Source organism: Athene cunicularia (assembly GCF_003259725.1).
Source record: "Athene cunicularia isolate RWA chromosome 8 unlocalized genomic scaffold, athCun1 chr8_part1, whole genome shotgun sequence".
Classification (NCBI taxonomy): Eukaryota; Metazoa; Chordata; class Aves; order Strigiformes; family Strigidae; genus Athene; species Athene cunicularia.
In genome coordinates, this window is record NW_020799109.1 from 17196684 (window position 1) to 17250061 (window position 53378).

Sequence of the window (53378 nt, forward strand, 5' to 3'; positions counted from 1 at the left end):
CCCCAATCCCTTTCTTTTATTTCTTATTTTTACTAGAGATAAGAGCTGCTTTAAGATGGCCACCTGCCTTTAGTCACATGGTTGATTCATCACCACCCCCCTAAAGCTAAACCACATGATTTTCTTAACGAAAATGAGACAAGAAGTGACAAGGCTTGTATCTTTTAGTTGCTTCAGCATAACATTCATGCCCTGAGTCCAGTTCCTTTGTTCACTAGACATTCTTTGAATGGACACAATTGCATATCAAGGCCATGCAGTGCCAAATATTTATAAAGATAATAATAGCTGCTCTCATTCCATTTATAAATAGTACTGAGAAGACTCAAAAACAAGTGCTAAGAGTCTTGTTATTATTCATTTTTGAAAACCAAAATGATGTTTGAAGGAAGAGACTCAAGTCTTATACTTTAACATTAAACATTTTCCAAGTGTCCCAACTTTCATAAAATACTTTTATAAAATATTTAAGTTGTAAATGGAATATTTGGGAGTCTTAAAATGACAATTATTTAGGAATCTATCCCTCATGACAATCAATAAAGCAGCTATCATATTGCTGCTGTAGTTCTTTCCTGCAGAGAAGCACGACGCGTATGTGGAGAGAAACTCAAGACTATAGTTAGCTAACTCAGCCCACATACAAGATGTTCCTGTGCATTTTTAATAAAAATCACTTTAGTATTTTTAAACAGCAAACTGTATTTTGTATACACATATAAACTACTGAACATAAATTTAAGATGTTACACCTTGGTTTAGAGATCTCAAAAAGCATAAGCTTATTTCATTTGGCAGGCACCCATTGCCCAGGCAGCCATGGTATCCCCCCCTCATCCCACCCACACTGCCTTGTCAGGTCATGTTGCAACAGAGGAACTAGTACGAATTATGCAACTCTGCTTACTCTTGAGGTACATAACCTGTGCTGATATAATGCAGCTGGGTATAACTATAAATGTATCTGTCAATTCTCAAAAAGAATATGTATAAATTCATCTACCCCCATGAACGTAAGTGTATTTATACATACGAAACAAATGGTACTTGGAGATTGTGTTTATGTTCCAGAACAAAGGCATGAATTCCCAAAATCTATTTCAACATAATGTAGAGGTCCTTGTTTTAATGTAATTTCCAGAAACCTTGCTTTTGAAATTGACATTCAAAGCACAAAAATGTCAACCATAACTAAATTTGCAACACCAGACAAAGTTAAGGTGTCTTTACGTTGCTGTAGAAGACTTGCCAGTGGGTACCATCATTTTGCAGTAGACTTTTTCAATGTAACTCCTGATTTTTAATCTTAGCACAGCACCTCTGATTTTTTTCTTTTTAAAATAATGGCTTGACAGTGATGTAATTTTACACCTACTGTACAAAAGATTTTCCTTATTTAATAGTAGGGTATAAATTCTGGAAGAAGACAAAGATCTTATTATTATGGAAGAATAGTAAAATAAGACTTACAGTACCATTATTTTTGAAATTAGACATTGTACCTTAGTCAAAATATCCAAATATAGACCATGCTCTGGTCCGTAGTATGTCACTGATGATAAATGGTCCTCAAGTTCTATTTAAAGAGTCCAAGAGGACACAATTAATATTTTTATTTCTCTCAGGAAAAAAGAAGCCCCCACAATAGATAAAAGTTTTGAAGCTCTACTAATAGTGGGAGGAGACTACCAGAAAAGAGTAAAACAAAAAAATGAAAATTGAGTTACTATAGTTGATGTGTTATCCACAGGCTTCCTTCCTCACTAAAACTGGTAAGGGTTCACTCTAGTCACAGAAAGGAGGAATGACCAGTGGGAGTATTCAACTACAGAGTGAGCAACATCTTTTCTCTGGAGATGTCCAATACTATGTGAAACATAACCCCATCTCCAGTTTGACACTATGATATAGAGTGCTTTCATATGTCTTTGTACATCTTCCATATAACTTTGGGGAGATTGTCTTCTATTTAGATTTGGAGACAGAACTAATATACAACATTTTATTAATCCTCTCCCACACATCTTTGCCCAGAAAGCTGTGTATACTTCTTTAGCCAATCACAATTATTTATCCAAGCTTATTAAGTGTTCCTGTACTTTACAACTGATATCCTTGTCCTCATACAGTATATCAAGGACATATGATAATGATAACGATCAATGTTATTTTAACACTGCACAAAGGTCAGAATGTCAAGGCCATTTCTTCATTAGAAAAGAGGACTATTGATTATTAACTAGAGACTGGCTAGAAACGAAGAAGTTAATAGGCAGATTACCTAACTACCAATTACCTGCAAAGACTTAGTCAGGTATTTGGGAAAAAAAATTAATTACATGTGGTAGAGGAAGTAGACTTGTTCATCATTCAGGACCATTATTTCAATTTGATGTATTACAGAAAAGGGAATTTTGGGCTATACTTGCACCAAATGGAAAGAAAGAGGTTACTTTTTAGTTTAGTAATGTCATGTCTATGCAGGCAGACTTTCCAACCATCACATGGAAAGTTCTGTAGTCTCTCAGAACTAGTCCAATGGACTGCAGCAAACAGAGCTAATATTCACTGTGCCTTGGAAGTCATTTTATGTGTTAACTAGTAACTGAATAGCATAAAATACTCTACTAGAAGAGTCTGGCATCTTCCAAGTATCTGAATGCTACTCTGGCACCTCTGAAACTCCAACCATTGGGTACACACCATATGTATTTACCTCACACCAGCTCCGCCCAGAGAATTTCCTTTGTGTTTCTATTATAAAAAGATCTAATTGCCTTCTACATATTCAGAAAAGGTAAGATTCACTGCTATCTGTTGGGATTTGATCTTTCAGCTGCAAAAATTCATACCTTTTCCTTTTTTTTTTTCCCCATTACATGCTTTTATTGAATTTTAGAAGAGTTAATTCTGATGCCCTGGCAGAAAAAAATAAAATAAGAGCTACAAGACACTTTGCAGCCAGACTGCTGCTTCAGGAGGTCATGTCACTAGATATGAAGTAATTTATGTAGGACTCTAACCAGCATTCTGAATTCCCTGATTTCTGTTACCCCAGAGAAAATGGATGCCAGCAATGAGTCATGTGTCTGAATGATGGCAGGAGACCTTTTTCTAACTTTGTTTGCTAAATTGTCAATTATCCTTGGAAAATGCTCCTGGTTTTGAATTTTATTCCACATCCTAAAACTACCACTGTAATCCCAATGCATACAGCTAACTATTTTTAACAAAGACGTACATTTTAAGACAGAATTTACATTATCAGAATCCTTTACTATACATATATGGTTTTCTGTCCATCAGGTAACAGAGCATCACAGTACTGATCATTCAGAGCAAAGGAGGACTGTGGTTTGCGTGTCACCCTAAAATACTTTTTCTAGCTTTACCACCACTATATGACTTGAAGGAAGAATTGATTAAGAAAAATCCTTTGGCCTATTTTTCATATCCAGCTTAAGAAAATAGGTAGAAGAATAATATTTTATTCCTTAGAAGTCTGCATCTCTTAGTGATGAGACCTCTGGAGGAGCATTTAAATATTTTCAGACTGCGAGGTAGACATCAGGTAAGAACAGGAAGTTCTTACTTCCTTATTCGCATCACACTTTGAGGGTAAAAGTGATTTAGATTCTTTAATCCATTCTCCAAGTGCCATTGGGGTTCTTAAAAATCACTGTTCTGTTGCAATACCTTCACAAAGGCTCCTGAATTTCTACTGGTAGCAAGACTGGAAACTGCTTAAACATGACCATGTGAAGCAGCTTGGTGATTGATCCACACCTAGACCTGACAGCCTTCAAAAATTAAGACACCTATCCATCACCTCAACAGAGTTCATCAGACAGCTGTCTGTTAGAGCACAGCCAACCCCACACAGAACACAGCAAGCTGAAGGTTCCATGTTGCTGCCACTCAGCCTAGTAGATCTAGCCAGTGCTGTAATACTCAGGACACACTGTCAATTCCCCTGCCTGATATGGAGCAATGACTGAACTTAGGTCTCCCTCCTCCCAGGCAATATAAGATCCTCAGAGGCAAGTCTTCCTCAGTATTGCCCATTGAGGTTGTTCTACTTCATCTAAACTGCTTAAACATCCTTTGGGACAAAGAAAGAGGGAGGATGTCTATAGGCTGGTGGCCAGAACAAGCCCTAAGAACCCAGTTATGCATTACTGCACACAAAGTCTTCCCTATATCATTCTGACCATGTCCACACAACAGGCATTTACTGGGGCCACAAGGCATATGTAATATGGGCAAAGTAATATGGGCAGCAGAAAAAAAACTATCTCCCCCTAGCAAACACTTGATGAAATCATGAATAGTGAGGCCAGATCTTTAGAAAATACATTTGGCATCATGAGGGAAACAGAAAGAGCAGCAACAACTGCAAGATGTACTCTGCATAAGAAGAGCAAGGCTATCAGCCTGGCCACCCCAACCAAAGGTAGTAGTACCCCAGAGATGCATTGAATCTTAAGGCAGGTGGAAAGTATAGGGAACACTTTCCTTTACAAGCCATAAAATTTAGAAGCAGGATTGAAACTTGGCTTGGAAACTTCCCGACTTAATCAGTCATAGATGAACTGCGGGAAGGGAAGGGAAGGGAAGGGAAGGGAAGGGAAGGTGTGCAGTAAACAGGGCAGCAACAATAATTTGTTCTTCATTTGCTACCTTCTCTTTCTATGGAAGCAGCTTAAAAAGAAGTGCAAAGGACCAAAGAATGCACTTCTGGGACTATGAGGTAGTTTTTTTAACCTACTGTTCACATAAACTAAGGCTGTGATTGCAAAAACTAAAAGATTCTTTTAAAGAATTGTGTGTTCTTTGTCCTGTGCCTAGTCAGCTCTTGTAGGAACGTAACTATTGCCCAGTAAGGGCAGTGAGCAAGTGTATTTTAACTAGTTTACTTAGAGGAGTCTCAGATTTATATGTTTGCTAACTTACAGAGTAATCTTTTGGGTTTTGAACCAGATCCTTGTTGTTTCTGATAACAAATGCCAGAAAGACTATAAACTTTTTATTTCCACTGGAATATGTTCAGCATTTGGGGAATGTTTCCATCTTTGGCAATATCTCAATGCTGTTATGACATTAGCCTCTATTATCATGGCTACTTTCCCTTGGTTCTTTCTAGCCTGCAGGGACAGGGGCCTGGAATTGGCAGTGTCTGACAGAACCTGTGCTATATTATAACATCACTGATTCCTTCTTTCCAGACTGTGATTCATTCACATTCATGCTCAGAAAGCCCTTTTGCCAAATCTTAGACAAAATGACCAAGGCAAGACTGAGGCATCCATACCTAGGATCTTTGGAGCATTCTTTTAAAAGAAAATTTAGTTCTAAACCTACTGAATTTAAATTCCACCATCCCAGAGTGAACCAAGTGGTCTGTGACAAGCAAATGTTTACTTGTCCATTGCTTTCCCTTTCCTTCTGCTCATTTGGATGCTACTATAACAGAAAGCAAGACATAGCGAAAGCAGAGCACTATTAGCAGAAGTTCCCACTCCCCTTTCTTATGGGAAAGGCATAAAATAAACATCTATTACTGATACTATCTGTATTTCTTTCTTTGGCCAGTAAAAATTTAAATGCAAATCCTGGCATCTCCCATGAATATCAGTAAGTCTAAACTGGGAGAATTGGTTAATGTAAGAGGGTTTTGGGTACTTATTAAAAACCCTAGGGCACTTACTGGATAGGCTCAGGCCAAGATATACAGTCGCAGGAGCTCTTCTGGCTTTGCTTTGATTAAGATAGTATCTAAGTAAATAAATATTCTCATCACCTTAGGGGATGAATAAGTGGTCTTATAGCCATAGTAAAGACTCAGGACTATGCACTGGCCAAACATCATATCTACAGATTTGGTGCCCCTTTCCAGGACAGCCTGATGGATTTCCTACAGCTTGAATGAAAATGTTGAGGAAGTATTTTATATTTCCTATAGTTTTTGAAATATAGTCATAAAAAACTTTGATCTTTAAATGAAAATGGATAGCATCCCAAACTCACTCAGGGACCACAAATACAGAATCTCAGGAGAATTTCTTCAGTGGATATATCCTTCCCAGGTCAAGGCTTCTGTTCTCTGATATGGTCAATTAATTCACTTATCTTAAATGCTGACTGGCATACAAGATACACTAGGCACACTAGACAGAAATAAATACATAAAATTTTAGCTCCCTTAATTTTACCAGACAGATTTAATAAATGCACATAACTAATGGGTATATAATGACTTCCCTAAACTCCTACTTGTAGATCATGCATTCTATTTCCCAGTACATCTTTTTCCCCATGAAAAATTAAATTGGAAAGTCAACAAGAAAGAAATCATATTGGGGACATTTTCAATCCATTCATTTACATTTTCACTCTGCAGAATGTGGATAGTGTATTTTTATGGCATGTTTGGTTGCTATTCAAAACATCTTTTTTTTTATTGAATAGCAAAATTATTAGATGAGTAGAATCCTGTATGCATAATAACAGCACAATTTAAAGCTGTCCCTAGGCTAATTTATGAAGCACTAAATCAATTGGAAAAGTTTTCCCTTTTTCTTAAAGAGGCACAAGGTTGCTTTTTCAGCTGGTTTTGTCTGTTTTCATGGTCTGCACATTGATCTTAGCGTGGTACAGTTAGCCAAAACATACGGGAAAAGAAATATCTGAGGGATGAAACTAATGATACATGCACTCTTTGTTGGTTTGTTTCACTTCCCCTTCTAAATGAATTCCCTGTTAACTAGAGCACAAGTCATTACTGAATAAGGTTCATAGGCACTGACCAATGTGTAAGAATAATTAACGCACAGGAGTTTTGCAAATAGATGTTTGTGACTGCACGAAGACAACGCTTGTAAGTCAACCCAGCAAAGTGGACTAATATGTACACCAGTCTCAGACAAGTAAGAAGCTCTTTGTGGGAAAGAGGTGGAAAAGACAGCAGAAATTTCAACTCTTTGGGGGCTATTCTGACAGTGTAGTTATCGACTGAGAAAGCAGGAGGACATTTACTGCTATTATTAAGTTGTTTTCACATTTGCTTTAAAAATGTAATCTGTTGCATTATTCTGTACTCTCATCCTGGGACTTTTAATTAGACACATTTTGGAAATTCAAAGTTTAAACCCATGCTTTTGTTAAATTGGTAAGCTACACCCTAAACTGGTAAAATGGACTTAATTTTATCCAGCAGAATTGCACTATGGATTCATAGTTAGTCTTTGATTTTATGGTCATGTTTAATGCCACTCCTTAGCTAAAGAAGACCTAAGGATTTGCATATATGCATTTTTGTCCTTCAGAAGGACAAATTATATTTCCTGTTCATGTAACTGGCATGAGTGCTGCATCCCCCTACATGACATAGTTAAAAGTGTATAATTAGCAAAACACAGTCCTTACTTGTCTGCCATCATCTGAGGCTGGAAGGGAGAATATTCTATTCTTGTATTAGTGTTGACAATAACCAGAATAGCTTGAACTTCCTCAGATATCCTGTCCCAAGGAGCCGCCTTTCTAATGCAGGATTTTTCACATCTGTTATCTATAGGGGAGAATGCAAAATGCCTCTCAAAAAATATCATTTGGACTTTTAACACACTTTGCAGCATTTTATGTCCATGAAACTGAGATAAACATACAATATTTCCATTTGGCATAGACAACATTACTCCACTATTATTTTTTATTTGAAAGAAAGCTGTATTTATTTTGTTGGCTAGCTCACCATGATACTCTCATCTCCTCTCCACATGATACTCTCCTCTTAACAGCTACGTCATATCTATACCAAAAGCTGTTGAACCAGCTGTTTAGTACTCACATAGAGCAATGTTTCAATTGCTCTGAAAAATCTCTTCCAAGATGTCTTGCCCTAAACTCTCTGTAATCAGAACAGCCATTGAAAGCTATGATATAAATGTGCTTAATAGTGCAATATGCACTCAAGTATCTCAGCAGAATGGATCTGTATGTGTACATTTGAGGTTTTTAAGGTACATGTTTAAACCCTCAGACAGCATACTTGGACTAAGTGAATAGTCAGGGTCATTGGAAGACTTCACTAAAAAGTTATGCCTGGTTTCATCACAGGAGAAGGCAAATAGGACAGACAGAACTTATCATAGGATTTAATGACTTTAGCATGCCATTCAAGTGACACTGAGGAGGCGTGACATCTATTCCACAGGCTGGAGTTGCAATGGGCAGTGAGAGAAATGTTACTTCAATTCAAAAGACATAGAGTTTACTTTAAAAGTGGAAAATAACCGGGCTCTGTGAAGGTAAGAGAGGACCGACATACATGCATTCTCATGCAAACTCAGGAGACTCACCAAAACACTCTTTGAGGACAAAAGCATTGCATCTGCCTCATGCTGGCCTCATTTGCATGACTGGAATTCACCCCAAATACACCACACAAAACACTGCAGAAACTCTGTGCCTGCAAGAGAAAAAATGGACTGTTGCTAATGTTTTATTAAAGTCTCGTAGTTCTGAACTAGTGTGGTGCCATTTTATGAGTGTTGGCAATATCCTGATGAATACCTGTGACAAGTGCCATTAACATAAAATACAAAGTGGAATTGGGCATGATGAGATATTTAAAATTTAGACATGCACTTACCACATTTAAAAATGTACTTCAGAGATATATTTTTAAACCATATATTTTTTAAAAGCAAGTCAATTCCATGCCTTATATTTTGAGTTTTAATTCCAATCAAGCTAATTTCTAGTCATCACAAACACATACCTGCCAGTAATGAAGGTTGTTTAATTAGGTCCAGATAAAATAGCTCCAATTCTGTTTCTGATCCACCTGTCAAAGCAAATCAGTCTTTTACATGACTTTAAAAAAAAACAAATTAGACTAGCTGATGATTTTTTGAATATTCAAGTAGACATACTGAAGATAAATCCAAACAGAACTTGTGACTGAACAAAAGCCTGGAATGTGACCCCAAAGATGAAGAGATCCTGTTCTGCCAGAAGCAGATTTCCAAGCTTGGTATTTGAGGATTATGAAGTCAAGGACAAGATGCTAAAAAGTGGCTACTGGAAAGGATAGCAGTGTCTTCCACAGCTTAGGGCAAGGTAACATTTCAATATTATGTAAAATTAAACACAAATAACAGTGTTAAAGGTCCTACTTAAAGCCCCAAAGCCAGGTGATTTTAGAACAGATGTGGCCAACTCATGCTGATATTGCTCTATGGAAAAAAATACTTTGCTGTTTGTGCTACTATTACAGAAACAAGTAGAAAATCTGGAAGGGCTGATAGGTTTGAATGCTAAAAAATACTTTCTTTTTCATTGGCTTCTAAGATGGACTAGTAGTCTGAACACATTTACTGGTAGGCAGATAGGGACATAAACTGACAATCACAAATGGCATTATTTGACATATGCAATGTTAATTAAAAAAACTCAGTACAGCTCTGAAAGATCACTAATAATTGCTTAATACCATAGGAGCTCAACCAACAACTTCCAAAAGTGTAGGATTAGGCACAAATGCTAGGCAGTAGACTAGAGAGAAAAAACTGATTAAAAAGCACCACTCAGACACACACTGTAATAATCTAGAACACAAAAAATGTAACTCAGATTTTAATATGGAGATTATCTACTGGGCTCTGGCAAGCAAATTAGTCCACATGTCCTTGCTGTTTCTGTACTTACTGTGTACTCAGATCTATTAAAGAAGAATGCACAAAAAAATATCAGGGTTTCATGTGGGGTTTTTTCTTGCTCGAGCCCACCATTTTTTCTGCTGGGATGATAATTCTCTCATTTTTTGATTCCCTATCAAAGTGGTTCTACTCATGTTAGTTATTAGAGTACTAACTTTTCTCCAGTCGTTTATACAGATTGTACTGGCAACTTTTGTGCCTTCTAGAAGATGAACTTGTTCATTTTGATTGATTTACAGTGCATGATGGCTTGCTCTTCTGACTGGCATTCTATGCACCATCTTCATTTTGTCTTTGTTTAGATTGGACTTTTTTATTTGGCTTTCCAAGCTCAGTGACAGTGGTGTGATTTTATCAGATGTCCACATTAACTTCTTACCTTATGCAGATAACTCCTGTAAAGCACAGTTATAGTAGCAGTGGGGCACAGTTGTTACAGCTGTACCAGATCCCATAATGTCTGAGGTATTTAATTCTTTTCTCTATGAATAAAATCCTGCCCCAGTAAAGTCAATCAGATTTCTTCCATTTCCCCCTATCACATTCATATGAGAGAAAGTTATGAGTATCAAAGTCTCAAAATCCATTCATGTTTCATTCATTAGAGTCTTTCCACTTCATTGTAAGGAAATCTGTCTTGTTAGATGACAAGGTCTGACGTGCATCTCACAACCGTATGTTGTGAAAATAGCAAGGCATGGACTTGCTATGCCTACATGTGGCAAACAGTTTCACCAGACCTACTTGAAATAAGGATATGATTTGTTTCCACCCCCAGATTATTTTGCTCAAGGTACAACAGGAATGAATTAAGATCATGAGTCAGAGAGTGAGACTTTTTTTTAATGTCATTAGGTGTCAGCCTGGGAGGACCTATGGACTGACTTGTTTGACAAATTAAGGAGCAGACTTTCCCAAGCTGTTCATACCCACTTGCTCCGCCTAGAGCACATGCTGTTCTTTCTAGTACTGGATGTCCACGATTATCTGTTATTTCTACAGTTCCAAAACCAGAGACTGATATGGCCCTATCTATATCTGTGAGAGGCAGGGGCAGCTTTAGGCCAGCTGGTTGTTGAAAAGGGTTGTTTTAATCTGGGCATTTGTACACAATTCACTCATGATATTGCATATACCTATATGCTGGATATTAATTAGCCACCAATTCCAAAAGTCTTCCAGATTCTTGTCTTTCATATATCATTGCCACCTTTACCATGCTTAAAATGGATTATATTCAGCTCTTCCATTTATGTACTTTTTTGCCTCTAGATCAGAAGTAGATAATAGTTATTTCAAATACAGATGCTGCATTGTTTCAGAATATACCATACTGCTGTTTGAGCCTGCAGAAACTCATGACAACTTTATGCAGCACAATTAATATTTAACAATGATTGGGACAAAATGCCTTGTCAGGTTCCTCCTTCTCAAGTGAGTACACACTGAAGTGAATAGAAGTTGTCCATTGTGAGCCTCCAGAAAGGAACATGGATGATTCCCTTGACCCCTGCTCTTTATATTCCACATATGGCAACATATGGCGAAACTGCTAAACACTACAAAATATATAAACCTGGAATTTTTCTTCCTTTTTGTTTGAAACAAATGAATCATCTGTATGACCATCACTGCTTCTTTGCAAGACCTGAAATCTGGGTTAGAGGTGTTAAGGATACTGGCAAAAGTCGGCCAGTGGTAGATTATTGATGCTCACACCTTGCCCCACAACAGGTGCACTCAAATATGAGCTGAATCACCTAGAAAGGTTCTGACCATAAGGAGCAATGAAGACCTCATGGGCTAGCACTAATACAACTGACATTTAAACTGTCTAAACTGGTAGATACAAGTAGCATGTTTGTTTATTTGAGCTCTATTTACTACAAAACCTTCTAGCCTTCCAAGAGTATTCAGGATTTTGCTAATCTCTCCTTTCTCCAAAATCAGCAAGCAGCTCATAGCAGAACCTGCTTCTGTGCAGGTCGCAGACAGTCTACAGTGAGCCTGCCTTCATTGGGTGTTTTGCATCATTTGTTGGTGTTAGGATGATATAGTTGCTTTCCCCAGGAGCACCAGGTTCTCCACCTCTTTGTGATGTTGTGTCCTCCAACTAATTTTTATTTAATCTCTCACCTAGTCTTAGTATGTTGTGCACAACAGTTCACCAATTATATACCCTCCAAAACAAAACTGACTCAGCTTGTCAGTGCATACCTGTATTGTAAAAGGGGAAAAAACCCCAGAACTGTCTTACATCACAATCCTACCTCTCCAGCATGCTCAAAATCATGCCCTTAAAACATGCTTTTAACAAGCCAGTAAGTATTGTACATTTTTCCCCAACTACTGAAAGCAGGGAGGTGAGGCACTTCTCTGTGTAAAATGGCACACACATTTTGTACATCTCATGTTCTAATGCTATTAGCTCAAAAGATTGAATTAAATAGAGAAAGGTTAATGAAAGGTTTCAGTCATGTTTGCAGTGACCATGATGAAGCAAAGGGGCAAGAGAAATGGCAGCTTTAACAATTAAACTCCCTCAACACATTCCTTTAACACTACTGCCATAACACACTGAAATGCCACAGTTAATCAGGTCACGCTTACTGCTAACACTCTACTAAGAAGTTGTTGTGACTCCCCTGTTGGGATGTTCTACAAGATGATCATGTTCTTCATTAACACTAAATAAAGGCAGTGTATTTTATATGCCACACAAATTAGTATCCTTAATTGTTTATAAATATAGGATCTATTTATATTTTTTTTAAATTCAAATATTTTAAAATAGCATTATAAATACATAAAATACAATCAAATTCCTATTCCCCTGTAAAACTCAGTTCTACTGTGGAATAGGAGGCTACAAGCAACTAGCAGCTGTGTTGTACCATACAGAAGTTTCCAATATGTGCTGGAAGTACTCCGCTTACCTCACTAAATGCCAAAAGCAAGTCTGGCACTACATCAGTCAGTCACATCTTCTTGCTTCAAGTATTTATTTCTCTGACTCTATTAAGTTGTAAGCAAACATCTGAGTAGTTGAACCTCCTGCGGGGTTTCATCACATTTTAGGATTGGCCCTTTCTGCATATCAATAAAAATAAATTGCAAAATATTTATAGTGCTAGCACATGTCAGAAGAATAAATTATCCTATAAACAGCCCACTTTTTGCTGTAGGATGCTCTGATGGCCTCAGTAAGGATAAAAGGAAACAAAGAAGTCCAGGCTTGCAGAGGGAGAAAGACAATATTGGCCAGCAATAACAGCATTAGCTCTGGATGTACAGGACCCTAGTTGGAGTCATGGTTTCCTCTGTGCCTTGGGCAAGGCAGTGAGATAATCTCTAAACAATAGGGTTAAGAGCATTTACAGCTACAACTTCAGGGTATTTCAGGGTTAAACAATTAAAAGTTTTGACACTTTTAGATATTTTAGTAACACAAACACTCCAAAGCAGAGAACTTCTTCAGGTTAAACTGAAGCTAGCAAAAAGACATGAAATAAAAAACATCTTCCATAATTTGATTCACCATCTTAACAATTTCTTTTAGCGATATAATTTTCATGTCATATCCATATTCTGAAAACTAAGATAAAAGCATGGTGTGTCAAGAATAAGAAAACGTGTTCCCATTAGCAGTACATGGGTAAGTCATGCTTTGGGTGGAGACCAGTAAACTACAGTAAGGCTCTGGTAGGTGCAAAGCTTAAGATGTTATTACTACCACCCATGTGAGGTTACTTCTTCACAGCAGAGATGTTGTGTAATGTGCTCCTGCATATAATGCAGGCCCACACTCCTTATAAGTCTAAAAATACTGCAGGGTATGGACTATGGCAGCTGGGAGGGCATATTTCCCAACACTGGAGCAGGGGCCTTCAAAAGACGGGCAGAGTGGGTATTATGGGAAATGTAATATCTTAAGCCAGTGCAACTTAAATCTACCCGAACACACCCTACATGAATAAAAATGGGAATAGGAAAAATGGAATAGGAGTAGGAATAATTCACATTGCCTACAGGAATAATGTCTGATTTTTTGCTAGTCTGTCCTTCAGACAGTGGGGTTTTTTTTTGGCTTTTACCATTTTACAGATATTAATTTGAGGAAATAGATTATAGAAAGGTTAATGAAAGGTTTTAGTCATAATTACAATGACCATGACCTAACAGAAGGCCAAAGAACCTTGCAATTAAAAAAGAATACCAAACTTTTATTTATCCATTGCCAGATCAAAAAAAAAATAAATGCCACCAGTGATTATACACCAGTTGATTACTAAAAAAGCTGTCATGTATCGCTTTGATGATGCAAGATGGTTATGGCAATGAGGTGCTACTAAAAATTCTTTGTAAGACTCAATTAAGTCATTTGTTTAATCTCATGGGGGTTTTCTCCCCCTATTCTTTTCCATTTTCTTTTACTTCTCTCCACTTTTTTTGTTTAGCTGTTTACTTTTTAACAGTTAGGAAGATATATTTTTTAAAGTACTTGAGGACTTCCACTATTTATTTAAGTTTTACTACATACTTTCTCTGATGTGGATGTCAAATACAATAACCACTTGAACAGTTCCAATACTATCTCTCTACAACCTTCAAAGTTCTTTGTGTTAGATACCGTGGTTCAAAATGCTGATCAGATACTGTGTGTAGACATGAAGCAGAAAATTCCCATTGAAATCTGTGACTTGCATCTTCCTTTACCATCCTATAACACAGAGCAGAATACTCCTCTTTGTTCAGAAAAAACATGCACCTATAAAATAATGTATGTAATGTCTGCTGAATATTCTCTACTATTCATGAAGTTAAAATTAACTTCTTGTTTTAATTGCTTATCAGTTCCACAAGCATAATTCCCATGATTTAACCTGCTTTCTCAGGGATCTGCTACCTTTCCATATAGAACTTCACATTTTTATGAATTTTTACTGTTTAAAATGTATATGTATGTAAATTATTATGCATCTGAGCCTTTCACATCAGACGTACAGTATAAATACTAAATCAATGTGGAAAACATCATGTCTGCTTTAACTTGACTTGATTATACCTAAATATAAAAAAATAAATTAGCATTTTACTCTATTTTTAGTTGTCTTCATTGTATTATACTGTATATTTGTTTAAAGTGTGGAGATTAACACCCCTCCCAACTATTTCCTTTAGTTTTATGCTAATAAAGTGAAACTTAAAACAGCTCAGGAGGGCCTAGGAAGAGAAAGTAAAATGTCTAATACAGATATTCTTCAACTGAAGGACAAATATGCTGGAAACCTTGGAATACTGAGTTTTATCCTTTCTGAGAACAGACCTACCTATTTCAGATGGTCAATTTAGCACAAGTTTTGCTAAAAAAGGCTGAGAGAGTATAAAGTTTTCTTTTAATTTAGATGATATTTTTACTCATGTTTTCCATAATTTATTATTGATTAATCTTAGATTTATTACCTATATTTTAGCTAACAATTTAGTATTCAAGAGGTTTTAAAAAATAAAGCAGCTACAAAATGCGGCAATTCAGCAATTGTGCCAAAGACCGTTTTTCTTGTCCATGGACGTGATTGACATATCAATGTGACTCAGGAAGAAAACATTATTAATATGAAGAAAAGTTATGACTTTTGAATGATGTCGGCTTGCCTTGTAAGTAATTCCCTGGGTTATATCTGCATTGCATATTCTGGTAAGTATACATAGTCAGATTCTCTTTACACATTTTAGCTTCTTTAATAATTTTGTTAAATGCAGAAGAGGGGAAAATAAAGACATATTATTAATAAACAAGCAATTAAACAGGTTAGGGCAACAATGCAATGCTGGTCATTCAGGAACCCTGTGCTAATTTTAATTAGCTGCTTTCCCTTGCTTTCAAATGTAATTAAAGCAGCTTAGTTGTGCTCAGTGATGCAAACCACCTTATTTAATCACTAACATTATTTCCCTGAACTATTAATGATTTTCAAAATGCTTGTTTATGCAGAATTAGAACAGTAATTATCTTACCAGTTAATTTTGTACCTTCACATTTCACACCTCGCTCAAACGTCATTCATTTACCACAGCCTTTCTGTCAAAACAAAGAAATGCTTGTTCTAAATGTGCTTCTGACTGCCAAATTGAAAGCCAAGTTTTGTTAACACTAATAAAGTAGCTCCCAAGTGAAACAGGTGTAGTAATTTAGACCCTTCCTGTCTCAAGCTTGCACGTACATGCTATGTCTTTTCTTTATTAGCTTTAAAATGAGAGCTTGGTGTGCAAAATAAGCTATTTAATTCAGACTTGTGGAGCAGAATATAATCTTTAATTTAAACTAGAGCCGTAAAAAAAGGCCTTTAATTTTAACTGGCATGTGCGTGTGAATTTGAATTAATAATCCAGAAAATTGAAACTGTTTTGCTGCTGTTGCTGGATAGTGACTGTTCTTCATATGCCCTTAGTTTCACTCACTCTATTTCTCTCTTCCAAGATTTATCTAGTTCTTATTTTATGGTGTTGCTATCTTACAGAAAGGGAATTCTTATAAAAAATAAATTCTCCATTGACTGAATTCTTACAAAAACATATTGTATTGAAAGAAATTCTTATGTCTGTATTAATTCATTTTACAGAAAGAATATAACTGCTGTATTCATTATATCTACTTAATCTAGAATTTAAACACACCATGAATTTACACTTCACAAGTAATCAGATTGTTTCTCCTGTTATTCCTTTTAGTGCAAGTTAACAACTAGTTGTGTACTTATAGTCACAAAATACAATAGCCTTACATTCTTTCTCCTGACTCTTGTAAGAAAGGGAAGTCTTCCCTATTATGAGGAAAATTAAGCAACTGCCCAATGCCATACAAAAGAAAATCTGTGGCAGAACTAGAAATAAAAAAAAAAAAAAAAAAAAAAAAAAACTGTTCTGGAACAGTCTCTGAGGTCTCCTACACTTACGCCAAGTTGTGCAGTAAGTGCTAGTGATGAGTGAATGTTGCTCCTTTTTCAGAAGACGGCTTGTGAGCTAGATGAGCAGCCTACGAGGAGTCATACTGACTCTTTCCTCCCCGGGGCCACACATCAGACAAATAAACATCTATCTATTTAATTCAAATAAATTCAACATTTCATCCACAAAATAAGAAGACAGCCTAAAAATCCCCCTGTACATCAGGCCTATCACTTATACACTGCATCTGTGGATAGCACCGATACACACACATTGGCAAAATCCCTTATGAAAAAAAGGGGACAAAAAAGACTGGATTTGATGTAATGCTTCTAGAATAGATATAATCTAACAATATTTTTTTCCAGGAAACGTAATTGCAAACAGAGTATTATACCTTAGCTTTTAAAGGCTCGTTAATGTGGTTAAATGTAAACATGAAAGCAGTGCCTTTGACCTCCACTGGACTACTTTAAAGCATAAAGTTAGCCATGTAAGCAGAGGGATGGCAACATGGACACCTAACAGTACAACAATAATTTTGCATGTGTTCATTAGAGGCAGAGAATTACTGCAGTCAAGATTTTAAATACCACATCACATTTTGCAAATATTCTTTCTAAATACATCATAAATCATACAGAAGAAAGCAGATCAATGTGCAAAAGAAACTGTTTTAGTTTAAAAGCCATATTTTGTCTAAAAGCTTTACATGCACTCTGACAAGTAGTTATATTTTAATAAATTTAAATGTATTAGATTTTTCCAAAGATTCTATAAATTTGAGACAGCTAAAATTATTTCAATATTTTCGGATTGACCAAGATCCATGGTCTCCTGGCAACTAGCAATCACATGGCTGTAGAGGTTTTGGCCTACTGTTACAATGCCGTTACATGTTTGGTTGATGATTTATTCAAACCCAGTTTCAAACCTGCTGTTAGCTCCCTCATTGCTTTAATGCAGCTAGTCTTCCATTCATAACTGTCAAGAACCAATTCAATGGGACTTGGGCTTATTAAGCACCCAAACTGTGTACTGAACATACTCAGTTTTGTGTCTAGGAATGTGAATAAACACTGTACTTTCCATCCGTTTAAATTGATCTCTGATGTTTTTAACATCATCCAATATTTTTGTCTTGTTATCAAGATACTCAACCATGAACTCCAAATAATGCATTGGGTACAGTGGTAGCAGGTGGCAGTAAGCCTGCCTGCCTTCTTTCTAACAGGGGCACAGACACAGGGAGAGGTTGGTGTAATACTCTGTTCTTGCAGTAAGTTACTGTATATACAGAGCATAAAGTTTATGATTTTACAGAAGAACAGGAAGGACAGGCTCATCTTCTGGATACAACATTGTGCTTGGAGAAACAGCAATGGACTTCTTTTCTTAAATAATGACTTAATGCTTTACTAGAAAAGAGAAAGATTGCTCTGGCAATTAATCACAGTGGATATTTACCCTACTGAGGACAATATATCAATTGTCTTGGTCAAACACACCAACCGTATAAATAATATAAAGAGAAAATGGGTTTTGAAAATAAAAGAATACTTTAAAAGTGCATTTATATTTTAATCTGTTAATTCAATAGTTTCAAAGAGGCATCTTTGAATCAGAGGCTTTAGTAGTTTCTTATGTTGAATAAAGTGGCAATATGATTTTTCTCCATTCTGCACACATAAAGAATATTCTAAATGTGTTGCCACAATTACACTGCAGCAGTGTGCATGCTATTTAATGTGAGCCTGGGAATAAACTGGTTCAAACCATTTGGTTTAAAACAATCATAAATAGCCATTTTAACATAATGATTCTGGTATAGTATGCTTTGCTTGAATTTCAAGGATTCTAGTGGGGAAAACATAACATTCTGAACACTAATTTAATTTAAACTAGGACTACTGTAAAATTCAGGTTCTGACCAAGTAGCAGTTAAATAAAGTTTGAGATTGCTTTTTTGGATTTTGTTTTTCTTTTGGCACAAAGAATTCAGTATTTCTCAGAAAGGAAATTATAAAAATATCTAAAGATGCCAGCAAGAATAATTGGAGGGTCAGGAGGTTTTTTCTTGAGTGTTTGCTGATGTTTTGCCCATCCCATCAAGAATTTAAACAGAGGAATAAAATGGCACTCTGTCTTCTGGACAGCTTGATGTTTGTCTTTGCTGTCAAGCAAAAAAGGATGCAATTCCATTCATACAGAGAAGATTAGAATAATGCAGAAAATATGATAAAACAGAACAATTCACAATGATAGCCATATCATATGGTAAGGGGTCTAGAGTCCTTTGGTACACAGAGACTAACACACAGGGCCCTAATGAATCAAGGTTGTTCATTAAGAACAAATGTACTTCCTTACCAGCTGTTTACATTTTCATGAAGAAGATTTTAAAACAAATAACTTCTTAAAATTATTCAAAATTATTTCAACATCGTTTAACTACACTACACTTTAAGCCTGATGCTGTAAATACAACAGGCCTCACTGTTTACATTCAGGAGTGCCTGCAACAGAACTACTCCGCATTATACTTGGGAGTCCTTGTGGGAAAATCCTACAGCAAGCACTGGGAGAGTCATGAGATAGAAGTATGAATGTATATGTAGGTTTTTCAAAAGGATAGTTGCCCTAGAAAATTAATCATCGTTCATTTTCTACAAGACTTTCAGTTCAAACTCATGGCTTCCTTTAGAATAAACACAGTGGACACAGTTCTTCAGGCTGTTACATTTGATTTGTAGCAATGTAATGCTAAATTTAACTAGCCCTGAACTGGGAAATATATATGGTGTTCAGGCTTTATCTTTAAATAAAGCTTACTGCTGTTCTAAGTTAATCAAAATCTTTTGCAAACTTGGAAAAGAGTACTTTCACCTCTAGATCTTTTTTCAGTGACCTATAGAAATATCTGTTCTTTGGGAAGGCAAGGCAGTGTGCAGCACTCCTATAGTCTCTTTCAGTGTATTACCCTGAATGCTGCTAATTTTTCAGATGCATGAAGCAATTCAGTATTGTCTTACTCTTCCTGAATATATACTGATTACCTTGGGATGACATCGGATGGAAATTTAGGGAAATTGCTTAGGTAAGCATTGAATAATGTCTGGGAGTTTGGATCCAACTTTTAATTCCTGAGTGTAACTTTCTCTGTACCAAACTGTCCTTAACATCTTACCTTACTCTATCAGATACTCATATTTGTCCATAAATGCCATGTACATCTGGCCCCAAATATAGGAATGCAATGAAATAAATGAAATTAAAAATCATGGGTAGTAGTAGTAGCAATTTATAAATAAAATTTATAAATAAAAATTATTTAACCATTTCTTATTCAGAGACTTAATCTGGGAGAAGTAATCAGCAGTTAAACTAATCAAAAAATGCTATCAGGGAAGGGAGGAAAAGAAGCTCAGTAGGTCAACCTGTGCAGCTTTGTACTTTGAAGCAGGGTCTATTATAAAGTTATGATTTGTAAATTTATGCATAACCTGTTTCTTAAAAATTATGACAATTATGTAGCCTCCTTAAATAGCTGCTCCTATCCCCCAATTAGCATTACTGTCTAACAGATTGTTTCTTTTATTATATTTAATACAAATCACTTTTGCTGCACACTAAAGAAGTATTTCTTGCCCTGCTCTTAGTGAATATAGTAAACAATTGTTCAACAACCTCTTCGTATTAATCATTTAGAGCTCACAGTATTCACCCCCCAGTCTTTTCTCGGCTAGGTAAATCCAGGAGTTTCTAGGGGTTTTTTTTGTTTGTTTGTTTTTTCATGTCTCTGATTAGCCCACATTTATCTTGACCAATAACCAGGCAGAGTATTGCATCTCAGGTCACACACTTCAAGGAGTAATTTTCTCCCTGATTTTAAATCTGAGGGTCGTGATCATACAACCTGGATTTACACTATGTTTTTCTTTTCCCCTGATACTTATAAAGATCTTTTGAATTCTAAAGGTAATCTCCAAGTGCTTGCAAACTCTTCCTGATTGGTGTCAGCCAAAAATTTTTTAATGGTATCTGCTGTTACATCATCAGAGAGTGGAACTGGATCCATGAGAGACCTTATGGAAGCCTGTTATGTACATCCCTGAGTTGCAAAACAAAGTATTACTATCTTTGAGCATTTTAAACATTTATGTAAATGTTGTACTTAGCTTCATCCTGTTCATAATTTCCTACATCACAATCTGTATTATTTAAGCATAAAAAGATGACATTTTAGAATATGTGGTTTTTTTCTATTTCAATCACAGAGCAGATTCAAGTTCTTCTGTGAACTGAGAAAAAGGAAATGAAAGGCAAGGCATACCTCATCTGCCTTAAAAACTGATGAAAAAAGATACAAATTAAGAGGAAAGTAAGAAGGTCATCAACAAGCAGAATCCCAGGAAATATAATGGATTAAGCCAACTTTAGTATAAAAACTCTCCATAAGAGTGATCATAAACATAAGCAGTTAATATTTCCCACAGAATTTTAAAAGGAAGAAGGAAACTAAACAAGCCAGGTAACATTCATTTTGCTTTCATGTATAATTTGAACTCTCAACACCCATATAAAATGTGTGCTTACTGGAGAAAAACATATACATTAGTTCTTCCCTTACTCTTCCATACTTGAAAGATTAACATAACTAGTATGAATAAGGTTTTCCTTGATTATTTAACATTGATAATCATACCTCAGGGCCTTGGGGTTCCACAGAGGCTGAAAGCCATGCAAGGACTGTATTTCCCCTCTTGTAAGCTATCCCCCACAAAAGATGCCCTCTTTCCCTTGTAGATCTCAGACCATGTAGCCCTGGCCTTTTGCTCTGCCTATTAGGTTCTTGCTCAGCATTCTCACTTTTCAGCAGTTCACAGGAGGGTGAGTTTTTATTTATAAAATCAAGGCCCAGAAAAGAAGCGTGACAGACTTCAGGTAGTGTTTCCAGAACCTTCCCCATGAAAGAACAGATAGATGTATATACATGAACTTTCTTGATTACAGTATTGTGCCTGTCCCAAAAAGGCATGCAGAAGCAAGGCTTTAAATTCTTAAAATATCTCCCCCATGTTTTACACATATATCTCCATATTTCTTGAAAGATAACATTCTGACATGAAGTTAGGTGTGGGAGAATATCAGGTGAGCAAAGAATAGTTAACACCAACTTTAAATATAAAAAGACTAGCACACCTCTGCTCTACTGAAAAGCAAATTCAGAGGCAGAAGTAACACAAATTTTTTCCAACTTGTGCATGAAAATCCCAAAGAGAGTAAGCTAGTCATGGGGAACGCAGAAGTATTTATCTGTTGTCTGTAAGTATCAAGGCAGCCTTCTTTATTAGTGTAATGAACAATGAAACTAGAACTACTGCACACATTCAGATAAAACACAGATCAGACGGTTAGTCTGTTCCCCTGTAGAAAGTGATATTCAGCAACTCTGTTCACAGGCTAAATCTCATGTCAAGAGAATGGATAAATGTTCCAGAGCTCTTGTGTAGGTCTCTTTCACTGCCTTGTGCATTCAGCCTCCACACTCAGAATCTCTGCCAGCTCAGATGAAACCCATAATATTTTTGTAGCTATTGTGTTTTGACAGCATCAGAATTGACTGATGTAATACGTAGGAAGCAGAGAGCCTAATAAATCCTATTAAAAGTTAAAGTTTCAGTCCAATAGCCAAAGGTACATGAGGTAATGTATCCAGAGTTTTCAGTCACAGTCTCCTTTATTATGGCCTATTTCAACCAGCCTAATCTAAAATGAATGCATTAAGTTTTGTGTTCTTTGCACAGCTGCTGCCAGTTTCTCTCTGCCCTTCCTCCTGATTTGCTTGGTAGTTTGGGAGCCTAAGGGAGGGGTGGATTAAATTGGAAAATATAAATAACAAATCAAAAATTAAAATTGATTGGATAAACAATTTCCCTTAGACTGTTTCTTAATAAGTGATCGATTTTTTAATCAATATTCATTATTTCTCAGAACATACCAAACTGTTTATTGAATAAATGAATGGTTGGAACTACAATGACATGAAATCAAATAGGTGAACCAATTTCTTTAATAACATGGGCTGAACAGGCCACCTCATCTTACCTGGTTGAAACAAAAAGTCAGAAATTCAAGACCATTGAGTAAGTGATCCAAATAAAAGATGTGATTTGTTTTAGGATCATGTGCTTTCATGTTTAATACGCAGAGGTGTAGAGCCACATGCTGATTTGTAATATTTCTAAATTGCAGCTGAAAGTTTCTTTCTTTTTGATACAACTTTTGTGTTCTTTCCAACAATTCTTCATTAGTCAGCATACTGCAAAGCTTCTGAAATAAAATTCAGATCTGAAAAATGAGATCTGTAAAACTGTTCACCGTAAAGTCTTCAGGCATAGCAAATGGATTTCTCTAATAAGTTTTTATTCATTGGTATCAGATTCAGGGGTACATATAAACTATATGCCGCATCCTAATATATACTTCGAATTATTTAATATTATTTGGTATAATGTAAAAAATAATCTCCTTTTGAGGCACAGATATTCTAAAGTTCCTTTTTTCAGTTAAAGAAAAATCACTAGGGTATGAGATCTCCAAGGAATGTTTGCACATTTGTTTAAAACACAAGCATTCTACATAATACAGACCATAACACTTACATGAACTTAAACTCACAAAATTTCTTCCAGTATGTGGAAATACTTAACCTTCCTTTGTACTCACAATATACATGATTCTACTTCTTATGAAAAAGTATAAACTGTATCAATCAACTGTTAATTAATTTGTACGAGTGCTCACTTTAACATCTATTTTAACTTGTCACAATTAATTTAACATATGACCAAACAACAATATAACTCTACAGCTCTGCAGAGATAAAAGTATGAAATAACCTGAGCAATGAAAGGAATCAGAAGGATAGCAGTTTCAGTTTGTACACATTTTGTAAAAGAATTCCACATGTTGTTGTCACAATTAATTACAGAGGAATCAAATATCAATCTATTGTGCTGTGTTGTCATCTACAATAACACTAATTAATATAATAAGAAGAAATTTCATTCAACTCACAGATTTCTGCAAATGGTAAAACCAGAAATCTAAATCTTCAAATGTAATTTCACTTTCAGTGTCACTCTACCTTACAACACTGCTTCCCAATAATAAATCTCTAAATTCTGTAAGCAGTCTCCAAATAGTTAATGAGTACAACAAATCATTAAATAGAAGGGCATCAACAAAAGCAAGAAAAAAATTAGTAAGGAGTGAGTCAGACTTAATTCTTCAAGCTGCCTCTGCACCTATGTAGTTAGTAGTACCATAATTCCAAGAACAAAATCACAGGCACTAATGCTCTGGATTCATTCACAGAGCTTCCCAGTCCCTTAGTCTGGCATTTTGCATTGTTCACTTTAATATACATCTGCATGAGTTTGTTAAGAATCTTTTGGAAATTTTAAAAGTGTGTTATTTTTCCAGTATGAGCTTGCTTAAAATAGCTGTGATTGTCCTATTAGTGAAGGCAACAGGAAACTTGGTAAACCACTCAGATGAAACAGAGGCAGTTTATGTCCCAAGGACTGGCCAGAAGATGGTGGCAGAGAGCAGTTCTCCCTTCCTCCTTCCTCACTTGGTTTATCACAGTAATTTTAATCCTCAGACCCCAAACTCCTCTGGACACCTCATTACACTGCTACACAGCAGTCTCCTGACTTATGCCATCAACTTACTTTCTATGGTTTAAGATAACGTAACAAAGCTCAAAGCATTGGTGTACATCCAGTTCATTCAGTTAGACCTGGGCACTTGCATAAGTATGCTACAGGCTGGATGCACTCTGCTCTCCCATATCTGTTAAAAACCAAGTATCATGACATTAGTTTTGGTAGTGATAAGAATCAAACATTTTCTGGAGCCATTATTGCCTAAAATGTTAATGCAGTTTACTTTTTTCAAATGTGATCGATAGCTGGGGGAAAAGTGCCCATAAATTACTAAAGGCAAATACCATTCTATTAGCACTCAGGAGATTTTGCAACATTTGCCAGTCTCTGTTTTACTGGAAAAAAAAAAAATTAATTTGCTGAAAGCCTAGTTTTTTACCTGTCTTTGTCTTCCTCTGTATAAGAGGGATATTTTTATCATGAGTCATTTAGGAGATGTAATTCTAATGTACTATAGCTATAGGTTTCAATTAATGTTCTACCTCTCTGTCAGCTTTACATTCCATGTTTTATGAAATCATTAACTATTGTCATGTTTCTATTATGATACTATTAGGAAATAAAGAGACGTATGTAAATGGAGATGTAAAATAAATGTATGACAGTTACTAGGAGCAACATCTGTGCACTATCATACATGTTTACACTAATTTTCTAAAGATTGTTCCATTCATTACAGAGCATTGTTACTTGCTGTGGCACAACCCTTATTTCCATGCATTTAGGGATTGAAGCAAAGAGAGGGTAAATGAGAGCCTAATCAATACCACTTTTCATTTTGCTTCTAATGTGCTGCCTTTCTTTTCTTCATGAACAAATCCAAAAAAGATCCTGACGTTACAGTCATAAAATGTAATTCTTCTGCAGAAACACAGACAATAATGCTCTCTGTATTCAGGCGTATTGCATATTCTAATGGCATTTGGCTAAATTGAGTATGGATTTAACATCAAAGGCTTCATGAATTTTTCAAATGAGATATTAAAGTCAATATTTCAAGTGAAAGATATTTCAATTTAGTTGCATACACAACAATAAAAAACTTCTACAAGGCAGAGGTACTAGTGGCTGTGGCAGTATTAGTTCATTCAGGAAATTATTAGTTTATAAGAAAATCAAACAGAAGGTTGTGATATGGCAATGACACTGAATAAATTAGACTAACCGATACGCGCTAACGTACTTTATCTCTTGGAGTCTGAAGCAGAACTTGCCACTGGCATGTTCAGCGCTTCAAGCAGGGCTCCATTTGGGGATATTTTATTTATTTATTTCATAAATTCAAACAGTTAACATCAAGATTTGCATTCAGGACCTCAGAAATCTGCTTATTTTCATCTCTGAAAGGGCTAGGCCTACTGTATGCAAAAAAATCTTAAGATTAAAAATTTTTAATCTAAGTGTATTTTGTTCCGTACTGTCAATGCTTATGCAATGTTGCTTCTGCTTTCATACTGAGTTACTGAATGTTCAGACTTAGTGCTCACAAAAAGTCTACTGACCTCTGACAACTTTTGTGTCCTGGCAGAGATAGACAAAGACTCGCAAACAATGCAAATATGGAGTCTGGATGCTCCTTTCCTTACCCATTTTAGGTGCATGTAATGTAGCAAAATGTCTATTAAATCAGTAAGATGTTGTATTATGCTGTCTGGACATATTACTGAAGAACACATTCATTTGTATCACCTACCACTCATGGGGGAGCTGGATACACTACACATGCATGTAGTGCTCATTTAGGCATCTATAATCACAGTGACATTGTGCTACTCTAAGACCAAATACATAATTTGTTCACACACGGAGTAACAGCAACCACAGATACATACCACTGAAGATGCAATGATTACTGATTTTACTACTAATCCTTGTATTACTAAAAACTCATGATAATTAATAATAATAAAACTACTAAGAAGAAATACTGTACTTGCAGTCATCCCGTGCTGCTACCACTATAAATCCAAAAAGGTTTGCTACATATGTGACCCTTCTACAGAAGACCCCAGCCAATTCTTGAGAGTGCCCTTAAACACAGGTGGGAGGGCAAGCTTTTTTGGATACAAGGTGAAAGGTTGATTAGATAGTGTGGGCCCATAACATGTACATAACTATAAAAAACTCTGATCCTAAAAGCCTTTCCTTGGAAACAGTGGGTTGTTTGACTGTACAATATTCACCTGCAGGGTTTGCACTTACTGTGAGAGCACTTTAAGGGCTCATAAGATCCATAAAAATGAAGCAGTCTATAACTAAATGTTAAACTGCTAAGCCTATTTCTATCATCCATGGTAGCTGCTGGACTGATAGCAAATGCCTACCTGTTAGTCAGAACTAAACAAAGCTAGTAGCCTTGTGTGGAACACTTGCAGGGGCTGAGGCATTGCTATTTTTCCTCTATTCAAACGCTAGATAATTTGTAGCACTGTTTAATTTATTCAGTTTACACCCTGTAGGTCTCGGGGTCCTAGACAGTTTGTTCACCCCTAGAGCCCTTCTGAAACTCAGTGTTCAAAGCTTTATAGTATTTCCATAAAATGGAAAGTGCCACCATCTCAAAGGCAATCAATAGGGATAAATATCATCTTCAGAAACAGTACTCTCAGAAAAAGTATTTCTTGTGGTAACAAAGATAAGGCAGAAGTTTTGTATGGTTAATAAGATCCACTAATAACTAGAATTATATTTTCAAAATTGCCTCTGGGGCTGGGGAATATGGTTTCCTTTTCATCTGTTGTGATTTCTGGACATCCTTGAGATCGTTTTGCAAGCTACAGTTCACATTTCATGAGTCAGCAGTGCATCCAAAAACTTCCAGTTGAAATTATTGAAATTTTGATCTTTTTTATGACATGACTTAAAATGACACTGTTAAGATGAAAGATTCCCCCATGATCTCCATTCTCTCTGAGAATCAATGTTTAAGGAATGATCCTCTGAATTCAATAATTTCATATTTTCCCTCTTGATTTTAGGGATGTACATAAAGTTAAGAGTACCTCTCTTGCGAGATCTGTGTCAAAATGAGAGCTCAAATCATTCTTTAGAGCACTGTTAGCTAAAAAGTAGTATTTGGAGCTAAGATCAGAAGAGGAGACAACTAAGCTGTAGGCTTTCATCTTGGACAAGCAAATGCTATGCCAATAATGAAGTCATTCGTGTATCACATTGTACATAACTTTTGTGTTTAATGTAAGTTTTTATTGAAAACATGTGTATGTGTAGATTATCAATAGAAATAAACTGGAGAGATTGTGCTACCTTAAACCTGCTTTTGACTCTTTATTAACTGGTGATAATCTGCACTGATCTGCATTGCAAGTCCATTGCAGATGTTGCTGACATTAAGATGTATGACAAGAAAACAACAGAAAGAGCCAATTTAAACAGGTATTTCACACTAACTCAACAATACATACAGTGCAAAATGTCTTTCATAGAAGTTCAAGTTTTCTACTTGATTCTTCGCAATTTTATGCATGTTATTATAAATAGAGAGTAATGAAAGTCCATTTGATAGTTACTCGATTTCCTCTCATTTCATAGCTTTCTAAAATTTGCTAGTTTGTTGTTTAAGTTTCTTACCAGAGGCTAGAGAAGGAACTGTAATTATGTAATTAAGTGAAACTCATGGCATGGGAAAGGCTGGTTACATTTTTTTGGAACTACTATCCTTACAGCCAGAGCAAGCACAGCTGCTTTCAGACATGTTCATACATTCTGTAGGGAATGAAAGGCTTGACCGGGATTGTACTTCTGCGCGTTTAGTCCCCCTCCACACAGTAAGTGGAGCTGGCAGTCCACCAAAGCTCAGAACATACACTCCTGCACTGTTCAGAAGAAGGTATGGCATTTTATTAAGGGGGAAATAATGCCTTCGGGGCACCACATAGGACCATCTTCCTTACAGAGGAAGAGCCATAAAGGATGAAGGACACAATCAAAATGCTGGGACAGAAAGGTGGGAAATGTGTATAACCCAGTGAAGAAGTGATCCCTGAATCACATTGTAATTCTTTCTTTTTCTTTCCATTTGTTATAGGTCAGGTCCACAGCATTAGCTCTCCATCTAGGTAGAAGTAAGATACACTGAGCCCTCCAAAAGATTTTTTAGTCTCTATCTGGGAAATGCATTTATTATGAAGTCTTAAATGGTTCACAGCACATGTGATAGTCCTCCAAGCTAGGGTGATTTTGGATGCTTTTACAGAGTGACAAAGCAGGAAATAACACAAGAAAACACCTTAGTCAGTAAAAATCAAAATAAAAAGCTCCATGTAGGTCATCTGAAAAGCCTAAAAGGCAATCAAAAATCAAACTGTTAGCAGCCTCACTATATACAAGAATAGGAACAACAATGTAAAGTATAATAAACAAATTTCTCTAGTAATGTGAATTACACAGATGTTTTCTCCATCAACTCCTTACATATTTTGGAAGCCACACAGTACCAGTGAAGGCAACAGGAGAACTTACCCAATTTCAGTAGTTCAGCAGTGAGCATTGTGTGCTTGTCCACCCACCTCCCTGAAGAAAATAAATGTTACATGTCAGGAATGAGTCCAGTAATTATCTTCTAACACAGGAGTAATGCCAGCAACATTCTGGTAATAGCAGCATTAATGCTGAAAGTTTACGTTTTCAAAAGGAAAAACATTTACAGACACAATCTGGTTATTTTAACTGTCACAGGCCTCAGTGATCTGATATTGCTTAGCATTGTGGCCAAGGCATTAAGCCACTTGTATCTACCTGCCACCCAAATAGATCTCCTCAGTATTTCTCCTATGAACTCAACAATTAAACCAACAAAATTTGAAGAAAGGGCCATGTCATTATTAACAATAAGAAACCCAGAAAAAAATTATTTATTTTGCTAAAAATAGATGATGAAAATATTTTCTACTCCATACTATGACCAGAAAACAACATAAAGCTGTAAAGATCTACAGTAATTAAAATTCACTGTATTCATTATAAATCCCAAAATGCAGAGAATAACTTTAACTCAGCTGCCTGGTCAATTATTTCTCTTACCTGTCAAAACAAAGCAAAAAAAAAAAAAAAAAAAAATCGCAACAAGCTCACTTCCATAGTAGAAGAGCACATATTAAAAACAAAGTATTTACTTACAAGTGTAATCAAATACAGGTTTGTACCAGAAATATAAATAGTACAGACTGGAAAAATACTTAAATAATAAAGTACGCCATGCAATTCCAAGGAAAATTAGATGAACTATTGAGAAGGATACAAGTGTACACAATTCATTATATAGAATATGGTAACACTTGGCTAAAACTCGTGTAGAGTTCCTCACTTTAATGAGCACAGTCTTCACCCACAAATTAAAAATAAGCAAATAAAAAAGATACGAGTATGACCTCACTTATTGGCAGTCAGTCAAATTGCAATTTGTCCCAGGAGTTGTGAAGCCACTGCCTTATAAGACATCAAGAACTCTTGCTTATTGAACTGATCTGTATAGTCTGATTTTTTTTCTGGCTAAATCAATTTCTTTCTCCTATCAAAACATTTGGGTTTATGTAAATAACAACTTAATGGTTAATTGGAAACATAGCAGGACATTTGAAGTTAAATTATGCTCACTTCATAGTATCAATGCACCATCACTGAATAAAAGTACATTTCTTTAAGCTGAGAGTTGTACAATACAGCAAGTAGTCTGACGTTTGTGCACAATGTTGCTGAAGTTAATAGCAAACTTTAATAACTATAAAGAATAGTCTACATCTTTAACATACATATATTACCATAACTTTAAAAACAGCAGTTTTCATTAATCATACAATGGCATGCTTCTTCATTTGCAGCCAGCTGATTAAAATACAGATATATTGTCCTGAACATCATAGAAATTGCAGGCACTCAGCCATTCTTTCAAAATAGTGTTTTCTAAGCCGTGTTTCATCACTCAGCTATGTATTTCAGATTACAAATATTGTTAGAGATTCCAGCATGGAAATGGACAAAAAAGATCCTAAATAACAGAACGAAGGGCATAAATTTTATGCCAAAAGAAGAATAAAGCTTCAGGTAAAGAATGGCTGATTCAATGCCCTCCATCCTATTACTGAAGCATTTCAAACATAATCAAAAGAAACTAATTTGAATTTTTGATAAGGAAAGCCTGAAAATAGCTTGATAAACTATGGATAGACAGCCTTAAATTTTTATTTACATGAAACCAAACATCTCAAAAAGTTTAAAACGCAGGGAAGTCTATGCTGAAAACAAAGTTATATCTTAGAGAATGGGTCAACAGTCTAGAAATTTAAGGAATTTATTGTCCAAATCTGAGTGAAGCTCACATGAGTTAGATACCTGAAAAGGAATAGTTGAGATCCAAAATACATTTTTATCTCAGACCTAGATCGTCTAAACATACCATTTACTCAGGGGTAGCAGCTCAATCTAAAGATATAATTTTTGAATATTTTTCAGAAATATTGCAATGGGTGTATCATTAAGGTCTTAACCATATAAACTGGCAAAAACTGTTAGTCATGGCAGCTATGGAAGGTGGTTGAGGCAGGATGAGATTTCCAGCTTGTAGAGGAATGACTGTTTCTTTTGCCTACATTTCTGAAAGGAAATGTATGCAGGATATGAAGGATAAGAAAGGAACTATTGAAGATTTTTACCATCAGCTTGTGAGAGGTTGAAGCAGAGAAAGATTCTGAATGCACAGCCCACATTTGATGTGTATGAAGTCTGCAGATCTGAACTTACACTATAATTGTTCAATATTTATATATGGAGAAAAGACACTGTGACTGCACAAAATAAGTTTGGGCAAAGAATGAAAAGGACAAATGTTGAGATGAGGCTTTTTAAGATTAGCTTGAAACATTCTGTGATTCATTCTGTTTATAAAAAGTATTTCTCCCACAGCAAAGTACTTCTTTTCACTAACAGAATCTCTTTTCAAGTCTTCTCCTTGGGAATTGTTTTTAATTTGGTACCCTTGATATTCTGTATTATTTACTGTACAGCATTATTTATTATCATTATTTACTGAATGTCTAACTGTACAAATACTGAATACATACTTTGCTAGTTATGGAATCACAGCTGCATATTCCACGGGTCAATTTTTAAAGCATTGTTTTCCTACAAAATAATTTGGTTAATAATAAGTAAATTAATGGACTTAGTCAAGGTACTTCCTACACCGAGTCCTTAAAATTTGGTGCTGTACTTTATAATCTCTATAGAGATATCACAATCTTTTGAGAATATACCTTGTGACTATTCTTACACTTACCCATACAGACAACTGTAAAAAAATCAACATAGGCTGTTACACATAAGAATGTACAGATACAATTTTCAGACTGAAGCAGATTTGATTATAAAAAATGGGGTTGAAGGTATCTTGGGTTTTTTTAAAGTTCTTTTCTCTGGTGTGGTACTTGGATGGTCATAAAATGTTTTAATTAAAGAAAATTCCTCATGTGTAAAAGTAACATTCTGCAATTGAGTTTAGAATATTTTGTGATGGTCTTACTACCAAAAGCCACTTCCAGTCTTTTCTGTATACCATGTACCACTGCTATTCAGTCAAGTCCTTTACCCTTTGGGCCTGGTACATCATCCACTAAAACCTGCTTACAGCTTTAGTGGCCTCTGGATCAGAGAACTTCATCACTTCTTATCCCATACTGTCAGACCCTTACAAAACCCTGTGGCAGAGACTGTGACTAACATTACTGCCTTGTCTGGTAAGTGTATTTAAAAAAAAAAAAAACCAAAAAACCAACAGCATTTCATACCGCAGAAATAAAATTGTGCTATTATCTACATAAGCAATGGTGATCCACAAAAATAGAAATTTGGAATTAATCTTTTATCCATTTTTCACTTTTAACAAATAGAAATGTCATTTGTTCATTATAATTTGAAAAACAGAATACAGTGCCTGTCCATTATCTGCCTGATAAACTAATTCTGATGAATCAACTGCACAAAGATAACACAAACAATACATGAAAGATCCCATGGAAGATTGGGTACTGCATACCTAATTCTGTTTGTGAATGCAGCCCTATGTAGCTAGAGCTACACAGTATAATAATCTTTTACAGAATGGATTATTATTTATAAAGCACCATAAGGAGTCTTGCACACCATCAGAGAGGATTAGTTATTATTCCTCTAATACTCATCTACCAGTGAATATACACTGGACACAATAAGCTAATACATGTTTATAATTATAATTTATGTACATATTTCCACAGATTTTCTTGGAGAAGAGCATTTTGTGGTGAACAGAATGCAGAACTGGGAACCAAGAGCTGTTCAGTTCTAACCTTCCCTCCAGTAACAGGTTCTTGAGCCTGCAGCATTTAGCAAACCACTTCCTGCATTTGTGAAATGAAGATATAAACACCTGCTTACTTACCTAGAGAAGGGCACTGGAAAACTATTTAGCCTTCAGAACCCAAAACCAAGTCTGCCAAATTCATAATATATTTGGCAAGGAAGTATTGCACAGTGCACTGCAATCCCAGTGTCGCTTTGGCACCCTAAGGTATTTTCTCTGTATGCTTTCCAGGGTAAGTTTAAGTCTCTGTTTGACCTCCAAACCTGCAGACAGTTATGGATGCTAAACTATGATCACAGAATTTGTCCCCCTGACTTCAGGAGTTATAATTAGATGCCTAAAGGTAAGGAAGTAAGCAAATGTTTGCAGAGTGAGGGCTACATTCGGTGAAGGGCCAATTTACCCACTTGAAAAAGTATAAATAAAAATCATGCCTAATTTGCTTCCATTACTAATTCTTTATATACTATATAATTGGAAGCAAATTAGATGCTTTATTTTAAATTGTTTACATACAAATCTTATTTTCTTAAAGAGTAGAAATCAACAGCCATTTCTCTTCTAATTTGATGCTGTTGTCACATATTACAAAGACTGAGCATAAGGAGCTTTTTTAAAAAAAAATTATCTCACTATGTACTGAAGTGAAGCATTTGATATAACACTACCCAACTGAAATGAAATTTAAAAGTATTTTGATTTGGAGAGCACCGATAAATGGAAAAATATTCTCAAAGGTTTATTAATCAAGGGCAGTTTCATATTTGATGCACACACAAGAAAGTTTCCCCAGCCATTTTAAAGATACTTCTCGTATTCTTCATACAAATTACAAGAAAATGACTCATGCAACTGAAAATGTTAAATAATATATATGGTTACCATCACTTTTGTTAAACTGTCACTGTATTCCTCAAAATAACTTGACTCTTTTTGTTCAAAAGGAAGTAAAAAAGTCTCACAAACACCAGTTAAAGACTCATTCTCTCTAAGATAACTCAGTAAAAAATAATGATGACTGATAGCAGAGTGGTAAAACTTTAAATTTGTGAAATAAGACACAAATCATCAGCAGGTGCTCACAGAAATGGAACTACACTATTTTTGTATCATTGGCAGCTCAAGGTTCAGAATAGCCTGATTATCTTAAGTCTCCTGTTTCTCTCTCATCCTCACTCCTCAACTAAACATAGGTGAATATCATTCTGGGTCTATCACATGTTGAAGCATAATTACTTGTGTGTTAAACTAGTAAGGGTACTTTCTGCTCCCTCTCCATACCTGATCAAAGAGTCAGTGAAGGCAGAGTTACACCGAGCATTATTTTCTTGCAAGTACCATGACACCACATCCACTATGGAAGGATACAGGACACATGAGTAAAAATTGTGAGGTACACAGTGAAAACAAACTCCACCAAAACACATATTATTTTTTCACTGCACAGATTATCAGACAAAAAAAATCCCAAACCAATTGCCTAGATGGAACTTCTCCAAGCTTGGGGGCAGAAAGAAAATAAAAGGAAAAACTCTACCTTCCCTGCCTCCCTTGATTATTAAATGCTGATACTACCTATGTTTCATCCCTAACTACAATTTTCTATGACTAGTGTCAATTCTTCTCACTTATGCCCATGATAACTACATCTACCATAATCAAGAAAAGAAAATTTTAAAATATTATGTCCTTTGGGGTCTAGAACACAAGACTCCTTTCTTCAATTACTCCTGGAATAAATTCCCTAACCTTGATGAAGCAGTAGGTGTTGGGAACTTGCTCTATTTTGTGATGACTGAAGCTTGTAAAGCAGACACAGTTCTCTGTTAAATCCTCACCACTTCTTTATAGCAAACATCAGGTTACATAGATTGTTTTTTTGCAAAGATACAAATAACCTCATTCTCAGCCAAATCTGAAAGTACACAAAATTTAGTTACTGTGAAATAGTTGCTCCTCTCCAACCATATCATGGCTTTCTCTCATTCGGGGGACCCACACCAGTCATGAGATTTTTGATATAGCCTGTATTTTTCAAAACTCCTTAACAATCATGCTCATAATTTGAAAGATAATATAAAGAATTTAATCTGCTAATAAGTTCCACTCCTCAGAATGCAGCAGTATAAACAGTAATGTCTAATGTACTACAAGTGGGAGGTAACACTGAGTATACTGTTTGACAGAAGTAGTGCAGAAACAGAAGTGAGGCTGCCTAAAGAACACTCTTCAAGTAGTTCAGTCTCTTTTACAAACACTTTCCCTGCAGTTCTGGATCCAAGTAATTCCAACATTGTCTGTTTTCTAAGAACACCAGATCCTTAATGGAAAAACTGCTGCTAGCTATGTGTTCATTAGAATTGGAAATGGAGAGTCACTCTTCTAGCCTGGAGCCAGAAGGTGGGCTATCTTGGAGGCAGGGTTGATAGCTTTTGAATACCAGATGAAGTCTATAGATACAAGACTGGTGTCAAATGACAAGAGCCTTAAGCAGATGGATGACAGTGTGTGTGCACTATAGGCTGTTGTTAATTTACTAGCTAGAGATAATGCTTCTTTAAAATTAAAAACGAGTCATTGGAAAACAGCCCAAGAGGCCATAGCCTGCAGATTTCAGGCCTCCTGGCAGGCCTGCATTGTGGGGGATATGTTTTTTTAGAGTTATGAAAATTAAAATTGTATGTTAGAGAGAAAGAAAATGTAATTGTTTTTCTTACTAGCTATTGAAGCTATTCATAGTCTGGATTTGTAATTCACAAGTACATTTTCAGTAAAATGGAATAAACTAGTCATAGTAACTCATAGACAAGATATAGATGAGCAATGGCAAAGATGTATAATATTAATGAATTGTCAAGTGGCAAGATGTGGGGTTTATGTTTATAATGATGCTTTTATTATTGTAGCATGACCATATACAAAGTCCTTCCTTTTCACTATTGCTCTGCATAGGGCTTTTCATTGCCATTGGGTTATGCTGGAAATAGCACTTTTCCTCTGCTTTGTTCTTGGGGTGAAAATTTTCTGTCATATCTCTTGCAAGAGTGTCAATGTATTTCCCTATCATAACACAGACAGGGCTGTCTCATTGTTTCCTTGCTGCAAATATATGACCAGACATCAGATTCAGAGTAAAATTTCTGAGTCCAGTTTGATAAAGAAGTAACATCTCCAAAGGCAAAAAAGGGAACAGTAGAGAACGAGTACACAAGTGTATTACTTCTCATGCTAGTCTCTGAGGGCTATCAGCTACTATGCTGTCTAAAACTTACTGAGGCACTCATCACTATCTAATTTAAGAAAACAGTAAAGAATTCAAACAGTCTGCAGTCCAGAGACGCTGGAGTCTGGCTGCCTATATAGCCAAAACTTTTCTTGATCCCTACAAGTGTTTATCAAAGGGATTACAACAACTTAATTCATTGCATTACAAACAGATTCTGGCAGACCTGAAAAACATGCCGTAGGAAACACAACCCTAAAACCTAGATGATTCTTTAATGTTATCATCTATCCAATGCAGAAACAATAATGCTTAACAATTTTACAGCACTTTTTGCCTCCACAGATGTTAGTGCCCATTGAATTTCATTATCCCTATAATCACAGTTTAAAGACACAAAGGAACAAAATGATACATCAGTTAGTGACAAAGTCAGAAGAACCCAGTCCTTGTGACACCCAGTCCTGTATCCCTGCAGCTGGAACACAGAGTTCACACAGTTTTTAAATCCATAAAACCACTGAGCTGATGTAGAAAGCCCACTACTCTATTCCAACACACTCTGACGCAGCACCAATGAGCTCAGCAGTATTACTGGAGGTTTACATGCATGTGAATGAGGGCAGAATTAAATATGGGAGAGATGTTCTTCAATGCTTAAAAAACTGAGAGGAAAGAAGGGCAAGTATATGCATACAGTGAATTAGTTATCCTGCATAATATACTACAATCAAGGTCACTTATAAATATTTATGTACAGTGCACTGCCTGTGCAATATTGTACTGATTCCTCTCAGTGACAAAGACCTCTGTACACCAACTGGCATTTTTCAGCTTTAGAAAACTTTAAGACAAAAGTATCAGCCATACAGACTTAAGTCACAAACGTGTCAAGATATTTCAGTGCAGCAGCAGCTATGTGAAAGCACTTCTCATTTCCACTTGAAGGTGAAAGGCTGACTTTACAAAAAAGTTTCTTTCTTTTTTTTCAGTCCTATACAACACCACCTGTCTCATCAGCAGGACCACTCTAAAGGGATGGGCCTCAAGGCACCTCAGTCCCAAGATTCTCCATGCCTCATTCTTCATCCACGCTGCTAGTAATGTACCATCACTGGCACAGTTACACCTGAACACTCTGGTGCTGCCAAACACCTGGCTTGATTTTCCACTGTCCAAATGAAAAATAAGCATAATCTGCTTTTTGAGGATACAGCAAATGAGGGAGTTCATGACAAATTGTGTTGGTTTATGCAGAATAGTGATAATAAGATACAAATGAGAATTTTTTGCTTAATGAATAATACTAATCACGTTTCAACAAATGCTGTGCCCTTCTAATTAGAGAGAATGCATAAAATCAGCTTAATTTATTTGTGACTAGTTATACATAGTTTAAATATTTACTAGAGATTTACTCTAACGTTTGAAACTATTTTAAACAGTTCTTGCAGTAAACGCAGACCTAGTAATGTAAAGGAGGTTACAGTTCTAACTTTTGCCCTCCACTTCGTTATGCAGTGTGTGATGTATACCCTTGGTTTTCAAGATGCAAGAGAAAGGATATTATTGATTTACATGCTAATTCTCCAACTGTTACTAATTTTCTTGATTCCTGCTTCCAAAGTTGCACTTCCAACATTCATCACTGTAGTACACTAGAGGGGCTGAGCATCTTTTTCAATAAATTACAGGAACTATGACTAATTATAGTGATATTAACTATGCAAAGTAATGTGTAACTTAAAATGGATACGTTTATCATTTCAAATTATGCTTTTGACTCTTGATGGCCTAATACATGGATGCTTTTCTTTTTTTTAATACAGATTATGAACTGTGCTATATTTTTTTTAAAAAAAATCTGTTTCACAGATATAGGAATTCCTCATGAATTGGATGAATAGAAGTAAATAATTTACATCCCATAAAATGCTTAGTGGGTAGAGGACAAAATTATACTAAGGGCAAGAAGGGCAAAATCCTGATTGTTTTCACAAAGCACTCAGGATTCAGTCTGAACAGTACCATTATCATGTATTTGGCCCACAGAATTTGTACCATATAATTTATGTCTTCCTAATGTCACAAAACTAATAGTGCAAGCTGCTTGGCTGACAATACCAGCAGTGCCTAGCATTCAAGGCAAAAACCAACAAGTGTAACCGGTTTTCAATACTATGCAAAGTAGGTTGCAACAGTTTAAAACACAGAAGCTTTGTGGCAAAACCAGTGGCAGTGCAGTTGTGGCCAGTGTAAGGACTTTGCAGAGCAGCAGGGCTCATATTGTTATAGTTCTCCTTCCAATCTGGAAGAAACGCAGCCTCTGTCATCTCATTTTCACTATACCTAGTATTTCATGATACAGAAGTATAGCTCTTAGTAAGCGAACAAAATTAAGGAATAAAACAGACTGTTATGTTGCAGAATCAACTGAGAACATAAAGCAGTACAGATGGACAGTGCCTAGATTTCTCTACAGAATTTGCAGGAACTCACCACCAGAGACCAAAGAGTTTGGCCATACCCTTACATGAAGTTAGATTATTCTTTTCCACGATGCCAGAAAAATCTATGCATTAGTCTCTTAAAAAAAACATGCAGACAGGTCTTACCAGAGGAACACCTGCACTTTGGATCTCTGCCATTAGTTCCCTGCTTAGCCAATATAACCATTTGTTCTGAGTATTGAGATGGACACTCTTGTGGTTGGATTATACTATCCTTAAAAACCTGACACCTTTCCTGAGCATGTTTGTTCTTCAGAACTGCCTCTCATGGGATCTGACCACTAGTTTCCTTAATCAGTCAAAGTTGACTCTCCTAAGGTCCAGGGACTGCACCCTGCTACTCTCCTTCCTCATTGCCCTCAGGATCTTGAACTCCACTATTTCATGGTCATTACATCCAAGGCTACCACTGATTATTGCATCCTCAACCAATCCTTCCTTGTTAGTGAACAGCAGCAGATCCAGCTGTGAATCACCACAGCTGGCTCTTCTAATACCTGTATCAAAAAGTTATCCTTGCTGCCCTCCAGAAATCTTTTTGACTGCTTGTCTCCCAGCATCTGCCCTTGATCAGATGTCAGTTCTTCTAAAGGCAAAGGAAGTGTAAACTGAGGTTGCCTTCAGTAAAATGCCTTCAAAAATGAAACAAAATTACTAATATTTTTGTTATGCGGTCTTATAACACTGCTTTTGCATATATTTATAATGGCATTTTATGGCAGCTTGAGCACCTGCCGTGTTAATCTTCTATCCATTGGACAACAATGAGTTACCTTATGATTCAATGAAACATCAATCAAAAGACTCAGCATTGCACAGCAGAGTAAATCAGGCCACTACATCATTCAAACAGCAGAAAATGCAGCAAGTACCCTTTTCTGTATGTACAGAAAACCTGAAAATCAGCACATTGTTTTGGAATAAAGTTGGAAAAGGTTTGGGGAAGATTTTTCTGAGTTACCATCACAGCTGGACCTCTGATTTCTTGAGGAAGAGTAAGTATTGTCTAGTCCTTCTGATCTGTTGTTACTAATATTTCTAGCCTTCAAGGTCTCATTTCTTCTCATTTTCGCTGCATAGGGAAGAGCTGGGCCAGCTGACTGTCTGGTTTGTGTTATCATCTGCACAACTAATGCCTCTTCTGATCAGTGGAAAGTGAATGTTTAAATGGTGACCTGGACATCGCCAATACCATTAAAACATAAATCAACCCCTTTTTAATGATGGTCACTTGTGATTGAGCTGTTTGCCAGTTATCTTGGCTGGCTATGCACTATAACACTCATTAAAGGTAATTTTGTCTCTTAGAAACTATATTAGTAACCAGAAAGCAAATCAGCCACCCTTCTTCTCATAAGAAGAAATGAAATGCTCTTCCCAGCCTTTAAGGAAGGCCTTTCCCTCTACACAACTTCCAGGGGGGTTCCTTCCACTCAGACCTCCTTACTGTATCACTGTGATTACTGCACCAGCCCTGCTTCCTACTCCACACCATCCTGCCTCATGTCACTAGGAGGGACAGAACTGCTACTGAGGCTCCTCTTGCTCCTCTGAATGAATAGCTAGACCCAGAGGCATCAGTGATGTCTGCTCTGCTTAGAGAGTCTTCTCCCATTCCTTGTCCCTCATAGTCCATTATTCTCCAGCTTATCATGTAGTCTTAAAACCTGGTCCAGGTATAGCAGTCTATCTTCTAGGTAGTTTACAGAACCACTACCTGCACAATCTGTACACCTCAGCTGGTCCCTAAATGTTGATACATGCCCAGAAGTAAAGGAAGAGGATTTGCAAAACTGAGTCTTGAAAGAGTTTGAACGTGCTATCACTCTCTCTTGAAACTCCAAACACAGTACAGAGTAGAACCATAGAATAATTTGTTCTGGAAAGCACCACAGACAGTCATCTCATCCAACTCCCTGCTCAAAGCACAGTCAACAAGACAAGGTTCAGTCAAGCTCTAAATATCCGCAAGTAAGCAGAGTCCACCACCTCTCAGGGTAATTTGTGCCAGTATGTGATTTCTCTCATTAAAAAAAACCAAAACAAAACAAAACAAACCACCAACCCAAAACCTTATATATAATGAGAATGTTTTGTATTCTAACTTTTGTCTGTTACCTTTCATCCTGTCACTGCGCATCTCAGAGAAGAGTCTGTCTCTATCTTTTCTAGATGCTCCCATTAGGTAGCTGTAGACAGCAATAAGATATCCCTTTAGCCTTCTCTTCTTAAACCTGAGCAAATCCAACTCTCACCCTCTCCTTTTATGTAATGTGCTCCAGAATTGTTCATATATAGTGGTTCTGATTACTAAACAAAATAATTCAAAGCAGCTTTGGTAAAAGACAATTTCTGAGACTATTTAAAATCAGAAGTGAAAATCACTTACTAGCATCATTTACAATTTTAAAGCACAGCTCACAGCTGTCCTAGTTATGTTCTTATCAATCTCTTCTGGACAAGTATTCTCAAGTCCTTTACCTCATCTAATGTTTTCTAATTCTCCTCTCAAGAAAATTTACTCTCAGGAAGTCATTGAGAGTTCACAATCTAATTAAATGAAAACGCTGTATGATAGAATTTACCACAGATGCAACAACCAAGCTATTTAAGTAGAGCTCAGAGATTCTCAAATTTGAAAATTCGTGATCAAACTCTACCATTTTAGAAACTCTTCAAACAGTATGTCCAAAACATGGAATAATGAGTTTCTGCCCTTGTAATGTCTTCTGGATCTCAACACAGTTCATTACCATTATCACTTGGAACAAACGCTTAGCTTTAACCATCGTGAAAAAAATGAAGAGTTTGTCGACAATTCAAAATACTTCACCTGACTGAAACTATGTATGCACTCTGCTTGGGCAATTAACTCTCTTCTTTTATTTTGCAGGCAAAGGTAATAATTTAAAGTTCATAATAACTCAACTACTAATAGATGTAAAATTCCATACCACTATAAAATTGTCCCCTTTGTAAATTGGATGTTTATGCTGTGTTCCATGCTTTTAATATTATATTTACCAAAAAAAAAAATTTCAGCCTTAGAGATCAGAATCCCAAACTCCATGTTTAACTGTATTATGATTAGATGTGTTCTAGTGAAATGCTTTTTCGTACTGTAACCTGTTTCTGTAGGTCTTCTTAATTTCAACTACATTTGATTTAGCTGTAAAATTCAAAAATTTAACCATTTATGTTTAGATCTGCCCTGATCTACTCTAGGAGTCTCAGAATTCTAAATACTATTCCACTAACTTTTTTTCTCCCCGATATTCCATTTTTTTGGTCACACAAAGATACAGTAAGACTGTAAATGAATTTGCCTTGCAGGGGTGGAAGAAAGCCAAAACACTGCCACCATTTTATACTGTGTGGAGAAGCAAAGTTCTTATGTTTGAATAAGAATAGACAAGGATGGGGAGGCACAGTATGACTAAGAGACTACAGACAAGATACTTTGGGGTCCAGCTGCAACCAGGAGATATAATGTTGTGTCCCTGAGGCTCCTAACTGAGACCACAAATCTCATCCGAAGTCATACAGGTAGACGCTGTGGAATGACCATCTCCTCTCACATTCACCACTACTACCTATGACTGCTAAAATCTTTCCTAATTTCTGTAAGCTTTTTCTAAGCTTTCCTAATCACTGCATTGATGAGAATGAACCAAACTTCAGGATCTGGGGGTGGTGAATGAATGCTTGGGAGTCCTGCTTATCTTTCTCCTCACTGTAAATTCCTGTAGATTGCCCATCCAAAATAACTGATTATTTCCAAAAAGCACTGAATGATTTCAAGGGTAGTGATGCACAGCCCTTACCAATGCTTTTATTTTAAGCCCCAAAGAAACACAAACTGATATTTAAAGAGTGCTTTCTGGAGAATTTATAACATCCAAATCTCCCACATTGAGAACAGGAGGTTTCTTGAAAGGAATGAAGAAATATAGACATTTAAATTGTTCAACATAGTTAAAATACTCATAACTAGGTACTCATAGAGAAGAAAAATACTACAGTTTCACAGACAAAATATCCGTTCCTCCTTAGGTAGATTTTAAATAAAGCTTAACTGGGATATCAGTGACTGACTAAAATATGCTCATGTTTCCTTAGCTTCTCCAGAGAGGATTTCCTCTGAATCTAAATAGGCATAGTCTAATGGCTTTCACTCAACTGTGTTTCTGAACCTAAAGAAAGTAGGCTCTCTTCCCTGATGTCTTACTTTGTTCTGATATTAAGAGACATTCAATTGCCTGTTAATTCTTTTATTAGCCACTATATATCAGAACTCTGGCTTCAGAGGGAGGGGAGTATGCTGGAAGATTGTATCGATGTACAGTCCAACATCTTCATCAATGATATATTGCACTGAAAGGTACCAAATACACCAGTATCAAGTGTCCTTAACACATGAATATTATCAGACCCATTTTACAAAAATGGACATGCTAAAGTGCAGCCGTGCCCAGCTGCCTGAGCAAGTACGTTACTTTGCTCTAAACAGTTAGACTCAAAGAGCAGGGCTGATGCCAAAAGCCAAGAGGCAAAGCTGTACAGTGAGTGTAGAACTAGCAGGGTGTACTGGAGTTCAAAGCAGAGGGAGAGATTAGTTCCATGCTGTGCATGTGAGTAACAGCAGTTGCAGTGTGACATTATAAGGAAATAAAGACAAGAATACAGCTATTTCCTAGGCACAGCGTAAAAATTTCTGGAGTGAAAACTCTTTGAAAGCCCATGTAAGCTCCTATGAAGTTCCTTGCACAAGGAAACGCTTTAGATATTTCAGTCAATAAACTGTTCATGTTAAATATTAGCCTGACTCTGGTAGAAGGACCCTTATACATGGACCCTTGTCATTTCAATAAACTGGTCAAATTTCTGCTTCCTTGAACCTCTCTTAGTGATAGAAATTACATAGATACATCAAAAGACATCAAGACTAACCTGGGTATATAATAGCAGATTTCTAGGAAAGCAATTACTTGAAGGCTCTTGATGAAAATGCTATTCTATCAGGCCCAAGTTCTGTGGAGACTAATTTGCTTGGCTACCACATAAGTTCATACACAGTTCCAGGCTGCTACAAGCAGACTGCTTCTAGTACTTCCATGGGTTTGTTTAAAGTCTACCTATGCTCTCCTGCCTGCCATGGTGTGGATGTCAAACAGAAGCCCACCCATAGAAATCCTCCTCTGCTCGCTGCTCACTTTTTAAAACTTATTTTCCCTTTTTGAAGATATCCCTGCAGCATCCTTCAAATCACATTTCTTCTTAACATTAACAATAAAGCTAATAAATCTGAATCAGCAGCAACATGTCTTTTACTTTCTCATTGTTCAAATATCATCTTTTAAATTACAATAACTGTTCCCAAATAGTTATCACCAGGTCCTGCCCTGTTATCTGAATTCCTCCTCCTATGGAGTACATCTAAAAGTACCTTCCTGGTAGATATAAAGGCTCTGAGTGGCAGAGCTGCTCCTGCTCATACTAGCTGGTAATCTGACCTAGAATTCTATTCCAGCATCACTTACAACTTGAGTTTAAAATAGGTTAATACATATGAGTAAACGGTACCTCAGAGTTATGAGAGGTATCATGCTACCATGTGCATTCACAGCATGTATTCCAGCATACTCCAATTCAGTTGCTTACTGCTGCTGATCCCATTTAGCACGCTAATTCCAACTCTACTAAAACTGCAGGAAGACAAGACCCTAACTTGTTACAATTCATTTCTATATCACTGAGGCCATTTCAGCTCACTGAAATGTTCATTCAGAGTTTTCATTACTCTTTGGTTAATGTGGCAGTTAATGTCCTTGAGCTCTATGTTCCTGTGTCCATTTAAAAATGTGGAAAAAATCTGGGTTGCCCATATTTAGGATACAATCTCCGAGTTGATCGTTTGAAAAATCTTCATTGGCAATTGCTTGGGTGGATAGTGAAACCATTTCCTGAGCAACACTGCTTGCCTTTCAGATTCCCCTCGATGTTAGAAAGGCTATGTTAATTCTGGATCAGTGTTCTTTAATAAAACAGCACAGCAGTAAACACCAAAAATAAGAGTTTCATGCTTAAGGTACTACATATTAGAAAAATGTAATGTTCTATCAATGTTTCTTGCTGTTTTATAGTTACCTGATAAATGTTGGACTTTCAATCCCTTCTATGTCCTGAGCATTCATTACATTTACACATTTTACAGTTCTCTAGTATTTCTGCAATACGTTTTCCTGAATCAGCTGATGACATTTAATGGAATGTTTAAGACACAATATAAAACCATAAATGCTTTTGCTTATTCTAGGAAAAAAAAAAAAACACAACAAAACAAAAAAACCCCACAACCCTGTGCACGTAGATTGGTTTTCAAATTAAAAACTATGTTGGTGTACCCAGCATTTTTGCTTCTGCTATACATATTAAAATATAACTAAATGCCTCTTATGCAATACTGCAGCATAAGTACAAATAACAAGCATTTGTACTTTACAAGAAAGCTATATGATTAAGAAGCTATTAATGAAGTGAAACAAAACCTCCGTGCTAGAATGTAATAGTCCATGAAATTCTTATGGGGAGAAAGGGATTCTGCAGTGAATAAATATTAACCTAAATGCTATGGAAAACATAAAGCAAACAACAAAAAAAAGCATTTTTAAAGCCAAAATTTTGGTAAAAACTGCTGACTACTTAAGGAAAGTCTATTTGCATACCACAGGGCTCCATCTGCTGTGGAAAATATAGGCTGCAAGAATGATTTAATATTTAATAGAAGTAGTGGCCGTTGTTAATTATAATTTGCACATTTACAAATCAGCACTGATAGCAATACAAATTATGAAATATAAGGGTGTTATGCTGGATACTGGGGAAAATAAGATGACAGACAAAGTTAATGGAGTATCCCTAACAACAGCTCTGTCAGAACACATCAGAGAACTAATCCAGTTACAAAGAGCCTGCAATGGAAAATCTATTTAAAATATTAAAATGCTGTTTGGTAAAAGCTTTTTCATAGTGCATTTTACTTAAACAGTTGCTTATTGCTCATGGGTCATTAGCTGTACACCCAGATGCATTCTGCAAACCACCATTTGAAAGAACAGTAGAAATTAAAAAAGAAATATATTTCTGCAGCATTTTTTCTGAAATCTACAATCAGTTTACTGCAGATTGCAGACAGAAAAATAGTATCAGCTACTTCCAAGACAGGTGCTGTTGCTGTTACAGTAGCTAGATATTTCCTTTCCTACAAAAAAAGTAACATGCTATGGAGAAATTGACTCTTTTGAAAACTGTTCCAGTCCTGGAAGGCACTCCAAGTGGATTAAGAGACCAACATGCAGTGAGAGTCGTTCCAATACGATAGGCCTGGTTCTAGTTTAAGATTTAACATTACTTTGATTTCAACACTGAAGCTATAAATTGACTCTTGTTTAGTAAAAGTGCAAAAATTACCATTGATTGTTTTCATTAATCTTCTGTTTCACCTCACTTTTCTCATCATCATGTAATATGGATTACAGATAGAAACCATTAATGCACAAATGCTTTAATAGCAACTTTGCTCACTGAGTCATTCATGCTGCTACTGATTTCTGTGTTTTAACATCAGGTAGGTGGTCTGTAATATAAACCACAAGGCAACACTAACCTCATTTAATTCAACAGATAGCTTAGCCTTTACATCACCTACCAGATATAAGGCTAAAGTAGATAAAAGGCAAAAGTCCGTAATATTCTTAGTATACAGTTCATTGTAATACATATAAGCCAAATGTGCTCCTGTAGTACAGACAAATCATATTTTGTCTGTGGAAGGAGACCCAACAGCTGTCTCCTTAAAGTCCAACAGCTTAAGAATTACATATTAGTCTGAAACTCTGTCCATGGTCACCATAGACTGATCTAGGAGTGATTAGTTTACACATCTGCTGGAAAAAAATCAAGAGTACCGCATTTTGGCTGCAACTTCTTTTGTCCATGTGCACTGGATTTTCTTTTTATTTTGTGTCCACAAAAGAAAGGATGCAGAACTGGACATTTCTTTCTAGATACATTGATGGAAATTATCTGGGGAACCAAAATTACTGTTACAGGGGCACAATATTCCAGTTATGACACAACCATGAGCCTACAACAATTGTTCCATTCCTTCTGTTGTTAATGAATATGGTTTGTTCTCTGTTCAGAGCTGCATTTAGTCTTCAAATTGTTACTAACCCCACTAGCTGGATATGTAAACATAGGAAGTTAATGTTTGTTTTACTGGAGTGTGATTTCAGACACACTTAGATGTATTAACTTCAGTCACACAGTGTCAGTACCCCTCCAAAAGATATTGTTCCTGAACATCAAATCAAAAGCAATGTTTCAATGTTAAAAACAGTACCCTCCAGAGCAGAATCAGTATCTGCCCATTTTCACCTCATCACCTTCTCTTAGTCATGGGTTTCTATAAAGAAATCATTCTCACATATCCATGCCTGCAAAAAGAGGAAAAATCAATTTTGCTATTTTTGATTCTGAGTATTTATTGTGGTGCAATCAGAAAGGTGATTATAATACTACCAAAATTAACACCCAACAATTGCATAATGTGCTCATGTTGGGGGTTTTTTATCAACCTATCTCCTTGTGCTTTTTGGGGTCTATAAGCTTCACAAGCTCTTTTACAAGATCTGTGATGATGGGAAAGGTAAATTATCCAGAATTTTAGGCAGCCTGTTCTATGGCAAACTGCCAAGACCTCATTTGACCACTGATGTCCTAGTCTATAGTAGTTGAGGGCAATCTCTGCTTTTTGTTAGGCAATAATTCTACTTCACAAAGAAAAGATGTTGCAAGACACAACACTGATTGCTGCAAGTTTCTCTCTTTTGCAAAACACAAAAATCTCTGATTAGCAGAAGAACTAAGAAATGAAAAATAAAATAGTTCAAGCAGAGAATGCAATTCTGTTTTATGAAAACCAGACCAAAATAACATCACTTTCAGATATTTTTACATTCCTTTTGTGTTATGCCAGCAGTGCAAAGGGGACATAAAGACTATCTTAATACATGGCTGAAAACATCCTTGTCATCAGAGGCTACTCAGACCACTACAAAACCTAGATCGCCTGATCTCAGTACATGGGTACTATGCAGAACAGGCCAAAGAAGAAACACAGCAAGAACACGAAATAGCTCTTTGGCATGGTTAGTAGAGCAGTTCTTCAGCAGCTGTTACTCAATTTGGCACTGTTATCTCTATTTATACTAGTGACTGTTTTTTCCTTCAGCAATCTCTAGGGTCAAGGGATCAGAAAAGTACAGAAAAATCATCTATGCACCCATTGTTTTTCTATTGTGTCAAGCATTGATCTAGTAAGCATATGAAATTCCACCCTAAATCATATAGAAAGACCATTAATGGCTTACTAAACCATCATTAATTCATATACACCAGGAACAAAGCAGTGTACAATATTCTGTGGGAAATGGAGAAATGAGAAAATTAAACTTCCTACAGGTACCAAGTAGTAGCACAGTCTCTTTGTGCTCATCCTCGCCTGCCAAGCTTGTGTCATTTTAACATCTACATGCTTATTTATTATGTCACTGGTCAGATCAAACAGCCATGCAAGTTGCCATTTCCAGAATCCAAATAACATAACTTCCATTTACTCCTCAGAAATCTCTTTTACCATATCATTTTCATTCTAGGTCAAATATACACTTCTCAATACACATCTAATAAATCTATGGGTGTCCTCCAAAGTCAGCAAAGCATTTTCACACAGTAGTCCACAATGAGTATAAAGAACCTGCTCTATTTACCAGACGTTGTAATTTCTTGCTCAGAAAACATGAAAACAGAAACACATGTAGTAAATTTCCCTCCTTACTTGGTCTCTTGATAGCAGCACAAAAGGAATAAATGATTGCATGGATGGTGAAAATGCTTCCTTCTGCATAGTTATACTGAACTTGGTCAGGAAAATGAAAGGTTTGTGATATAGACACCACTATTCCCTAGTCCTGTAGGTCAGACTTTCCTGAAAGGTACCTAAAATCCTAGTTCCAGTGAGTACATTTTGTTGTAAAGTGTAAGCAAAGTAGGCAGAATAGCACTTTCTGAAGATCAACAGTGTTCTGCAGGATGCAAGTACTCATGTCCATGGAAATTCATAGCAATGCGGCATCCCACAAAAATGGTAATTTCTGTAGTCCTCACAACTAATTATAGAGGATCCCTGAATATCCTGGAATGTCACATAGCTGGGGAAGTGCAAGAAGTGGCCAATGATAAGAAGCTAATGCAGAAGTTGGCCTTCAATGGTAGCAGAAACTGGACTTGAATTTTGGATTTGAATGCTTCCTGCAGGCCACAGAGCAGTTAGGAGGAGCCTAAATTAGGATGAGGTTTAGCCAGCAGCCACTTTCGATTAGATATGAATGGTTTTCTAAAGGTAAAAAACTTCATGACCCCCTGTCAGTTCCAAGCCATCTGGACCTGTGAAAACTGTATTTCAAGTACTGGGTAGCAGCTGTATTGGGTAGCGAATATTCCCTCTGAACTTCTTGCTTTCAAGTTTTTGATCTTTGCAAATGAAACCAACATGAAATTTCAAGCTATGATACAATATACTTTAGGATACTAAGGAAAAATAAAGTTGCATTAATTATGTTCATAGGTAGTTTTAAATTTGCAATATGTGCAGGAAAGACTGACCTGGGTTCTTTATTTCACTGCAGACACGAGGAACAGAAGAGAGTCTTCCATCAGGAAGTACAAAGTTAAACCCCAAACTTTCATGGTGTCCTGTATTACACTAAATTGCAAATTCAGACCAAACTACATCTCATCCTCATCCTAAATGTCCTTGCTCTAAGAATATTTTTAAATATTCTCTTTTATTTAAACATAAAGTTCTGAATAACAGGGAAATGCTCAAAAAAAGCAGTAAGCCATCATGTAAGTGCTCAGTGATGCCACATCACTCATCAAATAATCAGCTTTGATTGTCTTTCAGGAAAGTGAGATGAAAGCCATTAACATTTTCTACAGTAACAGTAGTAGATACCAACAGTACTGAATAACCGCTAATTGAAAGCAAATCTGCAACAAAGTTCTGCAATGAACTCTGAGCACCTACAAACCTTGCAGTGTGAGTCAGCTGAGAGAAACTGAACTGTTAAAGCCTACCACCCAAAATGTAATCCAAAATCCTTAGTCCTCCAATTTATGACTAAAATGAGCCAAACCTAATTTTCAGTATTTAAGTAAGTATGTAAGTTCCTCTTTTGCTCACCCAGTTATTTATGGATGTGCTTACATTCTGTTAAAATAAAAAAAAAAAAAAAAATTGGGTGTGTGCATAAAATCACAGTCTTAAGCTCCTTGGTTAGAAGACTTCTGTTGGCTCAAATGAATTTCCAAACCACAGCAGACCTGCCTCTCCTGATCCATGCTCCCAGAGGTACTGCTACTTCAACTAGTAATCATTGTGGCTGTCATTTGGCATGTCATCAGCAGTTTAGCTAGGATGATTCTACATAATCAAACCAGCAAGGTTACCATCCTAGCATCCAGGCCAGAGACCTGACACAAACTTATGTAGTGACCGCAGCTACTATCAGTTGTTCTAGCTAGTTAAGGAGCTGAGAGAAATATAGAAACTATACAGAAATAGCCTATATCTACAAGCGCAAAGAATCACCTCTAAATTGATGCCCTATTTGATAAAGGCCAAGAACCAACGTTGCAACACTGATCTCATCTAATATATTGACTAATAATGATGTCTTTTCTGGAATTGCCTTTTTTTCTTCTGTGTTGTTGTTGTTGTTGGGGTTTTTTTGACAGAGGAACTGTACTTGTTCCAACAAGTGTAAATGGAAGTGAAGTGTTCTAGTTTACCAGAACAAAAATCCCCAACTACTTTTGGACATTTAACTAAATGCTTCAACAATTCTTTTTTTCTGGTGTTATTATGCTTTTATCTAGCACCACATCTATTTATAGAAACAGCAGGGGATAGTCTGACTCAAAATTATATTGTTTTGTCATAGAATCGCAGAATCACAGAAGGATTTGGGTTGGAAGGGAACTTAAAGATCACTTATTTCCAACCCCCCTGCCATGGGCAGGGACACCTTCCACTAGACCAGGTTGCCTAAAGCCCTGTCCAACCTGGCATTGAACACTGCCAGGGCAGGGGTAGTCACAGCTTCTCTGGGCAACCTGTGCCAGTGTTTCACCACCCTCACAGTAGAGAATTTCTTCCTAATATCTAATCTAAATCTCCACTCTTTCAGTTTAAAATCATTACCCCTCGTCCTACAACTGCACTTCCTGATAAAGAGCCCCTCCCCACCTTTCCTGTAGCCCCCTATAAGTACTAGGAGGCCTCTCTAAGGTCTCTCCAGAACCTTCTCTTCTCCAGGCTGAAAAACCCCAACTCTCTCAGCCTGTCCTCATAAGAGAGATGCTCCAGCCCCTTGACCTTTGAGAATGTCTGTTCTAACTTGCAAAAAGTATATAAATAAAGACACAGAATGTCTTAACTAGGCACAGATGCATGTAGTTGAGGAAAATACAGCAAAAAGAAAGTTATGCAACTGGAAAAATATTCAGAATATATAATCATAAAAATAAAAATATGGCTACTGAAAGTGTGACTTTTTATTATTGCCGGTGAGTTTCTTCTACATGCTTATTGATACCTCTACCTCTCATACTTATACGACTGCCATATAACTCCAGCCATGACATCCATCCATGTTGTTTACTTATGGCATCCTTCACTTCATAATAGGTCTTTTCTCTTTATTTAGATCCAACATAAAAGCATCCTTTCAAGTTTGTTTTTAAAGAGGAAAACATTTTTCCCCAACTGAATCAATTAAACATCTCATATAGGTGCCTAGACTGGTGCTTTAGGCTTTTTATCTAGTCAGGGAATGTTCAGAGGCACTAAAGCGCTCTGAATAATCTCCTCAAAGTTCCACTAAAATGTCACTATGCCCATAAGTTATACCACACACCTACAGCTAGATCACTAAACATATTTTGAAAGGGTAGGGTGAGATTTTCAACAGCACTGACCTAACTTTACTGCAATTTAAGTCATAGACATTTTACCATTAACTTAAATGCAACCATTTAAGGCAATGCTAAGTGCTTCTGAAAATCCCATCTGTAATCTCCTTTTAAATTGATGGTTAGGAAAACTGGACAAAAAAAAAAAAAGTAGCTTTACAATCATTGCTTATTTTAAAATCTATACATCAGCAACGTGTGAACATGATATAGTCTGTGCACATATAAGAATAAATGCATGCATACATATAAATGAACTGAATTTCTGTGTTGACAGATTATTTGCCAAGTTAAAGCCAAATGTGATTTGAAATTACCACGATATTACACTGAATAAAGAGGATTTATAATGGAAATACTAAAAGAACCTCTGTAATAGTGATCCTACTAGGCACTACTATAACAACATATATTTCACTCTTTTCAGTTAGTGCTGTTTTTCTCCTTTCTCTGAATGTTTGAGAACAGTAAGTGAAATGTTAATATTTTTAAGTCAGAACCATCTAGCTAAACCATCCAAATCGTTTTTGTATACAGAGATTTTATTTCTAATCTTTCTCTGCAAGCTGCTTTGTTAAATCCTAATGACAACTTTTATGCATAATGCATAAAATAAACTTTACCAATATTTAACACACTTTTATAAACATGTAAAACCCCTTTATAAGTGAGATGACACACTGCAGGGTATGCAGTTGCAGTACACTAGGAAAACACACTTCCTAGATGACTGAAGGCATCTGCATCATGCCATTAATTTCTCAACATCGAACCATGTAGTTATTTTAGAATAGTGATGCACCATATTATGTATTTGTTTTTTATTAATAGACAAATGCATTTTATTGCATGTATAATATCTGTGCTGTTCAAATCTACAATCTTTTTGCTTTTATTCTAGGAACGTTTATATTTCCTAAAGGAATGGTGAGAGAGGAAGATAACTTCTACCTTTATCAAAACACTTTATATTAGCAAATAAATACCTATAAAAATATATGGTAACAAGGAATCACTCAAAAATGGATGCTATAAATCTTCCTTACGCAAGAGGCAAAGAAATCAGAATAATAACAATGTATCACTAGCCTATGTCACTGAAATGATTTGTTTTACTCCTTTAATCTTTACCATATCTAAACTGACTATAATAAATGAATAATTACTCTGAATACAGTGGAGTTAATTGAAAATCTGCTTGAAGTATAAAACCAAGAAATCATAACAACAAATACAAGGTTTAGCCAGTGTTTAGGAACTTGTCTTTGTCAATAATTTTTAAGGTTCAGTGTAAATGATACTGTTTACCATCGTACATCATCTAACATTACTCCAGAAAGTCATGAATTATTTCAGACTTTCTATGAATATTAATAGTCTTTAGAGTCATGGTATTTCATCAGCATACACCCAAGTATTAAAGTCTTATGGGGTTTGACTTTTCAAAATGAAACCAATTTAATTCGAGTTTGTTTTATTCTCAAACCCTGATTTCTAAGTCCAAAGAGGGTGTACATTTTCCTGTGTGTGAAGCACCAGCTTTCCTTGAGTGTGAAAGATATGTCACCTAACACAGGGACAGGCTGATTCTCAAAGTGCCTATCTGGACATGCACTTCCTATTGTGTGTCCAAAACAAATGGAATCCTGAGAGGAACATGCATTAGTATCAGGATAGGCAAAATTTTGTTGTTGCTTCCTGCTTAAAAAAACAACAAAAACAGTCCTTCCTTGTACTAACCTTGTAAACCTGTTTATTAATCAATAGGAAAAAAAAAAAAAAAAAAAAAAAAAA

The 53378-nt window shown here is 36.2% G+C and overlaps 1 long non-coding RNA gene across 1 annotated transcript; it reads right to left on the reverse strand.

Annotated features, from left to right (window-relative positions):
* Positions 1–8370: 8370 nt before the first annotated feature.
* Positions 8371–28933, reverse strand: LOC113483099. The gene is made up of 3 exons (XR_003398955.1): positions 28880–28933; positions 8780–8845; positions 8371–8467 (listed from the first exon to the last, which is right to left on the reverse strand). It is a non-coding gene; the product is annotated as an uncharacterized LOC113483099 (long non-coding RNA).
* Positions 28934–53378: the final 24445 nt, after the last annotated feature.